The 72,089-nt window shown below is 41.2% G+C and overlaps 1 long non-coding RNA gene across 1 annotated transcript; it reads right to left on the reverse strand.

Moving 5' to 3' along the window:
• Window positions 1–14,772: 14,772 nt before the first annotated feature.
• On the reverse strand, window positions 14,773–22,426 carry LOC148861191 (uncharacterized). The gene is made up of 4 exons (XR_016112649.1): window positions 22,102–22,426; window positions 16,372–19,041; window positions 15,023–15,477; window positions 14,773–14,921 (listed from the first exon to the last, which is right to left on the reverse strand). It is a non-coding gene; the product is annotated as an uncharacterized LOC148861191 (long non-coding RNA).
• Window positions 22,427–72,089: the final 49,663 nt, after the last annotated feature.

Genomic DNA, 72,089 nt, shown 5'->3' on the forward strand with positions numbered 1-72,089 from the left:
TCACTATGATCACCCACTTAGGTGAATTCTCAGACTATCCCAACATACCTAGGTTTTGACCCCCTTTAAGGATCTCACTGATTGGCATATCAAAGATAGCCTAATCTGACACCTAGTGCAGTACCATAAACAAGTCTAGGGGTCAGGTGTAACATTCTAGTTTTGCCCATCTATCTCTAAGGTCTAGGGCAATACTGGAATTTTGGTCTAGTTCAGGGTTTCAAGAAATCTCACACTGCATGTACCTCAAGTCTCACCATGGCAGTTGAAACAAGCCACCCCAACCAACTTGGCAGCACATCAGTGTCAGCCTTGGCAGGATAAATTTCCCCAGATCTATCCAATGACTGTAAAGATTCTAAACTAACACGAGTCTCATAAGTGTCCAGTTTAAGGGTATTGCAAAGAAACACACCAAAACACATGAATCAATTATGTACTTTTATTCATTTACAATAAATGTCATCAAGTACAACAATCTGATTGGAGCTAAGGGAATATACTGTCTAACAGCTCTCACTTGCACTTAGGTCCAATCGGGTATAAGTCGGAGTCCCATACTTTCAACGTGTTTCTCAAACACTTTCTGTGTTAGTGGCTTAGTTAATGGGTCTGCTACATTTTCCGATGATGCTACCTTCTAAATCAGGAGGTCCCCTCTTCCAACTATCTCTTGTAGTACATGGTACTTCCTCTTGATGTGCTTTGACTTCGACTGGGCTCGTGGCTCCTTAGCCTGAGCAATGGCTCCAGTGTTGTTACACAAGAATTGAATGGGTGATGTGCTGGCTGGAACTACTCCTAATTCCTAAATGAACTTCTTCACCCAAACGACTTCCTTGGCAGCTTCACTTGCAGCAATGTACTCAGTCTCGATTGTGGAATCTGCGGTGAACCCCAGTTTGCTGCTTTTTCAGCTAACAACACATGATCCTATCATGAAAATATAACCAGATGTCGAGTTTCTATCATATGGATCTGATTGGAAATCGACATCAGTATACACCTGGATCTGTAGTGAACTACCATCAAATACCAGACAAAACTCTTTTTTCCTTCGAAGGTATTTTAGTATGTTTTTTCATAGTGGTTGAATGCTCCTGCCTTGGGTTAGATTGGTATTTCCTTACCACACTCACTACCTAAGAAATGTCAAGATGAGTGCACAGCATGGCATACATGATGCTCCCCACGACTGAGGCATAGGGAATCTCTTTCATGTCCTCAATCTCTTCGGGAGTCTTGGGAGACATACCCTTGGATATAGTGACCCTGTATCTGAAAGGAACATTTCATTTCTTAGAGTTCTCCATACTGCATCTTTTGACAATCTTGTCAATCTAAACAAACTGGAATAATGCTATTATCCTCTTTGATCTATCTCTATAGTGTCAAAGACCTAATATATAAGAGGCTTCTCCAAGATCATTCATGGAGAATTGCTATGAAATCCACACTTTCACCATATTTAACATTCCTACTTCATTCCTAATGAGTAGGATGTCATCTACATACAGAACCAAGAATGTAACCTTATCTCCCACTATTTTTCTATAAACACAGGCCTCATCCGGGTTTTGCTCAATGTCAATCTTTTTGACGGTAGAGTCAAACCGGATGTTCCAACTTCTAGAATCTTGCTTAAGTCCATATATGGATTGGTTGAGTTTACATACCATGTGTTCCTAACCTGCATCTGTGAAACCTTGCGGTTGCTGCATATAGATATCTTCACTAAGATCTCCATTCAGGAAGACAGTTTTTGACATCCATTTTCCAAATCTCGTAGTTATGGTATACTGCTACAGCTAGCAGGATCCTAATGGATTTAAGCATGGCCACAGGCAAAAAGATTTCCTCAAAATCGATTCCCTCTTTTTGAGTGTACCCTTTCGCCACAAGACGAGCCTTGTAGGTCTCAACTTTACCATCGAGGCCCTTCTTCCTCTTATAGATCCATTTGCATCCAATTGCCTTTACCCCAAGGGGCAGATCTACTAGAGTCTAGATCCCATTGATCTACACTGAGTCCATCTCATCTCTCATGATATCTACCCACTTCAAGGAATCTATGCCCAACACAGCTTCTGAATAAGTCACGAGATCCTCCTCACTGGTCATGGCTTCCACCAAGTAATTTTCTTGGTCATACCTGTAACGAACTGGAGGCCTAGAAACTCGGGTAGATCTTATAGGTTGGGTTATTTTCTAGAGCTGGTGGGACATCTCCTAATACCCCTGGGCTCTCCTCATCAAGAACAACTTACTCTAGGAAGTGGGCATTTCGACTACAAAACACCTTTTGCTCTTTTGAATCATAGAACAAGTAACCTGCAGAGCCTTTGGGATAGCCTACAAATAGGCAATGATTGGTCTTGGATTCCAATTTGTCAGCACTAGTTATTTTAACATGTGTTGGACAACCCCAAATCTTCAAGTGTCTCACACTTGGTTTCTTACCAGTCCATAGCTCATATGAAGTCTTAGGAACGGATTTGGTTGGAACCCGGTTAAGTACGTAAATCGCAGCCTCTAATGTGAAATCCCAAAAGGATGTGGGTAACTCTTAGTGGACGAAAAGTGATCGGACCATATCTAATAGAGTCTGATGTCTCCTTTCTGACATACCATTTAAGTGCAAGGAACACCCAGGGACTATGGGCAGATGCAAGATTAGCCCATCAGGTATTATTCTCAATGGTCTTACACTTAACCTCTCAGCCCATAATGATCACACACTGCTCGACAAGAGAGGACCTCTCCCTCGGCTGCAAGGAATAGTGTTGCACTCTCTGCTTATATGGATCCCGAGAATTAAAACCTTTTGCAAATCATTTCGAAACCATAATATATATACCTTTATACCTCATATCAAATATATTTTGCAAAAACAAAACTCAACGATTGAAATCAGCTGCCAGCAGTCTTGGTTTCCATCAGTGAGAGTGCATCCCCGATCATTACCTTTGTCCGACAAAGGGGCTGATCCTGTCACTATGATCACCCACTCAAATGAATTCTCAGACTGTCCCAACACACCTAGGTTTTGACCCCCACTAGGGATCTCACTGAATTGTATATCAAAGACAAACCAATCCGACACCTAGTGCAGTATCATAATCGAGTCTATGGGTCGGGTGTAACTTTCCAGTTTTGCCCATCAATCTCCAAGGTCCAGGGCAATACTGGAAATCTGGTCTAGTTCAAAGATCCAATTAATCCTACATTGTATGTGCCTAGGGTCTCACCCTGGCAGGTGAGACAGGCCACCCCAACCGACTTGGTGGCACCACACTGTCAGCCTTGTCAAGATAGGTCTCCCCAGACCGACCCACTAGCTATGAACATTCTAAACTAACATGAGTCTCATTAAGCGTCCAGTTAAAGGGTATTACATTGAAATATACCAAGGGAACATGAATCAAATATGCACTTTTATTCATTTACAGTACACTTATAAAGTAAATCATCTTGATTGAAGCTAAGGGCATACAAAACTGTCTAACAACTCCCACTTGCACTTAGGTCCAATCAGGTACTAGCTAGAGTCCCATGCATTCCATGTATTTCTCAAACACTTTCTATGATAGTGGCTTCGTCAATTGGTTTGCTACATTTTCCGTTGATGCTACCTTCTGAATCAGGATGTCCCCTCTACCAACAATCTCCCATAGTACGTGGTACTTCCTCTCGATGTGCTTCGACTTCGACTGTGCTCGTGGCTCCTTAGCTTGAGCAATAGCTCCATTGTTGTCAAACAACAATGGAATGGGTGATGTGCTGGATGGAACTACTCCCAACTCATGAACGAACTTCTTCATCCACACGGCTTTTTTGGCAGCCTCACTTGCGGCAATGTACTTGGCCTCGGTCGTGGAGTCTACAGTGGACCCCTGTTTGCTGCTTTTCCACCAAACAGCACATGATCCTATCATGAAAACATATCCAGATGTAGACTTTCTATCATTTGGATCCGACTGGAAATTGGCATATGTGTACCCTTGGATCTATAGTGAGCTACCATCGAATACTAGACAAAACTCTTTTGTCCTTCGAAAGTACTTAAGTATGTCTTTCACAGCAGTCCAGTGCTCCTGCCCTGGGTTGGCCTGAAATCTGCTTACTACACTCACTACCTGAGCAATGTCAGGACGAGTGCATAGCATGGCATACATGATGCTTCCTACGACAGAGGCATAGGGAACGTCTTTCATGCCATCAATCTCCTCAGAAGTCTTGGGAGACATTTTTTTGGAGAGAGTGACTCCGTGCCTGAAAGGAACATTTCCTTTCTTGGAGTTCTCCATGCTGTATCTTTTGACTATTTTGTCATTGTAAGCAGATTGGTATAATCCTATTATCCACTTCGATCTATCTTTATAGAGTCGAAGACCTAGTATATAGGAGGCTTCTCCAAGATCTTTCATTTAGAATTGCTGCGAAAACCATACTTTCACCATAGTTAACATTCCTACATCATTCCTAATGAGTAGAATCTACATACAGAACCAAGAAGGTAACCTTATCTCCACTGTACTTCCTGTAGACACAGGGTTCATCCGGATTCTGCTCAAAGTCAAACGATTTGACAGTAGAGTCAAAACGGATGTTCCAACTTCTAGAATCTTGCTTAAGTCCATAAATGGATCTATTAAGTTTACATACCATGTTTTCCTGACCTGCAACAATGAAGCCTTGCGGCTGTTGCATATAGATATCTTCAGTAAGATCTCCATTCAGGAATGCAGTTTTGACATCCATCTGCCAAATCTCATAATCATGGTATGCGGCTATAGCTAGTAGGATCCTAATGGATTTAAGCATGGCCACAGGCGAAAAGGTTTCCTCATAATCGATGCCTTCTTTCTGAATGTACCCTTCCGCCACCAGACGAGCTTTGAAGGTCTCAACCCTACCATCGGGGCCCTTCTTCCTCTTGTAAATCTATTTGCAACCAATTGCTTTTACCCTGGAGGGTGGATCTACTAGAGTCCAGACTCCATTGGTCTCCATTGAGTCCATCTCTGCTCTCATGGCCTCCACCCACTTTTGGGAATCTATGTCCAACATAGCTTCCGCGTAAGTCACAGGATCCTCCTCACTAGTCAATGTTTCCACCAGGTAACTATCTTAGTCATAACCATAACGGGCCAGTAGCCTGGATACCCGAGTGGATCTTCTAGGTTGGTCACTACCTAGACCTAGTGGGACATCTCCCACTGCTCCTGAGCTCTCGTCATCAAAAACAACTTCCTGACAATGGGTATCCAAGATGTAATCGGTTTCCAAGAATTTTGCATTTCGACTGCAGAACACTTTCTGCTCACTTGGGTCATAGAATAGGAAACTTACAGAGCCTTTTAGGTAGCCTACAAAAAGGCAACGGCTGGTCTTGGATTCCAACTTGTCTGCACTCATTCTTTTAACGTGTACTGGACAACCCCAAATCATCAAGTGTCTAACATTTGGTTTCTTTCTAGTCCAAAGTTCATATAGAGTGTTCGGAACTGATTTGGTTGGAACTTGATTCAGCACGTAAATCGCTATCTCTAATGCATAAACCCAAAAGGATGTGGGTAACTCTGAGTGTATGAGAAGCGAACGGACCATATCCAATAAGGTCATATTCCTCCTCTCTAAAACACCATTAAGTTGTGGTGTAGCAGGAGGAGCTAATTAAGATACTATCCCATTGTCCTTTAAGTAGTTCCAGAATTTGTCAGAGAGATAATTGCCACCTCGATCTGATCAAAGGGTTTTAATTTCTCTCCCTAACTGTTTCTCGACCTCTTCTCTAAACTCTTTGAACTTTTCAAAGGATTAGACTTGTGTCTCATTAGGTACACGTAACCATATCGTGAGAAATCATCTGTGAAGGTGATGAAATAAACGTGTTGATTTTGTGTCCTAACACTCAGGGGACCACATACATCAGTATGTATTAGGTCATGTGTGCCTGTACATCTTTCAGGCTTACCGTCAAATGGTCGTTTTGTCATCTTGCCTTGTAGGCAAGGCTCACAGGTGGGAAGATCTTCTACGGTTAGAAAATCCAAAGGACCATCATTTACCAACCTTGTGATTCGGTCAACACCGATGTGGCCAAGTCGGTAATGCCATAGACACGTGGGATTAACTGTATCACAGGCTCTCTTCTTGTGGATTTCAACCGACGTAGTTTCATTTATGTTAGTTTCTAGAGAAGGATGTAGAACATAGAGACCGTTCTCTAGTTCCCCGTATGCGATGAATTTGTTGATTCTTTTAATAGTAATCGTTTTACTAAAGAAGACAGAATAACCATCTGCACACGGTTTTGAGACAGAAATCAAATTTCTCCTTAAATTTTGCACATAAAGACAGTCTTTCAGTACAATTTTTCCTTCTCTAAAAATTAACTCCACGGTTCCTATGGCCGCGGCTGCAACAGTTGCAGTAGTCCCCAAGTAGAGTGTGACTTCTCCTTCACTCAGCCTTCTGCTTACCTTGAACCCCTTAGTGAGTTACACGCATGAGTTGAATCCCCAGAGTCAATACACCTGGATGCAGAAGCTACCAATAGATTGGTTTCTATAACACAAGTTTTGAGATTACCTTTCTTGGATTCTAGGTAGGCAGGATAGTTCCTTTTCTAATGGCCGGTCTTCTTGTAGAAGTGACAGGCATTTGATGCTTTGTCTTTCTTCTGCTTCATGGGTTTGGTAGCCTTCTTCTGGGGCTTTCTCTTTGCCTTCCTTTTCTTGCCTAATTTGCTAGTTTCAACAAGCATGGCAATGGGCTCATCCTTTTTAATCAATTCTTTGGCCCTCTACAACATATTGATGAGTTCCTGCAAGCTGATGTTCAGCTAGTTTATGTTGTAGTTCATGATGAATGGATTAAAGGATGGAGGCAGAGAGTTGATAATAGCATTGATCTGTGTTACCAGATCTAGCCCGGATCCAAGAGCCTTCAGCTCATTGATATAACCCATCATCCGGAGACAATGGTCGTGAACTTGTTGGCTCTTGGACATCTGCGTGGCCATGAACTATTTCAAAACCTTCTGTCGAGTAGAACGATTATGCTTTTCGTACATTGTCTTGAGACTAACCAATACGTCCTTGGTAAGTTCGATCTTATCGAACTGCCTCTGAATTGGATTGTCCAAGGAGGCAATGATATAGTAGTGGGCAAGGGAGTTTTCTCCTCCCATTCTTGGTATTCTCTTCTACGGGCCTCAGAAGCCCTATCTCCCGGACGATCCGGGGCAGGATTCTTGGCTATCTTATCCAACTTTTCAGAGGTTAAGACCAACATAAGGTTCTTGTACCAGTCAGCATAGTTTGGGCCCTTAAGCTTGTTGTCGTCAAGAAGCTTTAGAAATGATCCGTTTGCCATTTTCTGATAAAAAAGCAAACATCAGTCCACAACCTAATTTGATTCATGTTCATTACATAGATATGGATTTTAATCTATGTTCCATTTTCATTTATTCATCTCTGAGATTTCCCTCCTTTCTCAGGGACGGAGACTAAGGGTTGTCTCTGGAAATGTGGGAAATCACATAGGATGCATGGAGCCAACTGTATCAGCTGCATAACCCCACCACCTTTCTATGAAGGATCATATCCACTCATCATATGAGTTTTCCCTTTGACCTCTGCCAGACAAGGTTCAAAGCCATTTTCAGGTAAACCTTTCTGTCTAGTGAGTGCTTACCCATCATGTTCGTGAACTCCAAGGTACCATGAGAGAGTTCCCATTTTCTGGTGAAGTCCCTCCCACATCAGTCTATGACGCCCCTATCATCTCATGAAACACTCAGACAAGCCCAATAGCAAATGGATAGCCCATTTTCTGGTGCGTTTCCTCATTACTGAAGGACCAATCCTCATGCTAATGATGAAAGGCCTTTAGAGAGTTCATCATATGAATCTCCCTATCACTTGCACTCATATTAGCTGGAGGGAACAGTTATTACGCCCTAGTTTGATTTAGGTTAAACAAAAGTGGCTCCCAATGACTTTCATAAAGTCAAATTTTGGTGGGCCTTAATCGGCTAGGGTTCTGCACGTAACCTCTTGATGAGGTGTGGGGCCCACCACTGAGGGAGATCATCCAATGACCAAAAGGGACACCATGGCAATGATGTGCACTCAGCCATGGTGTGCACAAGAGCCACTGTCGATTGAGCATGGGCCAAGCACTTATGGACCATGTACGTAGCACATCACACATGCATACATCTCATGCAGGGATAAATTGATCCAATCAATTAATCCTCTGTAAGGTCCATTGGAAGCCCGCTTTAAATCCAAAATATTAACCATTAATATTATCTAGGTAAATGGGCTGAATTAGGGTTACCCACTTCGGCCCATATAGCTTTATCCTTTTCAGTGGGCTTTTAGTAGTTTTAACTATTTAAAACTGGGCCTTTACAGGTTGGGCCAAATTGACCATTTAATTAAATATCAATCCTCAGGCCCATTAGTGGGAAAATTAGGGCTGACTTTCAGCCTTGATTAAACCCTAGATTTGGTCCAAACAGTTTGAACCAATCTTGGTTCGAATGGGTCTAGGGTTTGATCTTTAATAAAATCTTTAATTCAAGAAAATAATCTAAAATTAAAGAACTGATAAAAGAAAATCAAGAATCAGTCAATCAGGGCTGTTCGCACAATCCATCCTGCAAAATAGAGGTTAGATCACAGTTTGTAGTTTCATAAACTGCAAATCGTAGATTATAGTTCCCATCTGCGAAATCATCATCTCTGCGAAATCTCCTTTTCTGCGCCGCCATCTTCGATCCAAAATAAAAATAAATAGAAATCCTATTTTTATTATAATTACATCAGATTGAATGCCTAATACATTGAGTCTAAAAAATAAAAAATAAAAATTATTTACAAACCAAATGTAATAAATCAAGGAACTATAAATCTTGTAGTTTTCCCTGTGCAAACCAAGAACTTGATCTCCTCTTGTACGAACAGCCCATAAATCAAGAAAATCATAAAGAATTATTCTAAACAATAATCAGATTTATATAAAATTAATTTCAGATTATTTGCCCATCAATTTCGGGGACAATTTCCCATAACCCATATCTGTGCAAATCGGGTAGAACGCCTTCTGCCCATTTGCGTAGGTTTAAATCTGAAACAAATTGGTCCAAGATTTGAACCATGGCTCTGATACCACTGAAGGGATAAGATATCCATCACATGGACGCCCAAAGATTGCGGAATAAGGGGGCAAATTTCAAAAATTTTTCTCTCCCTTCAATTGGGAATCGCATTCCCTATTTAGAAAATCATATTTTCAATGATCATTCTTGAACCATAAACTAAACCAGATCTGAACCAAAAGGAGTAAGGAGGGATTATACCTGATACGGAGAAATAGTATCTCCCAACAGAGGTGTTCACGCCCAAGGAAGGATCCAAAATCTGCTCCCACTGAAGATGGCGCAGTGTAGGATGAAGCAGAATCAACAGTGTTCTTCCAAAAGAACTTGACCCTTCGTGAGAATCAACAGGATGGCTTGTGAATACAGCTCCAAAAAAGATTGATATCAAGATCGAATCTTGATTACTCCTGTAGAGAGGAGGAGATCGAACTGCTGGAGGTGGCGACTGTAGGAAGGAGGCGGCAAGAGAGTATTTGCAGGGTGCAGAATTCTCTCTTCTTGTAATTTCAGCTCTGAAGACAGGAGTTGTGTGTTGCATGTGTAAAGGCTGCCGCCCCCTCCTCAATGGTCATACGCTTAACCTCTCATCCACCTAGTAACACCCAGGGATTGTGGGCAGATGCAAGATTAGCCCATCAGGTTTTATCCTCAATGGTCGTACACTTAACCTCTCAGCCCATAATGATCACACACTGTCCGACAAGAGAGGACCTCTCCCTCGGCTGCAAAGAACAATGTTGCACTCTCTGCTTATATGGATCCTAAGAATTAAAATCTTTTGCAAATCATTTCAAAACCATAATATATATACCTTTATATCTCATATAAAATATATTTTGCAAAAACAAATCTCAATGATTGAAATCGGCTGCCGGTAGTCTTGGTTTCCATCAATGAGAGTGCATCATCGTGAAGGGATGTGAGATCCATCCCATGGACGCCCAAAGATTGCGGAATAAGGGGGCGAATTTCAAAAATTTTTCTTTCCCTTCAACAGGGAATCACATTCCCTATTTAGAAAATCATATTTTCAAAAATCATTCTTGAACCTTAAACTGAACCAGATCAGAACCAAAAGGAATATGAGAGAATTATACCTAATACGGAGAAGTAATATCTCCCAACGAAGGTGTTCACGCCCAAGGAAGGATCCAAAGACTGCTCCCACTGAAGATGGCGCAGTGCAGGATGGAGCAGAATCAGTAGTGTTCTTCCCCAAGAACTCCGTCCTATGCAAGAATCAGTAGAATGGTACGTGAGCACAGCTTCCTTTCAATTCTTTCTCAAAGAACTAAAGTCAAGATCCAATCTTGACTTCTCCCACAACTGGAGATCGAACTAGCAAACAGGGTGGCAAGAATAGGGAGACGGCAAGAGAGTATTTGCAGGGTGCAGAATTCTCTCTTCTTAATTTCAGCACTAAAGAGGATCTGATGTATATCTCCTAAAGGCTGCTACCCCCTCCTTCTTTTTGTTAACATAAAAGATCAGCTTCTAATCCCATTAGGAGCTGCTTATCCAAATCATATTTGGATCAGCCTTCTCTTCTAATGATAAGGATAAACCCTTATCTTATCTGCAAATTAGATCAGCTTTCTCCTAATCCCATTAGGAGGTTTCTAGATCTGAATCACATTCAGATCTGGACTCTCTGAGTAGATAGGATTAAGACCCTATCCTATCAGCTAATCCATCTCAGAATTCGCTCCTTTAATTAACTAAATAAATAGCCCAATTCAAAATGGGCTTTAGGTCCATTAAGCTTATGTGCTCACTTAACCTTCCTAACTGCTACCCAGTTGGGCTTCCTTGTATGGCGTGGGAGCCAAGCATTGATCTACACATCAGCCACATGGGTTCGGCCCAGCCTTTGTTACAAGGCCTGGTCAAATACACTGTTAAAGACAGTGCACCCCCTGAAACCCATCGAATTGGCTCTATGGGCCCAACACTTACCCTAAGTGGTCCCTGGGCCAAGCCACCTTTTAACACCCAAGGACTGTGGGCAGATGCAAGATTAGCCCATCAGGTATTATCCTCAATGGTCTTACACTTAACCTCTCAACCCTTAATGATCATACACTGCCCGACAAGAGAGGACCTCTCCCTCGGGTGCAAGGAACAGCGTTGCCTCTCCGCTTATATAGATCCCGGGAATTAAAACCCTCTTGTAAACATTTTAGAAACCAAAATTTATATACTTTTATATCTCATATAAATATATTTTGCAAAACAAATCTCAACGATTGAAATCGACTGCCGGCAGTCTTGGTTTCCAACAGTGAGAGTGCATCCCCGATCATTACCTTTGTCCGACAAAGGGGCTGATCCTGTCACTATGATCACCCACTCAGATGAATTCTCGGATTATCCCAACATACCCAGGTTTTGACCCCCACAAGGATCTCACTGATTGGTACATCAAAGACAGCCCGATCCGACACCTAGTGCAGTATCATAATCGAGTTTAGGGATCGGGTGTAACTTTCTAGTTTTTCCCATCAATCTCCAAGGTCCAGGGAAATACTGAAAATCTGGTCCAGTTCAAAGATTCAATTAATCTCACACTGTATGTGCCTAGGGTCTCACCCCGGTAGCTGAGACAAGTCACCCTAACTGACTTGGTGGCACCACAGTGTCAACCTTGTCAGGATAGGTCTCCCCAGACCGACCCACTGGCTGTGAACATTCTAAACTAACACGAGTCTCAATAAGTGTCCAGTTTAAGGGTATTACAAAGAAACATACCAGGGGAACATGAATCAAATATGCACTTTTATTCATTTACAATAAACTCAAAAAGTACATCAATTTTGATTGAAGCTAAGGGCATACTAAACTGTCTAACAACTCCCACTTGCACTTAGGTCCAATCAGGTACTAGCCAGAGTCCCATGCTTTCCACGTGTTTCTCAAACACTTTCTGTGATAGTGGCTTAGTCAATGGGTCTACCACATTCTACACTGATGCTACCTCTTACTATCATCCTCCCATAGGTCCAGTGTTGTCATACAACAATGGAATGGGTGATGTGCTGAATTCCAAATTCATGAATGAACACCTTCATTCATAAGGCAGCCTCACTTACGGCAATGCGCTCGGCTTAGGTTGTGGACTATTAATTTTCAACTTAGGACCCCTGTTTGCTGACACTCAGGGAACAACACACGATCCTATCGTGAAAATATATCCAGATGTAGACTTTCTATCATCTGGGTCTGACTGGAAATGGGCATATGCATACCCTTGGATCTATAGTGAGATACCGTCGAATACTAGACAAAACTCTTTTGTCCTTCGAAGGTACTTAAGTATGTTTATCATAGCAGTCAAATGCTCCTACCCTGGGTTGGCCTGAAATATGCTTATTACACTCACTGCCTGAGCAATGTAAGGACGAGTGCACAGCATGGCATACATGATGCTCCATACGGCAGAGGCATAGGGAACGTCTTTCATGCCATCAATCTCCTCAAAAGTCTTGGGAGACATCTTCTTGGAGAGAGTGACTCCGTGCCTGAAGGGAACATTTCCTTTCTTGGAGTTTTTCATACTATATCTTTTGACTATTTTGTCAATGTAGGCAGATTGGGATAATCCTATTATCTGCTTCGATCTATCTCTATAGAGTCGAAAACCCAGTATATAGGAGGCTTCTCTAAGATCTTTCATGGAGAATTGCTGTGATAGCCATATTACACCGTAGTTAACATACCTACATCATTCCCAATGAGTAGAATGTCATCTACATACAGAACCAAGAAGGTAACATTATCTCCATTGTACTTCCTATAGACACAGGGTTCATCCGGATTCTGCTCGAAGTCAAATGATTTCACGGCGGAGTCAAAACGGATGTTCCAACTTCTAGAAACTTGCTTAAGTCCATAAATGGATTTATTAAGTTTACATACCATGCTTTCCTGACCTGCAGCAATGAAGCCTTGCGGCTGCTGCATATAGATATCTTCAGTAAGATCTCCATTCAGGAATGCAGTTTTGACATCCATTTGCCAAATCTCATAATCATGGTATGCTGCTACAGCTAGCAGGATCCTAATGGATTTAAGCATGGCCACAGGTGAAAAGGTTTCCTCATAATCGATGCCCTCTTTCTAAGTGTATCCTTTCACCACCAGACGATCCTTGAAGGTCTCAACCTTACCATCGGGGCCCTTCTTCCGCTTGTAAATCCATTTGCAACCGATTGCTTTTACCCCGGAGGGCGGATCTACTAGAGTCCAGACTCCATTGGTCTCCATTGAGTCCATCTCTGCTCTCATGGCCTCCACCCACTTCTGGGAATCTATGTCCATCATAGCTTCCGTGTAAGTCACGGGATCCTCCTCACTAATCACAGTTTCCACCAGGTAACTATCCTGGTCATAACCATAACGGACTGGTGGCCTGGATACCCGAGTGAAATCTTCTAGGTTGGTCACTACCTGGAACTTGTGGGACATCTCCCACTGCTCCTGAGCTCTCCTCATCAAGAACAACTTCCTGACGATGGGTGTCCAGGATATAGTCGGTTTCCAAGAATTGCGCATTACGACTGCAGAACACTTTCTGCTCACTTGGGTCATAGAATAGGTAACCTACAGAGCCTTTTGGGTAGCCTACAAATAGGCAATGGCAGGTCTTGGATTCCAACTTGTCTGCACTCGTTCTTTTAACGTGTGGTAGACAACCCCAAATCTTCAAGTGTCTGACACTTGGTTTCTTTCCGGTCCAAAGTTCATATGGAGTATTCGGAACCGATTTGGTTGGAACCCAATTCAGCACATAAATCACAGTCTCTAATGTGTAACCCCAAAAGGATGTGGGTAACTCTGAGTGTATGAGAAGCGACTAGACCATATCCAATAAGGTCCTATTCCTCCTCTTCGAAACACCATTAAGTTGTGGTGTAGCAGGAGGAGCTAATTGTGATACTATCCCATTGTCCTTTAAGTAGTCCCTGAATTCGTCAGAGAGATACTTGCCACCTCGATCTGATCAAAGGGCCTTAAATTTCTCTTCCTAACTGTTTCTCGTCCTCTTGTCTAAACTCTTTGAACTTTTCAAAGGATTCAGACTTGTGTCTCATTAGGTACATGTAACCGTATCGTGAAAAATCATCTGTGAAGGTGATGAAATACACGTGTTGATTTTGTGTCCTAACACTCAGGGGACCACTTACATCAGTATGTATTAGGTCAAGTGTGCCTGTACATCTTTCAGGCTTACTGTCAAATGGTCGTTTTGTCATCTTGCCTTGTAGGCAAGGCTCACAGGTGGGAAGATCTTCTACGGTTAGAAAATCCAAAGGACCATCATTTACCAACCTTGTGATTCGGTCAACACCGATGTGGCCAAGTCGGTAATGCCGTAGACACGTGGGATTAACTGTATCACAGGCTCTCTTCATGGGGATTTCAGCCGACGTAGTTTCATTTATGTTAGTTTCTAGAGAAGGATGTAGAACATAGAGACCGTTCTCTAGTTCCCCGTATGCGATGAATCTGTTGATTCTTTTAATAGTAATCGTTTAGTAAAGAAGACAGAATAACCATCTGCACACAGTTTTGAGACAGAAATCAAATTTCTCCTTAAATTTTGCACATAAAGACAGTCTTTCAGTACAATTTTTCCTTCTCTGAAAATTAACTCCACGGTTCCTATGGCCACGGCTGCAACAGTTGCAGTAGTCCCCAAGTAGAGTGTGACTTCTCCTTCACTCAGCCTTCTGCTTACCTTGAACCCCTGCAGTGAGTTACATGCATGAGTTGAAGACCCGGAGTCAATACACCAGGACGTAGAAGCTACCAACAAATTAGTTTCTATAACACAAGTTTCGAAGTTACCTTTCTTGGATTCCAGGTCGGCAGGACAGTTCCTTTTCTAGTGGCCGGTCTTCTTGCAGAAGTGACAGGCATCCGATGCTTTGTCTTTCTTCTGCTTCATGCTCTTAATGGCTTTCATCTGAGGCTTCTTTGCTTTCCTCTTTCTCTTGCCTATCTTTCCAGCTTCAACAAGCATGGCTATAGGCTCATCCTTTCTAATCAGTTCTTCAGCTCTTTGCAACATATTGCTGAGCTCTTGTAAGCTGACATTCAGCTTGTTCATGTTATAGTTCATGATGAACGGATTAAAAGTAGGAGGCAAAGAGCTAAGGATAGTATCTATCTGGGTTGCAAGGTCCAGCCCAGATCCAAGAGCCTCCAGTTCATTGATGTATTCCATCATCGAAAGACAATGGTCGTGAACTTGTTGACCCTTGGACATTGATGTGTGGTTCATTGTGACACTAGCAAGTGCACTATCCATTCAAGTAATAAAGTAGTGAGTGAAGTATCGTTCCCACGAGGATTTAGGAAACAATTACCAATACTAAATTGAGCACTTCTTATCTGATCAACAAATAAATCAAAACTCTAATGAAAACTAAGAAATCCTAAATTAAAATCTATCTAAATCATTGGTCCAATTGCCTTCAATTCAGGTTAGAAGAGTAAGCAATAAATGTCAATCTCAGAATTCAGCAATCTATCAATTTGGATCATTCGAATGAATCATGATTGAGCCTTGGTTTGGTGAAACCCCAAGGTCATGAACAGCCTCTCTCAAGTGCATGTTCATCCTATGCATGAGTAATGGTTCTTCTATCTCTAGCAAGAATCTAATCCCCATGCATGCATTTCTTCAAACACTTCTAAGGCATCAATTCAAATCTGAATTGATCACCAACTGAATTGTGCAAGTTATCTCTAACCTTGCACTCAATTCAGTTCTTGAATAGTAGATCTGAATTCCTAGAGTCTCTCTCAAGCACTCTAGGAATTCCAAGCTGTAGATTAATTTGGCCAATCTGAAAATTTCAGATCTAAATTCTTTTTCAAGCAATTCAGATCTTGCAATCTCAGATCTGAGAATTCAGATCTGAGTTTTGAAGGTTAGTTGGCCGAATTACTCTACAATAACACCCTTATTCAAGAAACTTCAAATATAATTCATGACCATTTGAATGAATCAAAAAGAATTAGATTGCTGAACTGAAATTTTACAAGCTGAAATACATCAAAGAAGAATGGAAACAAGGAGAAAGAAGAAAGAAAATATAACAAAGAAACTGAATTCAAATCAAAAGAGAATGAAACTACAAATGATTTATTACAAAAGATCTTTGAATCACAAACCCTCAATTTGAACTCACCTTCTCTTCTAGCTTGCTTGTCTTGAACTTCCTTCAGCCCTTCTTCTTCTTCTTTCTTGCGCCTAGCCTTCTTCTCTTCTCTTCTCTCAAGGTGGCCGAACCTCTAAGAGTGGGAGAGCCTTCCTCTCAAGCAATTGAACCCCTTTCTCCCCTCCTAGAGGCCTCCTTATATAGTTTTTCAAGGGGGCTCTTGCCCCTTCTTGAAGCCTCTAGAATGGGGTGTATTACACCCCTCATGAACCTTCTAGAGTGCTCCCTCCTTCTCTTCAAGAAACTCCTAGAAGTTGCCGCCCCTAGCTCCCTTTGGGCTGCTATTTGGGCTACAACTTAGCTTGCTTTTGAGCTCATGTGGGCTACACTCTAAGCTACTATTTGGGCTAAAAATGGGCTGGGCCGAAATTTCCTTCTTGCTAAGCTTCTTCCCCTGGATTTTCCAAAGAGTTTCACTTGCTCTTCTTGGGCCGAATGAAATTCTCTTTCTCTCATGGCTGGGCCGGGCTGAACTTGATAAATTTTGGATTTTCTTTTCTTGCTTTTGCCTTCTTTTTGTTGATTTGGCTCCCCCTGAAATCTTTCTTGCAATCAAGCTAAAATAGGGCAAAATTTAATTAAACCATCATAAAATTTCATGCAAAAACCTCATAAAATATAGATAAATTGTAGGTTCATCAAATACCCCCACACTTAAGATTTTGCTTGTCCTCAAGCAAAGACATCAGCCATAAACTTAACATTCCCCCCTTCTGTTTTCACCATTTACCTGGTGAACTTTTTATGATAGAAATGCATTGAGTAGTCGGGGAACTTTTGTAAGTGCTCAACTCTTATTCTTGTAAATTACCATTTAAGATATGTATCAGATCCAAGGAAAGGAAAATATGAATTTCATCATAGTCTAGCCTTCACTCCTAATTCATATATAAATCAACTCCTTAATTGTCAAGGTTAATAATCAAATTTCACTGAGTTTCACATCTGTAACTAAATCTCAATGAGAGTTCAACTTTAGAGCGCCCCTTTGAACCTCGGTTGTCACCACAATTACTTATTTCTAAGGGTGAGTGTATCTTATGCTCCATCTCACCCTTTTCTTCTTCTTTTTTTTTTTTTTTTTTTTTTTTCGGTGTGAGTGCATTTTATGCTCCATCTCACACAATTTTTTTTTTTTTTTTTTTTTTTTTTTTTTTGGTGTGAGTGCATCTTATGCTCCATCTCACACTGGTCACTTACTTGAGGTAGGACTCATGTTCTGAGCTGCTAGTTTTACTATTCAACTCAAAATAGCGGAGTCAATTTGGGCTTTTGTCCTTCTTTGCAATTATTGAACCTCAAGAATTAGCACTTCAGATGTGCACTAGCTCTCTTGACCATTAACAATGAAATCAAGGGCTTCCATACACATGAAGATAGTTAGGGCTAGTCATGCTGTAAAGCATATTCAGCTCCCCTTTTCTCATGCATATATCAAATTGGGTCATTCACAAGAATAAAAACTTAACAAGTACATCAGTCTCCCTCAACTCATTGAATTCCTTCTTAAAAATCATCAAATAAATAGTAATGAACTTGAGGGGTTCCAGTCTTTTTTTTGGTGATGTCATTGCCTACATATGTGTGTTGGGGTGAATGAGGTGCATGGTTTCAGCCCCCATACCCTAGTCTCAGGCTCACTCCCCCACACTTAAGATGAACATTGTCCTCAATGTTCCTAGTGTTAGGGAGTCACAATAAAACCAACAAGAGAAATTCCAAGTAAAGAGAAGGGTGTATAGAGGACTTCCTGAAGATTAATTTCCAGATATGCAAGAGTTCTTTTGGTGGGAGCCTCTTCTGCTAGAATTTACTTGCAAGAGAGATCAAGAGCTTTGTTCTAACTAAAAATAATTTAAACCAAATAATAAAAAGACTACTATACACAATTCCAAACAATGTAAATAATTTAACCAGTCTATAATACACAACAGAAACTTACAAGGCCAAGAAGTTTGAATTCTATCTAACAAAAAAAAATAAATAAATAAATTTAAAAAAACAAGATCAAAAGCCAATATAAATATCTCTTGGAATCTGATATGCAAGTGATAAACAAGTGATTTACAAGATTGAAACTAGCCTAGAAGTGTAAGAGTTCTTGAAATCAGCACACTACCAAAGTTATTTGATTTTTTTTTTTTTGTTGTGTGCTCAGATCTACATTAGAATTTCAGAAATGTAAGTGAATGTATGAAGATCTGATCCACACTAATAATTTTGCTAATTAGAAAGACATAGCTCCATTACTGAAACTAAACCAACATTCAAGTGTGAAGTAGATGTTCAATGGAAAAGAGAGCTAGCTAAATCAGCAATGGAGTTTATTACACACTATTCTAAACTTAAATGAACATAAGTAAACAAATCTAAAATCTACTGTAAACAGATCTACAATCATTGCTGAATTTATGATCTTTAAGCTGCTCTTCAAGTTCTAACAAAAAAAAAAAAAAAAAATCAGATTTGAAAACTTAACTTTTTAGAACAGTCACTTACAAAAACTCCAAACCTAATATCAATAAGTAGGTCTAAAATCTGTTGCAGTTAGGTCTGAAATAAGTTTGATCCCAAGAGCTTAAGACTTCTCTTTCAAGTCCCAACTTAAATGTCTTGTATGCCTCAATTGATTGCAGAGACCTGAAATCAGATCTGCAATTTTATAATGAAAGCAGCCTTGATTTAGATCTGAATACCATTACATAAAAAATATGAAGCTCTTTTTGGACTTTTCAGGCCTCACAAACATCAGTCCTAATCCAATCCAAACATCAATCCACGGCCAATTCAGATCGGGTGCAAGTGATTTAAAAGATAACAAAACATCAAGTTCACAAAAATTTCAGATCATGTACTTATACTGCCTCAAATTCTCATGCACTTCAGATCCGATTTTACCATTCATGGCTTAAATTTTCATCAATCAGGCAAGTCTGATGCATTAAATTGTGAATTGGGTGCTGTCACTACCCGAATTCACATCAAAATAGAGTGGGTTCAGGTCTGAGTTCAGATGAACTCAAATTTGAACCTAGCAGAATGCAGTCCTGCAACCGGCTGAACACAGATCTGAACTTCAAATCTGAGTTTCAGATTTGAAAACTCACATGCTATTTTTTCATTGTTTTCTTTTTCTTTTCTTTATCTATTTTTTTTCTTTTTTTCTTTTTTAATAAATCTAAAACAAAATACAGCAATGCAACCAAAATCTTTTTGGATGAGTGCAGGTCTGATTAATGAATGCAATTCAGATCTGAACTCATTTTTAAATTTTTTTTTTCGGTTGAGTGCTGCAATTCTGCTATAGCAGATCTGAGTGCCGAATGCAACTCAGATCTACAACACTCATGATTTTGTGATTTTTTTTTTTTCTTTTAGAGGGTAATAACTTCAAGATAGAAAGCAAAACAGGTCCCCTTTTATTAAAATTAAACTGAAACAAGGAAAATAAAGTAATCTACTAAAGAGAAAAGAAGCATAACTACAGTAATACAGCAGTTGCATTCAAAGCAAAAATGAAAAATTAAGCAAATTAAACCAACTATGAATGCAATGCTGAAGAACTACATCTACCAGCTACACTAAATCAGCAATCAAATATGAAGTAGATCATCAATGGGAAAGAGAGCTAACTAGATCAGCAGTGGAGTTTCATGCTAATTGCTGTACTGTAGCAGCCCTGCTACAGCTCTGAATGCTAGTGGAATGCACTGCTGCTTTTATTGAATATGTGAGGCATCACAATTATTCAATCCAAACACACATCCTCAACAAATTTAGATTGGGTACAAGTGGGTAAAGCCAAGAATTCAGTCCACCCAGAATTCATAGTATGCTCTGTATCAGTTCAGTCCTCACATCATATCAACTGCATTTCAGATTTGAATTTCTCTCATTCTTTGCTATCCATTCACCCTTGAGGCAGGTTGGATGTATCATAGGGTGGATTGGGGTAGTGATGGCACCCAATTCACCTCAAACTTGCATCGGTTCAGATCTGAGTTCAGAGGAATTCAGATCTGAATTGAGCAGATCTGTAACAGCAGAATTCAGATCTGAACTCAAGTCTGAGTTTGGATCTGAATTCTCAATTGCCTTACCTTCAGTTATTGCTACCAAATTGTTTTTGGGGAATAGCAGAAGTGCCCTAGGGTGAATTGGGGTGGTGATGACACCCAATTCCCCTCAAAATTGCATCAGTTCAGGTCTGAGTTCAGAGGAACTCAGATCTGAACTGTTGCAGATCTGCAATAGCAGAATTCAGATCTGAACTCAGATCTGAGTTCCGATCCGAATTCTCAATTGCTCCTCAGGTTGTTCAAAAGATCTCCCTTTTTTTTTCATTATATATATATTTTTTTTTCTTTTTGTAATGAAAGAAAAGAATAATAAAATCTAAAACACAAGCAATTCTTTTCGGCTAAGTGCTGCAGATCTGAAATCTGCTGATCTGAGTGCCGAATGCAATTCAGATCTGCAACACTCATGTTTATGTGAATTTTTTTTTTTCTTTTTTGAAGGGAACAACACCAAGATTGAATAGAAATCAAATATGCCTTTATTAAAATGAAACAGAAACCAGAAAAAGAAAGTAATCTACTTAAGAAAGAAGAAACATAACTACAGTAGTACAGCAGTTGGAGTCCAAGCAGAAATGAAAAAGTTAGCAAATTAACCCAACTATGAATGCAATGCTGAATGAGATCAGATTAAGAATGCTCAATGTTTCCTAATATTGTTTCTCTAAATCCCCGGCAACGCTGCCAAAAACTTGATGTGTGGCTCATTGTGACACTAGCAAGTGCACTAGCCGTTCAAATAATAAAGTAGTGAGTGAAGTATCGTTCCCACGAGGATTTAGGAAACAATTACCAATACTAAATTGAGCACTTCTTATCTGATCAACAAATAAATCAAAACTCTAATGAAAACTAAGAAATCCTAAATTAAAATCTATCTAAATCATTGGTCCAATTGCCTTCAATTCAGGTTAGAAGAGTAAGCAGTAAATGTCAATCTCAGAATTCAGCAATCTATCAATTTGGATCATTCGAATGAATCATGATTGAGCCTTGGTTTGGTGAAACCCCAAGGTCATGAACAACCTCTCTCAAGTGCATGTTCATCCTATGCATGAGTAATGGTTCTTCTATCTCTAGCAAGAATCTAATCCCCATGCATGCATTTCTTCAAACACTTCTAAGGCATCAATTCAAATCTGAATTGATCACCAACTGAATTGTGCAAGTTATCTCTAACCTTGCACTCAATTCAGTTCTTGAATAGTAGATCTGAATTCCTAGAGTCTCTCTCAAGCACTCTAGGAATTCCAATCTGTAGATTAATTTGGCCAATCTGAAAATTTCAGATCTAAATTCTTTTTCAAGCAATTCAGATCTTGCAATCTCAGATCTGAGAATTCAGATCTGAGTTTTGGAGGTTAGTTGGCCGAATTACTCTACAATAACACCCTTATTCAAGAAACTTCAAGTATAATTCATGACCATTTGAATGAATCAAAAAGAATTAGATTGCTGAACTGAAATTTTACAAGCTGAAATACATCAAGGAAGAATGGAAACAAGGAGAAAGAAGAAAGAAAATATAACAAAGAAACTGAATTCAAATCAAAAGAGAATGAAACTACAAATGATTTATTACAAAAGATCTTTGAATCACAAACCCTCAATTTGAACTCACCTTCTCTTCTAGCTTGCTTGTCTTGAACTTCCTTCAGCCCTTCTTCTTCTTCTTTCTTGCGCCTAGCCTTCTTCTCTTCTCTTCTCTCAAGGTGGCCGAACCTCTAAGAGTGGGAGAGCCTTCCTCTCAAGCAATTGAACCCCTTTCTCCCCTCCTAGAGGCCTCCTTATATAGTTTTTCAAGGGGGCTCTTGCCCCTTCTTGAAGCCTCTAGAATGGGGTGTATTACACCCCTCATGAACCTTCTAGAGTGCTCCCTCCTTCTCTTCAAGAAACTCCTAGAAGTTGCCGCCCCTAGCTCCCTTTGGGCTGCTATTTGGGCTACAACTTAGCTTGCTTTTGAGCTCATGTGGGCTACACTCTAGGCTGTTATTTGGGCTAAAAATGGGCTGGGCCGAAATTTCCTTCTTTCTAGGCTTCTTCCCTTGGATTTTCCAAAGAGTTTCACTTGCTCTTCTTGGGCCGAATGAAATTCTCTTGCTCTCATGGCTGGGCTGGGCTGAACTTGATAAATTTTGGGTTTTCTTTTCTTGCTTTTGCCTTCCTTTTGTTGATTTGGCTCCCCCTGAAATCTTTCTTGCAATCAAGCTAAAATAGGGCAAAATTTAATTAAACCATCATAAAATTTCATGCAAAAACCTCATAAAATATAGATAAATTGTAGGTTCATCAGACATTTTTGCGGTCATGAACTGTTTCAAGACCTTTTGTCGAGTAGAACGATTCTGCTCTTCATACATTGTCCTGAGACTGTCCAATATGTCTTTGGCAAATTCGATCTGATCGAACTGTCTCTGTGTCGGGTTGTCCAAGGAGGCAATGATGTAACACCTGGCAAGGGAGTTTTTCTCCTCCCATTCTTGATAGTCTCTCCTTTGGGCCTCAGAAGTCCTATCACCCGGACGCTCCGGAGCAGGATTCTTTGCCACTTTGTCGAGCTTTTCAAAAGCTAGGACCAGCATAAGGTTTCTGTACCAGTCAGCATAGTTTGGACCCTTCAACTTGTTGTCATCAAGCAGTTTTGCAAAAGATCCATTTGCCATTTTCTGATAAAAGAGAAAACATCAATCCACAACCTAATTTGATTCATGTTCATTTCACAGTTATGGATTTTAATCTACGATCCATTTCCAATTATTCATCTCTAAGATTTCCCTCCTTTCTTAGTGACGGAGACTACGGGTTGTCTTTGGAAATGTGGGAAATCACATAGGGTGCATGGAGCCAACTGTTTCAGCTGCATAACCCCACCACCTTTCTGTGAAGGATCATATCCACTCATCATATGAGTTTTCCCTTTGGCCTCTGTCAAACAAGGTTCAGAGTCGTTTTCAGGTAAACCTTTTTGTCCAGTGAGTGCTTACCCATCATATTCGTGAGCGCCAAGGTACCGTGAGAGAGTTCCCATTTTCTAGTGAAACCCTCCCACATCGTGTTAGACAGTTTTTTGTATGCCCTTAGGTTCAATCTGATTTGATGTACTTTTGTTATTTAGTGGAAATAAATAAAGTGCATGTTTGATTCATGTTGTTTGGTTTAATTCTGTGTAAAACCCTAAAACTGGACATTTATAGAGACTCATGTTAGTTTTAAATGTTCACAGCCATTGGATAAGTCTGGGGAGATTTATCCTGCCAAGGCTGATACTAGTGTGCCACCAAGTGTTGGGATGGCCTGTCTCAGCCACCAGGGTAAGACGCGAGGCACATGCAGTATGGGATTACTTGAATCCTTGAACCGGACCAGATTTCCAGTATTGCCCTGGACCTTGGAGATAGATGGGCAAAACTGGAAAGTTACACCTGACCCCTATACTTGATTATGACATTTCACTAGGTGTTGGATCAGGCTGCCTTTGATATGCCAATCAGTGAGATCCTTAGCGGGGATCAAAACCTAGGTATGTTGGGGCAGTTTGAGAATTCATCTGAGTGGGTGATCATAGTGACAGAATCAGCCACTTTGTCAGACAAAGGGTAATGATTGGGAATGCACTCTCTCTGATGGAAACCAAACTGCCGGCAGTTGATTTCAATTGTTGGAATTTTGGTTTTGCAAAATTAAATATATATATATATATATGTACGGTTTCGATTTGTTTGCAAATGGTTTTAATTCCCGGGATCCATGTGAGAGGAGAGTGCGGCACTGTTCCTTGCAGCCGAGGGAGAGGTCCTCTCTTGTCGGGTAGTGCTTGATCATTAAGGGCTGAGAGGTTAAGTGTAAGACCATTGAGGATAATACCTGATGGGCTAATCTTGCACCTGCCCACAGTCCCTGGGTTTTTATAAGATGGCTTGGCCCAGGGACCACTTAATGTAAGTGTTGGGCCCATAGGGTCCATATGATGGACTCAAGGGGTTCATTGAGTTTTTCAGTGAATTCGGCTGGGCCTTGTATTAAAGGCTGGGCCGAACCCATGTGGCTGGTGTGTAGATCAATGCTTGGGTCCCACGCCATACAAAGAAGCCCAACTGGGCAGTAGATTGGAAAGTAATTAGACACTGAATACTTAATGGGCCTGAAGCCCATTTCGAGGTGGGCTGATATGATCACCCATCCTTGGGGCGAATCTGAGATTAATGTTAGTAAAAGGATTGGACCTTTTGCCTTATCCACTCTTGGAGACCAAATTCAAATTAGATTTGAATCTGGTAACCTCCTGATAAGATCAGGAATAAGCTAACTTTATCTGCAGATAGGATTAAGATTATCCCCTATCCAAATACTGATTTGGATTGGGATAACTCCTAATTAGGAGGATTCTTAATCAAGAAGAAAGGAGAAGAAACCCTAACCAAGAGAGAGAAATATCAGATTTCAAACCACCTTGAAGAGATATAGGATATCTCCTGCGAACTGCAATTGACACCAAGTATCAGATTTCGCCTTTAGAGTTCTTCTCCTGCCGCCGCCATCTATTTTTGCAAGATTAGATCTTTGCAGAAAAGGAAAGTCAAGAAATCTATTCTTGACATTAGTCTTGCAACAAAGACTAAAAGGATTCAGTGTTTAGTGTTTCCAGAGGATTCTTGTGAAGGATCCAGTGTGTAGGACGCACCCTGCTGGTTCTGTTCCATCCACAGCTATGTCATCTTCAGCAGGAACGGATCTTGGAGCATTCTTTGGGCGTGAACACCAACTTTGGGAGATACTACTTCTCCGGATCAGGTATATTCCTCCCATTTACCTTTTGGTACAGATCTGGCTTGATTATGGTTCAAGTAGGATCCTTGAATATTGTATTCTAAATTTAGGGAATATGATTCCCAGTTGGGAGAAGGTAGGAAATTTTTGAAATTCGCCCACCCACTCCGCAACCTTTATGGCGTCCATTAGATGGACCCTACCATTCTTTCAGTGGTATCAGAGCCAGGTTCGAATCTTGAACCTAAAGAAAATCAGATCTGACCCTGCGCAGATGGATAGAAGGTGTTCTTTCAAGATTTGCGCAGATTGTTTGCTTTTTTCAAGAAACTGTTTCTTGTTAAGGACGATTGATCTGAAATTAATTTTTTTATTAAATCCAGAATTTATTTAGAATTGTTCTTTATTTATTTTGTTTTAATGGACTGTTCGAACCTGGAGATCACAGTACAGTTTTGGCGTAGATAGTCTGCGCTCCCTTTTTCTTTCTATTTATTTATATTCGGTTTGTAAATAATTTTTTTTTTTATTTTAGACTGAATGTATAGGATTTGATCAAGAATGTAATTAATAGAAATAGGATTTCTGTTATTTTTCTTGATTAAAGAAGAAGGAAGAAGAAGGCGGCGCTGGAAATTTGCAGTTGGAGAAATCGCTTTCTGCGATTTGCAGTTTGTGAAACTACAACCCTTGTGACTAACCTCTGTTTTGCAGGTGGTGCGAATAGTCCATAGTTTGATTTGTGATTGTTTGAAATCAAAATTATTAATTTCATATCTTTCATGACCTAATTCTTGAATTGAAAATCAGTTTTGGATCCTCTCGGACTAGATTGGACCAAAACTGTTTGGACCGAATCTGGGGTTCGATAGGGACTGTTTTTCAGTCTGTATTTCTCACACTCGCTGTTCCAAATCTGATGTTCAAATACAAGGATTAATTTGGCCCACCTGTAAAGCCCAGTTTTAAAGGGTTAAAACTACAAAAGGCCCATTACTGTGAGATAAGCTGTATGGGCCGAACTGCTATCTGCGATTCAGCCCATACACCAAGTAGTCATTAATTGTTAATGACTTAGATTTTAAATGGGCTATTCAATGGGCTTTACAGCAGTTAATTGATTGGATCAATTCCTCCTTTACATGTGATGTTTGGATGTTTGATGTGCTGCGACCATGGGCCATAAGTACGTGGCCCATGAAGACTCGTTAGTGGGTCTTGCGCACACCATGGCTAAATGCACATCATTGCCATGGTGTCCTTCAAGGTCATTGGATGACCCCTCTTTGCTTGGTGGGCCCCACAACCCTGAAAAGTGATGCGTACGAAACCCCTAGCCGATTAAGGCCCACCAGAAATCTGACTTTATGAAAGTCAGTGGGAGCCACTCTGGTTTGACCTAAATTAAAACTAGGGCATAATTTTGTTCCCTCCAGCAAATATGAATGCATGTGATAGGGAGACCCATATGATGGACTCTCTAAAGGCCTTCCGTCATTAGCACAATGATGGGTCCTTCAGTAATGAGGAAACGCACCATAAAATTGGGCTATCCATTTGCTGTTGGATCTATTAGAGTGTTTCATAAGATGATAGGGGCGTCATAGACCGATGTGAGAGGGGCTTCACCAGAAAATGGGAACTCTCTCACGGTACCTTGGCGTAACCTGAATATGATGGGTAAGCACTCACTGGACAGAAAGGTTTACCTAAAAACGGCTCTAAACCTTGTCTGACAGAGGCCAAAGGGAAACTCATTTGATGAGTGGATATGATCCGTCATAGAAAGGTGGTGAGATTATGCAACTGAAACAGTTGGCTTCACGCACCCCATATGATTTCCCACATTTCCAAAGACATTTTGTCATCTCCGTCACTGAGAAAAGAGGGAAATCTCAGAGATGAACAAATGGGAATGGAACATAGATTAAAAGCCATATCTATGTAGGTAACATGAATCAAACTAATGTTGTGGACGAATGTTTTTGCTATTTTCTCAGAAAATGGCAAACGATCAATTTGCAAAGCTTCTAGACGATAACAAGCTTAAGGGCCCAAACTATGCCGACTGGTACAGAAATCTTATTCTGGTCCTAACTTCCGAAAAGTTAGACAAGGTAGTGAAAAATCCTACCTCGGAACGTCCGGGTGATAGGGCTTCTGAGGCCGGTAGGAGGGACTACCAAGAGTGGGAGGATAAGAACTCCCTAGCCCGCTGCTTTGTCGTTGCCTCATTAGACAACTCAATACAGAGGCAGTTCGATCAGATCGAACTAGCCCAGAACATATTGGACAGTCTAAGAACAATGTATGAAGAGCAGAACCATTCTACTCGACAGAAGGTCCTGAAATTGTTCATGACCGCGCAAATGACCAAAGTGCAGAAAGTTCATGACCATTGTCTTCGGATGATGGGTTACCTTAACGAACTTGAAGCTCTTAGATCCGGGCTAGATCTTGGCACGCAAGTGGATGCCATCCTCAATTCTTTGCCCTCTTCCTTCAATGCGTTCACAATGAACTACAATATGAATAAGCTGAATGTCAGCGTCCAGGAACTCAGCAATATGTTGCAGAGAGCCGAGGATCTACTCAAGAAGGATGAGCCTGTGGTTATGCTTGCTGAAGCTAACAAATTGGGCAAGAAAAAGAGAAAGGCAAAGAAGCCTCAGAAGAAGGCTGCCAATCCTAAGAAGCAGAAGAAGAACAAGGCATCTGATGTCTGTCACTTCTGCAAGCAGACCGGCCACTGGAAGAGAAATTGTCTTGCCTACCTGGAATCTAAGAAAGGTAACATCGAAACTTGTGTCATAGAAACTAACATGTTAGTTACTTCTGTGTCCTGGTGTGTTGACTCTGGGGCTTCAACTCATGCGTGTAACTCACTGCAGGGGTTCAAAGTTAGCAGAAGGTTGAGTGAAGGTGAAGTGACACTATTCTTGGGAACAATTGCAAGTATTGCAGCGGCGGCAATAGGAACCGTAGAATTAGTTTTTAAAGAAGGAATACTTGTACTTAAAGATTGTCTTTATGTACAGAACTTGAGAAGAAATTTAATTTCTGTTTCAAAACAGTGTGCTGATGGATATACTATTTATTTTAGTAATATGATTACTGTTAAACGGAATAATAAATTCATCGCATGCGGGGAACTAGAGAACGGTCTCTATGTTCTACATCCTTCTCTGGAAACTAACTTAACCAAAACTACGTCGGTTAAAAATCCCAAGAAAAGGAATCGTGATACAGTAAGTCCCACGTGCCTCTGGCATTACCGACTTGGCCATATCGGTATTGACCGAATCACAAGACTGGTAAAGGATGGTTCTTTGGATTTTCTAACCGTAGAAAATCTTCCCACTTGTGAACCTTTCCTTCAAGGTAAGATGTCTAAGCGGCCATTTGACGGTAAGCCTGAAAGATCTGAAGGCACACTTGACCTAATACATACTGATGTATGTGGTCCCCTGAGTGTTAGGACACGGAATCAACACGTGTACTTCATCACCTTTTCAGATGATTTTTCACGATATGGTTACGTGTACCTAATGAGACATAAGTCTGAATCATTTGAAAAGTTCAAAGAGTTCAGACAGGAAGTCGAGAAGCAGTTAGGGAGAGAAATTAAGGCCCTTCGATCAGATCGAGGTGGCGAGTATCTCTCTGACGAATTCAGGGACTACTTAAAGGCCAATGGGATAGTGTCACAATTAGCTCCTCCTGCTACACCTTAACTCAACGGTGTTTCAGAGAGGAGGAACAGGACCTTGTTGGACATGGTCCAGTCACTTCTCGTATGTTCACAATTACCCACATCCTTTTGGGGATATGCATTAGAGACTACTATCTACGTGCTGAATCGGGTTTCAACCAAATCAGTTCCGAAAACTCCATATGAACTTTGGACCGGAAGGAAGCCAAGTGTAAGACACTTGAAGATTTGGGGTTGTCCTGCATACGTTAAAAGAACAAGTGTGGACAAGTTGGAATCTAAAACCAGCCATTGCCTGTTTATAGGCTACCCAAAGGATTCGGTGGGTTATCTATTCTATGACCCGAGTGAGCAGAAAATGTTCTGCAGTCGAAACGCCCAATTCTTAGAATCCGATTACAGCCTGGAGACCCATCGTCAGGAAATAGTTCTTGATGAGGAGAGCTCAGGAGCAGTGGGAGATGTCCCACAAATTCCAGGTAATGACCAACCTAGAAGAACCACCCGGGTATCCAGACCACCAGTCCGATATGGTTATGACCAGGATAGTTACCTGGTGGAAACCTTGACTAGTGAAGTGGATCCCGTGACTTACGCGGAAGCTATGTTATACATAGACTCCCAAAAGTGGGTGGAGGCCATGAGAGCTGAAATGGACTCAATGGAGACCAATGGAGTCTGGACTCTTGTGGATCCGCCCCCCGGGGTAAAAGCAATTGGTTGCAAATGGATCTACAAGAGGAAGAAGGGCCCCGATGGCAGGATTGAGACCTTTAAAGCTCGTTTGGTGGCGAAAGGGTATACTCAGAAAGAAGGCATCGACTATGAGGAAACTTTTTCGCCCGTGGCCATGCTTAAATCCATTAGGATCATGCTAGCTGTAGCAGCGTACCATGACTACGAGATTTGGCAAATGGATGTCAAAACTGCATTCCTGAATGGAGATCTTAGTGAAGATATCTACATGCAGCAGCCGCAAGGCTTCATTGCTGCTGGTCAGGAACACATGGTATGTAAACTTAATAGATCCATATATGGACTTAAGCAGGCTTCTAGGAGTTGGAACATCCGTTTTAATTCTGCAGTCAAAACGTTTGACTTTGAGCAGAATCCAGATGAGCCCTGTGTTTATAGGAAGTCCAGTGGGGATAAGATCACCTTTTTGGTGTTGTACGTGGACGATATCCTACTCATTGGGAATGATGTAGGAATGTTGACTTCGGTCAAGGTATGGCTATCACAGCAGTTCTCCATGAAAGATCTTGGAGAAGCTTCATACATACTGGGTCTTCGACTCTATAGAGATAGATCGAAGAGGATAATTGGATTATCCCAGGCTGCTTATATTGACAAAATTGTCAAGAGGTACAGCATGGAGAACTCCAAGAAAGGAAACGTTCCTTTCAGGCACAGAGTCACTCTCTCCAAGAAGATGTCTGCCAAGACATCTGAAGAGATTGAGAGCATTAGAGACGTTCCCTATGCCTCAGCCGTAGGGAGCATCATGTATGCCATGCTGTGAACTCGCCCTGACATTGCTCAGGCGGTGAGTGTGGTAAGCAGATTCCAGGCAAACCCAGGGCAGGAGCATTGGACTGCTGTGAAGAACATACTCAAATACCTTTGAAGGACAAAAGAGTTTTGTCTGGTATTCGATGGTAGTTCACTGCAAGTTCTAGGGTATACCGATGCCGATTTCCAGTCGGATCCAGATGATAGAAAGTCTACATCTGGGTATGTTTTCACGATAGGATCGTGTGCTGTTTGCTGGAAAAGCAGCAAACAGGGGTCCACTGCAGACTCCACAACCGAGGCCGAGTACATTGCCGCAAGTGAAGCTGCCAAGGAAGCCGTGTGGATGAAGAAGTTCATACACAAATTGGGAGCAATTCCATCCAGCACATCTCCCATCCCGTTGTTGTGTGACAACAATGGAGTGATCGCCCAGGCTAAAGAGCCTTGGGCTCACTCGAAATCAAAGCACATCGAGAGAAAGTACCATGTACTGCGGGAGATCGTTGGTAGAGGGGACGTCCTGATTCAGAAGGTAGCATCAGCGGATAATGTGGCAGACCCATTGACTAAGCCATTGACACAGAAGGTGTTTGAGAAACACGTGGAAAGTATGGGACTCCGGCTTGAATCAGATTGGACCTAAGTGCAAGTGGGAGCTGTTAGACAGTTTTTTGTATGCCCTTAGCTTCAATCTGATTTGATGTACTTTTGTTATTTAGTGGAAAAAAATAAAGTGCATGTTTGATTCATGTTGTTTGGTTTAATTCTATGTAAAACCCTAAAACTAGACATTTATAGAGACTCGTGTTAGTTTTAAATGTTCACAGCCATTGGATAAGTCTGGGGAGATTTATCCTGCCAAGGCTGATACTAGTGTGCCACCAAGTGTTGGGATGGCCTGTCTTAGCCACCAGGGTAAGACCCGAGGCACATGCAGTATGGGATTACATGAATCCTTGAACCGGACCAGATTTCCAGTATTGCCCTGGACCTTGGAGATAGATGGGCAAAACTGGAAAGTTACACCTGACCCCTAGACTCGATTATGACATTTCACTAGGTGTAGATCAGGTTGCCTTTGATATGCCAATCAGTGAGATCCTTAGCGGGGATCAAAACCTGGGTATGTTGGGGTAGTTTGAGAATTCATCTGAGTGGGTGATCATAGTGACAGAATCAGCCACTTTGTCGGACAAAGGGTAATGATCGGGAATGCACTCTCTCTGATGGAAACCAAACTGCCGGCAGTTGATTTCAATCGTTGGAATTTTGGTTTTGCAAAATTAATATGTATATATATATATATATATATGTACGGTTTCGATTTGTTTGCAAATGGTTTTAATTCCCGGGATCCATGTGAGAGGAAAGTGCGGCACTGTTCCTTGCAGCCGAGGGAGAGGTCCTCTCTTGTCGGGCAGTGCTTGATCTTTAAGGGCTGAGAGGTTAAGTGTAAGACCATTGAGGATAATACCTGATGGGCTAATCTTGCACCTGCCCACAGTCCCTGGGTTTTTATAAGATGGCTTGGCCCAGGGACCACTTAATGTAAGTGTTGGGCCCATACGGTCCATATGATGGACTCAAGGGGTTCATTGAGTTTTTCAGTGAATTCGGCTGGGCCGAACCCATGTGGCTGGTGTGTAGATCAATGCTTGGGTCCCACGCCATACAAAGAAGCCCAACTGGGCAGCAGATTGGAAAGTAATTAGACACTGAATACTTAATGGGCCTGAAGCCCATTTCGAGGTGGGCTGATATGATCACCCATCCTTGGGGCGAATCTGAGATTAATGTTAGTAAAAGGATTGGGCCTTTTGCCTTATCCACTCTTGGAGAACAATTTCAAATTAGATTTGAATCTGGTAACCTCCTGATAAGATCAGGAGTAAGCTAACTTTATCTGCATATAGGATTAAGATTATCCCCTATCCAAATACTGATTTGGATTGGGATAACTCCTAATTAGGCGGATTCTTAATCAAGAAGAAAGGAGAAGAAACCCTAACCAAGAGAGCGAAATATCAGATTTCGAACCACCTTGAAGAGATATAGGATATCTCCTGCGAACTGCAATTAACACCAAGTATCAGATTTCGCCTTTAGAGTTCTTCTCCTGTCGCCGCCATCTATTTTTGCAAGATTAGATCTTTGCAGAAAAGGAAAGTCAAGAAATCTATTCTTGACATTAGTCTTGCAACAACGACTAAAAGGATTCAGTGTTTAGTGTTTCCAGAGGATTCTTGTGAAGGATCCAGTGTGTAGGACGCACCCTTGCTGGTTCTGTTCCATCCACAGTTGTGTCATCTTCAGCAGGAACGGATCTTGGAGCATTCTTTGGGCGTGAACACCAACTTTGGGAGATACTGCTTCTCTGGATCAGGTATATTCCTCCCATTTACATTTTGGTACAGATCTGGTTTGATTATGGTTCAAGTAGGATCCTTGAATATTGTATTCTAAATTTAGGGAATATGATTCCCAGTTGGGAGAAGGTAGGAAATTTTTGAAATTCGCCCACCCACTCCGCAACCTTTATGGCGTCCATTAGATGGATCCTACCATTCTTTCACATCGGTCTATGATGCCCCTATCATCTTATGAAACACTCAGACAAGCCCAACAGCAAATGGATAACCCATTTTCTGGTGCGTTTCCTCATTACTGAAGGACCCATCCTAATGCTAATGATGGAAGTGTTAGACAGTTTTGTATGCCCTTAGCTTCAATCTGATTTGATGTACTTTTGTTATTTAGTGGAAATAAATAAAGTGCATGTTTGATTCATGTTGTTTGGTTTAATTCTATGTAAAACCCTAAAACTGGACATTTATAGAGACTCATGTTAGTTTTAAATGTTCACAGCCGTTGGATAAGTCTGGGGAGATTTATCCTGCCAAGGCTGATACTGGTGTGCCACCAAGTGTTGGGATGGCCTGTCTCAGCCATCAGGGTAAGACCCGAGGCACATGCAGTATGGGATTACTTGAATCCTTGAACCGGACCAGATTTCCAGTATTGCCCTGGACCTTGGAGATAGATGGGCAAAACTGGAAAGTTACACCTGACCCCTAGACTCTATTATGACATTTCACTAGGTGTTGGATCAGGCTGCCTTTGATATGCCAATCAGTGAGATCCTTAGCGGGGATCAAAACCTGGGTATGTTGGGGCAGTTTGAGAATTCATCTGAGTGGGTGATCATAGTGACAGAATCAGCCACTTTGTCGGACAAAGGGTAATGATAGGGAATGCACTCTCTCTGATGGAAACCAAACTGCCGGCAGTTGATTTCAATCGTTGGAATTTTGTTTGGCAAAATTAATATATTTATATAGATATGTACGGTTTCAAATTGTTTGCAAATGGTTTTAATTCCTGGGATCCATGTGAGAGGAGAGTGCGGCACTGTTCCTTGCAGCCGAGGGAGAGGTCCTCTCTTGTCGGGCAGTGCTTGATCATTAAGGGCTGAGAGGTTAAGTGTAAGACCATTGAGGATAATACCTGATGGGCTAATCTTGCACCTGCCCACAGTCCCTGGGTTTTTATAAGATGGCTTGGCCCAGGGACCACTTAATGTAAGTGTTGGGCCCATACGGTCCATATGATGGACTCAAGGGGTTCATTGAGTTTTTCAGTGAATTCGGCTGGGCCTTGTATTAAAGGCTGGGCCGAACCCATGTGGCTGGTGTGTAGATCAATGCTTGGGTCCCACGCCATACAAAGAAGCCCAACTGGGCAGCAGATTGGAAAGTAATTAGACACTGAACACTTAATGGGCCTGAAGCCCATTTCGAGGTGGGCTGATATGATCACCCATCCATGGGGCGAATTTGAGATTAAAGTTAGTAAAAGGATTGGGCCTTTTAGCCTTATCCACTCTTAGAGACCAAATTCAAATTAGATTTGAATCTGGTAACCTCCTGATAAGATCAGGAGTAAGCTAACTTTATCTGCAGAATAGGATTAAGATTATCCCCTATCCAAATACTGATTTGGATTGGGATAACTCCTAAAAAGGAGGTTTCTTAATCAAGAAGAAAGGAGGAGATTTCGAACCACCTTGAAGAGGTATAGGATACCTCCTGCGAATTCAGATCTGATCTGATTCATTCTCTCCCGAAAAACAGAAAAATAGTTCAGCCTTTTTGTTTTGGAAAATCTCCTCCTGCCGCCGCCATCTGCCTTTGCAAGATTAGATCTTTGCAGAGAATAAAGTCAAGAAATCTGTTCTTGACATCAATCTTGCAAGAAAGACTGAAAAGGATTCAGTGTTTAGTACTTCCAGAGGATTCTTGTGAAGGATCCAGTATGTAGGATGCACCCTGCTAGTTCTGTTCCATTCACAGCTGTGTCATCTTCAGCAGGAACGGATCTTGGAGCATTCTTTGGGCGTGAACACCAACTTTGGGAGATACTGCTTCTCCGGATCAGGTATATTCCTCCAATTTATCTTTTGGTACAGATCTGGTTTGATTATGGTTCAAGTAGGATCCTTGAATACTGTATTCTAAATTTAGGGAATTTGATTCCCAGTTGAGAGAAGGTAGGAAATTTTTTGAAATTCGCCCACCCATTCCGCAACCATTATGGCATCCATTAGATGGATCCTACCATTCTTTCAGTGGTATCAGAGCCACAGGTTCGAATCTTGAACCAAAAGAAAATCAGATCTGACCCTGCGCTGATGGATAGAAGGTGTTCTTTCAGGATTTGTGCAGATTGTTTTCTTTTTATCAAGAAACTGTTTCTTGTTAAGGGCGATTGATCTGAAATTAATTTTATTAAATCCAAAATTTATTTAGAATTGTTGTTTATTTATTTTTGATTTAATGGACTGTTCGAACCTGGAGATCATAGTGCAGATTTGGCGCAGATAGTCTGCGCACCATTTTACTTTCCTTTTATTTATATTCGGTTTGTAAATAATTTTTTTTATTTTAGACTGAATGTATAGGATTTGATCGAGAATGTAATTAATAGAAATAGGATTTCTGTTATTTTTCTTGATTAAAGAAGAAGGAAGAAGAAGGCGGCGCTGGAAATTTGCAGTTGGAGAAATCACTTTCTGCGATTTGCAGTTTGTGAAACTGCAACCCTTGTGATTAACCTCTGTTTTGCAGGTGGTGCGAACAGTACATAGTTTGATTTATGATTGTTTGAAATCAAATTTATTAATTTCAGATCTTTCATGAATTAATTCTTGAATTGAAAATCAGTTTTGGATCCTCTCGGACTAGATTGGACCAAAACTGTTTGGACCGAATCTGGGGTTCGATAGAGACTGTTTTTTAGTCTGTATTTCTCACACTTGCTGTTCCAAATCTGATGTTCAATTACAGGGATTAATTCGGCCCACCTGTAAAGCCCAGTTTTAAAGGGTTAAAACTGCAAAAGGCCCATTACTGTGAGATAAGCTGTATGGGCCGAACTGCTGTCTGCGATTCAGCCCATACACCTAGTAGTCATTAATTGTTAATGACTTAGATTTTAAATGGGCTGTTCAATGGGCTTTACAGCAGTTAATTGATTGGATCAATTCCTCCTTTACATGTGATGTTTGGATGTTTGATGTGCTGCGACCATGGGCCATAAGTACTTGGCCCATGAAGACTCGTTAGTGGCTCTTGCGCACACCTTGGCTGAATGCACATCATTGCCATGGTGTCCTTCAAAGTCATTGGATGACCCCTCTTTGCTTGGTGGGCCCCCACAACCCTGAAAAGGGATGCGTACGGAACCCCTAGCCGATTGAGGCCCACCAGAAATCTGACTTTATGAAAGTCAGTGGGAGCCACTCTGGTTTGACCTAAATTAAAACTAGGGCGTTTTTGTTCCCTCCAGCAAATATGAATGCATGTGATAGGGAGACCCATATGATGGACTCTCTAAAGGCCTTCCGTCATTAGCACAATGATGGGTCCTTCAGTAATGAGGAAACGCACCATGAAATTTGGCTATCCATTTGCTGTTGGATCTATTAGAGTGTTTCATAAGATGATAGGGGCGTCATAGACCGATGTGGGAGGGGCTTCACCAGAAAATGGGAACTCTCTCATGGTACCTTGGCGTAACCTGAATATGATGGGTAAGCACTCACTGGACAGAAAGGTTTACCTAAAAACGGCTCTGAACCTTGTCTGACAGAGGCCAAAGGGAAACTCATTTGATGAGTGGATATGATCCGTCACAGAAAGGTGGTGAGGTTATGCAGCTGAAACAGTTGGCTTCACGCACCCCATGTGATTTCCCACATTTCCAGAGACATTTAGCTATGTCCGTCACTGAGAAAGGAGGGAAATCTCAGAGATGAACAAATGGGAATGGAACATAGATTAAAATCCATATCTATGTAGGTAACATGAATCAAACTAAGGTTGTGGACTAATGATTTTGCTATTTTATCAGAAAATGGCAAACGGTCAATTTGCAAAGCTTCTAGACGATAACAAGCTAAAGGGCCCAAACTATGCCGACTGGTATAGAAATCTTATGTTGGTCCTAACTTTCGAAAAGTTAGACAAGGTGGTGAAAAATCCTGCACCGGAACGTCCGGGTGATAGGACTTCTGAGGCCCGTAGGAGGGACTACCAAGAGTGGGAGGATAAGAACTCCCTAGCCCGCTGCTTTGTCGTTGCCTCATTAGACAACTCAATACGGAGGCAGTTCGATCAGATCGAACTTGCCAAGGACATATTGGACAGTCTAAGAAAGTTCATGACCGCGCAAATGGCCAAAGGGCAGAAAGTTCATGACCATTGCCTTCGGATGATGGGTTACATTAATGAACTTGAAGCTCTTGGATCCGGGCTAGATCTTGGCACGCAAGTGGATGCCATCCTCAATTCTTTGCCCTCTTCCTTCAATGCGTTCACAATGAACTACAATATGAATAAGCTGAATGTCAGCGTCCAGGAACTCAGCAATATGTTGCAGAGAGCCGAGGATCTACTCAAGAAGGATGAGCCTGTGGTTATGCTTGCTGAAGCTAACAAATCGGGCAAGAAAAAGAGAAAGGCAAAGAAGCCTCAGAAGAAGGCTACCAATCCTAAGAAGCAGAAGAAGAACAAGGCATCTGATGTCTGTCACTTCTGCAAGCAGACCGGCCACTGGAAGAGAAATAGTCCTGCCTACCTGGAATCTAAGAAAGGTAACATCGAAACTTGTGTCATAGAAACTAACTTGTTAGTTACTTCTGTGTCCTGGTGTGTTGACTCCGGGGCTTCAACTCATGCGTGTAACTCACTGCAGGAGTTCAAAGTTAGCAGAAGGTTGAGTGAAGGTGAAGTGACATTATTCTTGGGAACAACTGCAAGTGTTGCAGCAGCGGCAATAGGAACCGTAGAATTAGTTTTTAAAGAAGGAATACTTGTACTTAAAGATTGTCTTTATGTACAGAACTTGAGAAGAAATTTGATTTCTGTTTCAAAACTGTGTGCTGATGGATATACTGTTTATTTTAGTAATGTGATTACTGTTAAACGGAATAATAAATTCATCGCATGCGGGGAACAAGAGAACGGTCTCTATGTTCTACATCCTTCTCTGGAAACTAACTTAACCGAAACTACGTCGGTCGAAAATGCCAAGAAAAGGAATCGTGATACAGTAAGTCCCACGTGCCTCTGGCATTACCGACTTGGCCATATCGGTATTGACCGAATCACAAGGTTGGTAAAGGATGGTCCTTTGGATTTTCTAACTGTAGAAAATCTTCCCACTTGTGAACCTTGCCTTCAAGGTAAGATGTCTAAGCGGCCATTTGATGGTAAGCCTGAAAGCTCTGAAGGCACACTTGACCTAATACATACTGATGTATGCGGTCCCCTGAGTGTTAGGACACGGAATCAACACGTGTACTTCATCACCTTTACAGATGATTTTTCACGATATGGTTACGTGTACCTAATGAGACATAAGTCTGAATCATTTGAAAAGTTCAAAGAGTTCAGACAGGAAGTCGAGAAGCAGTCAGGGAGAGAAATTAAGGCCCTTCGATCAGATCGAGGTGGCGAGTATCTCTCTGACGAATTCAGGGACTACTTAAAGGCCAATGGGATAGTGTCACAATTAGCTCCTCCTGCTACACCTTAACTCAACGGTGTTTCAGAGAGGAGGAATAGGACCTTGTTGGACATGGTCCGATCACTTCTCGTACGCTCACAATTACCCACATCCTTTTGGGGATACGCATTAGAGACTGCTATCTACGTGCTGAATCGGGTTCCAACCAAATCAGTTCCTAAAACTCCATATGAACTTTGGACCGGAAGGAAGCCAAGTGTAAGACACTTGAAGATTTGGGGTTGTCCTACACATGTTAAAAGAACAAGTGCAGACAAGTTGGAATCTAAAACCAGTCGTTGCCTGTTTATAGGCTACCCAAAGGATTCAGTGGGTTATCTGTTCTATGACCCGAGTGAGCAGAAAGTGTTCTGCAGTCGAAATGCCCAGTTCTTAGAATCCGATTACATCCCGGACACCCATCGTCAGGAAATAGTTCTTGATGAGGAGAGCTCAGGAGCAGTGGGAGATGTCCCACAAATTCCAGGTAATTACCAACCAAGAAGAACCACCCGGGTATCCAGACCACCAGTCCGATATGGTTATGACCAGGATAGTTACCTGGTGGAAACCTTGACTAGTGAAGAGGATCCCGTGACTTACGCGGAAGCTATGTTAGACATAGACTCCCAGAAGTGGGTGGAGGCCATGAGAGCAGAAATGGACTCAATGGAGACCAATGGAGTCTGGACTCTAGTGGATCCGCCCCCCGGGGTAAAAGCAATTGGTTGCAAATGGATCTACAAGAGGAAGAAGGGCCCCGATGGCAGGATTGAGACCTTTAAAGCTCGCTTGGTGGCGAAAGGGTATACTCAGAAAGAAGGCATCGACTACGAGGAAACCTTTTCGCCCGTGGCCATGCTTAAATCCATTAGGATCCTGCTAGCTGTAGCAGCGTACCATGACTATGAGATTTGGCAAATGGATATCAAAACCGCGTTCCTGAATGGAGATCTTAGTGAAGATATCTACATGCAGCAGCCGCAAGGCTTCATTGCTGCTGGTCAGGAACACATGGTATGTAAACTTAATAGATCCATATATGGACTTAAGCAGGCTTCTAGGAGTTGGAACATCCGTTTTGATTCTGCAGTCAAAATGTTTGACTTTGAGCAGAATCCGGATGAGCCCTGTGTTTACAGGAAGTCCAGTGGGGATAAGATCACCTTTTTGGTGTTGTACGTGGACGATATCCTACTCATTGGGAATGATGTAGGAATGTTGACTTCGGTCAAGGTATGGCTATCACAGCAGTTCTCCATGAAAGATATTGGAGAATCAGATAATTGGATTATCCCAGGCTGCTTACATTGACAAAATTGTCAAGAGGTACAGCATGGAGAACTCCAAGAAAGGAAACGTTCCTTTCAGGCACGGAGTCACTCTCTCCAAGAAGATGTCTCCCAAGATTTCTGAGGAGATTGAGAGCATGAGAGACGTTCCCTATGCCTCAGCCATAGGGAGCATCATGTATGCCATGCTGTGCACTCGCCCTGACATTGCTCAGGCGGTGAGTGTAGTAAGCAGATTCTAGGCAAACCCAGGGCAGGAGCAATGGACTGCTGTGAAGAACATACTCAAATACCTTCGAAGGACAAAAGAGTTTTGTCTGGTATTCGATGGTAGTTCACTACAAGTTCTAGGGTATACCGATGCCGATTTCCAGTCGGATCCAGATGATAGAAAGTCTACATCTGGTATGTTTTCACGATAGGATCGTGTGCTGTTTGCTGGAAAAGCAGCAAACAGGGGTCCACCGCAGACTCCACAACCGAGGCCGAGTACATTGTCGCAAGTGAAGCTACCAAGGAAGCCGTGTGGATGAAGAAGTTCATACACGAATTGGGAGCGATTCCATCCAGCACATCTCCCATCCCGTTGTTGTGTGACAACAATGGAGCGATCGCCCAGGCTAAAGAGCCTCGGGCTCACTCGAAGTCGAAGCACATCGAGAGAAAGTACCATGTACTGCGGGAGATCGTTGGTAGAGGGGACGTCCTGATTCAGAAGGTAGCATCATCGGATAATGTGGTAGACCCATTGACTAAGCCACTGACACAGAAGGTGTTTGAGAAACACGTGGAAAGTATGGGACTCCGGCTTGTACCAGATTCGACCTAAGTGCAAGTGGGAGCTGTTAGACAGTTTTGTATGCCCTTAGCTTCAAACACAGAAGGCGTTTGATTCATGTTGTTTGGTTTAATTCTGTGTAAAACCCTAAAACTGGACATTTATAGAGACTCGTGTTAGTTTTAAATGTTCACAGCCATTGGATAAGTCTGGGGAGATTTATCCTGCCAAGACTGATACTGGTGTGCCACCAAGTGTTGGGATGGCCTGTCTCAACCATCAGGGTAAGACCCGAGGCACATGCAGTATGGGATTACTTGAATCCTTGAACCGGACCAGATTTCCAGTATTGCCCTGGACCTTGGAGATATATGGGCAAAACTGGAAAGTTACACCTAACCCCTAGACTCGATTATGACATTTCACTAGGTGTTGGATCAGGCTGCCTTTGATATGCCAATCAGTGAGATCCTTAGCGGGGATCAAAACCTGGGTATGTTGGGGCAGTTTGAGAATTCATCTAAGTGGGTGATCATAGTGACAGAATCAGCCACTTTGTCGGACAAAGGGTAATGATCAGGAATGCACTCTCTCTGATGGAAACCAAACTGCCGGCAGTTGATTTCAATCGTTGGAATTTTGTTTGGCAAAATTAATATATTTATATATATATGTACGGTTTCGAATTGTTTGCAAATGGTTTTAATTCCCGGGATCCATGTGAGAGGAGATTGCGGCACTGTTCCTTGCAGCCAAGGGAGAGGTCCTCTCTTGTCGGGCAGTGCTTGATCATTAAGGGCTGAGAGGTTAAGTGTAAGACCATTGAGGATAATACCTGATGGGCTAATCTTGCACCTGCCCACAGTCCCTGGGTTTTTATAAGATGGCTTGGCCCAGGGACCACTTAATGTAAGTGTTGGGCCCATAGGGTCCATATGATGGACTCAAGGGGTTCATTTAGTTTTTCAGTGAATTCGGCTGGGCCTTGTATTAAAGGCTGGGCCGAACCCATGTGGCTGGTGTGTAGATCAATGCTTGGGTCCCACGCCATACAAAGAAGCCCAACTGGGCAGCATATTGGAAAGTAATTAGACACTGAACACTTAATGGGCCAAAAGCCCATTTCGAGGTGGGCTGATATGATCACCCATCCATGGGGCGAATTTGAGATTAAAGTTAGTAAAAGGATTGGGCCTTTTAGCCTTATCCACTCTTAGAGACCAAATTCAAATTAGATTTGAATCTGGTAACCTCCTGATAAGATCAGGAGTAAGCTAACTCTATCTGCAGAAAAGGATTAAGATTATCCCTTATCCAAATACTGATTTGGATTGGGATAACTCCTAAAAAGGAGGTTTCTTAATCAAGAAGAAAGGAGGAGATTTTGAACCACCTTGAAGAGGTATAGGATACCTCCTGCGAATTCAGATCTGATCTGATTCATACTCTCCAGAAAAACAGAAAAACAGTTCAGCCTTTTTGTTTTGGAAAATCTCCTCCTGCCGCCGCCATCTGCCTTTGCAAGATTAGATCTTTGCAGAGAAGAAAGTCAAGAAATCTGTTCTTGACATCAGTCTTGGAAGAAAGACTGAAAAGTATTCAGTGTTTAGTACTTCCAGAGGATTCTTGTGAAGGATCCAGTGTGTAGGACGCACCCTGCTGGTTCTGTTCCATTCACAGCTGTGTCATTTTCAGCAGGAACGGATCTTGGAGCATTCTTTGGGCGTGAACACCAACTTTGGGAGATACTGCTTCTCCAGATCAGGTATATTCCTCCCATTTATCTTTTGGTACAGATCTGGTTTGATTATGGTTCAAGTAGGATCCTTGAATACTGTATTCTAAATTTAGGGAATTTGATTCCTAGTTGAGAGAAGGTAGGAAATTTTTTGAAATTCGCCCACCCATTCCGCAACCTTTATGGCGTCCATTAGATGGATCCTACCATTATTTCAGGAAGGCCTTTAGAGAGTTCATCATATGAATCTCCCTATCACATGCACTCATATTAGCTGGAGGGAACAAAATTACGCCCTAGTTTGATTTAGGTCAAACCAAAATGGCTCCCACTGACTTTCATAAAGCCAGATTTCGGTGGGCCTTGAATCGGCTAGGGTTCTGCACGTAACATCTTGATGAGGTGTGGGGCCCACCACTTTGGGAAGTCATCCAATGACCAAAAGGGACACCATGGCAATGATGTGCATTCAGCCATGGTGTGCGCAAGAGCCACTGTCGAATGAGCATGGGCCAAGTACTTATGGCCCATGTACGCAGCACGTCACACATCCATACATCTCATGCATGGATAAATTGATCAAATCAATTAATTATCTGTAAGGCCCGTTGGAAGCCCGTTAAAATTCCATAATATTAACCATTAATATTATCTAGGTATATGGGCTGAATTAGGGTTACCCAGTTCGGCCCATATAGCTTTATCATTTAAAATGGGCTTTTGTAGTTTTAACTATTTAAAACTGGGCCTTTACAGGCTGGGCTGAATTAACCATTTAATTAAATATCAATCCTTAGGCCCATTAGTGGGAAATTAGAGCTGACTTTCAGCCTTGATTAAACCCTAGAATTGGTCCAAACAGTTTGAACCAATCTCGGTTCGAATGGGTCTAGGGTTTGATTTTTATTTAAATCCTTAATTCAAGAAAATAATATGAAATTAAATACTGATAAAAGGAAAAACAAGAATCAGTCAATTAGGGCTGTTTGCACAATCCTTCCTACAAAATAGAGGTTAGATCACAGAATGCAGTTTCACAAACTACAAATCGCAGATAGTGTTTCTCTCATCTGCGAAATCTCCTTCTCTGCGAAATCTCCTTTTCTGTGCCGCCATCTTCGAACCAAAATAAAAATAAATAGAAATCCTAATTCTATTAATAATTACATCAGATCAAATACCTATACATTGAGTCTAGAAAAAAAAAATTACAGACCCAAAAAATAATTCAAGAACTGCAAAATCGCAGGTTCCCTGCGCAAATCAACAATTCGATCTCCTCTTGTACAAACAGCCCATAAATCAAGAAAAATATAAAGAACAATTCTAAATAATAATCAGATTTATTTAAAATTAATTTCAGATTATTTGCCCATCTATTTTGGGAACAAATTTCCCAAAAAACCATATCTACGCAAATTGGGTAGAACGCCTTCTCCCTAACTGCGCAGGTTCAGATCTAAAAGATTGTGGAATAAGGGATGAGAGATCCATCCCATGGATGCTCAAAGATTGTGGAATAAGGGGGCGAATTTCAAAAATTTTTCTCTCCCTTCAACTGGGAATCACATTCCCTATTTAGAAAATCATATTTTCAAGGACCATTCTTGAACCTTAAAATGAACCAGATCTGAACCAAAATGAATAGGAGAAAATTATACCTGATACGAAGAAATAATATCTCCCAACGAAGGTGTTCATGCCCAAGGAAGGATCCAAAGACTGCTCCCACTGAAGATGGCACAGTGCAGGATGGAGCAGAATCAGTAGTGTTCTTCCCCAAGAACTCTGTCCTTCGCAAGAATCAGTAAAATGGTACGTGAGCACAGCTTCCTTTCAATCCCTTCTCAAAGAACTAATGTCAAGGTCCATTCTTGACTTCTCCCACAACTGGAGATCAAACTGGCAAATAGGGCGGCAAGAACAGGGAGGCGGCAAGAGAGTATTCGTAGGGTGCAGAATTCTCTCTTCTTGATTTCAGCACTAAAGAGGATCTGATGTATATCTCCTAAAGACTGCCGCCCCCTCCTTCTTTTCGTTAACTTAAAAGATCAGCTTCTAATCCCATTAGGAGCTGCTTATCCAAATCATATTTGGATCAGCCTTCTCTTCTAGTGATAAGGATAAACCTGTTAGACAGTTTTGTATGCCCTTAGCAACAAACAAAATTGATGTACTTTATGAGTTTATTGTAAATGAATAAAAATGCATATTTGATTCATGTTCCCTTGGTATGTTTCTATGTAATACCCTTAAACTAGACACTTATTGAGACTCGTGTTAGTTTAAAATGTTCACAGCCAGTGGGTCAGTTTGGGGAGACCTATCCTGACAAGGCTGACACTGTGGTGCTACCAAATCGGTTGGGGTCGCTTGTCTCAGCTACCAGGGTGAGACCCTAGGCACATACAGTGTGGGATTAATTGAATCTTTGAACTGGACCAGATTTCCAGTATTGCCCGGGACCTTGGAGATTGATGGGCAAAACTGGAAAGTTACACCCGACCCCTAGACTCGATTATGATACTGCACTAGGTGTCGGATCAGGCTGTCTTTGATGTACTAATCAGTGAGATCCTTAGCGGGGGTCAAAACCTGGGTATGTTGGGACAATCCGAGAATTCATCTGAGTGGGTGATCATACTGACAGGATCAGCCCCTTTGTCAGACAAAGGTAATGATCAGGGATGCACTCTCACTATTGGAAACCAAGACTGCCGGCAGCTGATTTTAACCGTAGAAATTTGTTTTGCAAAGTATATTTTATATGAGATATAAAAGTATATACATTATGGTTTCTAAAATGTTTGTAAAATGGTTTTAATTCCCGGGATCCATATAAGTGGAGAGTGCAACACTGTTCCTTACAGCCGAGGGAGAAGTCCTCTCTTGTTGGGCCGTGTATGATCATTAAGGGCTGAGAGGTTAAGTGTAAGACCATTGAGGATAATACCTAATGGGTTAATCTTGCATCTGTCCACAGTCCCTGGGTGTTACAATGTGGCTTGGCTCAAGGACAACTTAGGGTAAGTGTTGGGCCCATAGAGCCCATTCGATGGGTTTCAGGGGGTGCACTGTCTTTAACAGTGTATTCGACCAGGCCTTGTAACAAAGGCTGGGCCGAACCCATGTGGCTGATGTGTAGATCAATGCTTGGGTCCCACGCCATACAAGGAAGCCCAACTGGGCAACAGTTAGGAAGGTTAAGTGAGCACATAAGCTTGATGGGCCTAAAGCCCATTTCGAACAGGGCTATTTGTTTGGTTAATTAAAGGGGCGAATTCTGAGATGGATTAGCAGATAGGATAGGGTCTTAATCCTATCCACTCGGAGAGTCCATATCTGAATGTGATTCAGATCTAGAAACCTCCTAATGGGATTAGGATAAAGCTAATCTAATCTGCAGATAAGATAAGGGTTTATCCTTATCACTAGAAGAGAAGGCTGATCCAAATATGATTTGGATAAGCACCTCCTAATGGGATTAGGAGCGGTTCTTTTAATTTAACAAAAAGAAGGAGGGGGCGGCAGCCTTAAAAAAAAAAAGAAAAATATCAGATCCTCTTTAGTGCTGAAATCGAGAAGAGAGAATTCTGCACCCTGTGAGTACTCTCTTGCCGCCTCCCTGTTCTTGCCGCCCTGTTTGCTAGTTTGATCTCCAGTTGTGGGAGAAGTCAAGATTGGATCTTGACATCAGTTCTTTGAGAAAGGATTGAGAAGGAATCTGTGCTCACGTGCCATTCTACTGATTCTTGCGAAGGACAGAGTTCTTGGGGAAGAACCTGTTGATTCTGCTCCATCCTGCACTGCGCCATCTTCAGTGGGAGCAGTCTTTGGATCCTTCCTTGGGCGTGAACACCTTCGTTGGGAGATATTACTTCTCCGTATCAGGTATTGTTCTCTCCCATTCCTTTTGGTTCAAATCTGGTATAGTTTAAGGTTCAAGATTGATCCTTGAAAATATGATTTTCTAAATAGGGAATGTGATTCCCCGTTGAAGGGAGAGAAAAATTTTTGAAATTCACCCCTTATTCCGCAATCTTTGGGCGTCCATGGGATGGATCTCTCATCCCTTCAAAACCCTTATCTTATTTGCAGATTAGATCAGCTTTCTCCTAATCCCATTAGGAGGTTTCTAGATCTAAATCACATTCAGATCTGGACTCTCTGAGTGGATAGGATTAAGACCCTATCCTATCTGCTAATCAATCTCACAATTCGCCCCTTTAATTAATTAAATAAATAGCCCAGTTCGAAATGGGCTTTAGGCCCATTAAGCTTATGTGCTCACTTAACCTTCCTAACTGCTGCCCAGTTGGGCTTCCTTGTAGGGCTTGGGACCCAAGAATTGATCTACACATCAGCCACATGGGTTCGGCCCAGCCTTTGTTACAACGCCTAGTCGAATAGACTCTTAAGGACAGTGCACCCCCTGAAACCCAACGAATGGGCTCTATGGGCCCAACACTTACCCTAAGTGGTCCTTGGGCCAAGCCACCTTGTAACACCCAGGGACTGTGGGCAGATGCAAAATTATCCCATCAGGTATTATCCTCAATGGTCTTACACTTAACCTCTCATCCCTTAATGATCATACACTGCCTGACAAGAGAGGACCTCTCCCTTGGCTGCAAGGAACAGTGTTGCACTCTCCACTTATATGGATCCCGGGAATTAAAACCCTTTTGCAAAAATTTTAGAAACCATAATATATATACTTTTATATCTCATATAAAATATACTTTGCAAAACAAATCTCAACGGTTGAAATCGGCTACCGGCAGTCTTGGTTTCCAACAGTGAGAGTGCATCCCCGATCATTACCTTTGTCCGACAAAGGGGTTGATCCTGTCACTATGATCACCCACTCAGATGAATTCTCGGATTGTCCCAACATACCCAGGTTTTGACCCCCGCTATGGATCTCATTGATTGGTACATCAAAGACAGCCTGATCCGACACCTAGTGCAGTATCATAATCGAGTCTAGGGGTCGGGTGTAATTTTCCAGTTTTTCCCATCAATCTCCAAGGTCTAGGGCAATACTGGAAATCTAGTCCAGTTCAAAGATTCAATTAATCCCACACTGTATGTGCCTAGGGTCTCACCCCGGTAGCTTAGACAAGCCACCCCAACCGACTTGGTGGCACCACAGTGTCAGCCTTGTCAGGATAGGTCTCCCCAGACCGACTCACTGGCTATGAACATTCTAAACTAACACGAGTCTCAATAAGTGTCCAGTTTAAGGGTATTACATAGAAACATACCAAGGGAACATGAATCAAATATGCACTTTTATTCATTTACAATAAACTCATAAAGTACATCATCTTGATTGAAGCTAAGGGCATAGAAAACTGTTTAACACTTTTATCGAGTTGAGCGGTTCTGCTCTTCATACATAGTCTTCAAACTATCCAATATATACTGGACACTTCGATCTTATCAAATTGTCACTGTATCGGATTGTCTAAAGAGGCTATAATATAACCGGGCAAGAGAGTTTTTCTCTTTCCATTCTTGATACTCTCTTCTTCGACCCTCAGAAGCCCTGTCCCCTTGACGATTCGGAGTAGGGTTCTTAGCAATTTTGTCCAATTTCTTAGACGTCAGAACTAGCATAAAGTTTCGGAACCAGTTAGCATAATTAGGGCCCTTTGAATTTGTTATCATCCAACAATTTGGTAAAGTTTCCATTTGCCATTTCTAGTAAAGGCAAAGTAGATTTATATGTCCACAACCTAATTGATTCATGTCATCACATAGAAAGAGCTTTTTATCTATATTCCATTTTCATTTCCTCTAATCTGAGTGACAGAGACTGTTGTGTCTCTGAAATGTGGGAAACCACATGGGGTGCATGGAGCCAACTGTTTTAGCTACAAAAACCCACCACCTTCTGTGAAGGATCTCATTCACTTATCTTATAAGCTTTTCCCTTTGGCCTCTGTCAGACAAGGTTTGTAGACATTTTAGGTTAAACATTTCTGTCCAATAAGTGCTCACCCATCATGTTCATGAATGCCAAGGTACCATGAGAGAGTCTTCCATTTTAGGATAGGCCCCTCTCACATCGGTCTATGACGCCTCTATCATCTCATGAAGCAATCCAGCTAACTGCATTAGCAGATGGATAGCCCAATTTTATGGCGCATGTTCTCCCACCAATGCGGCCAACTTTCATACTAATGATGGAAGGCCTTTAGAGAATTCATCATATAAAATTCCCTATCACATGCACTTATATTTAATGGAGGGAACGAATAATTACACCCTAGATTTATTTAGGTCAAACCAAAGTGGCTCCTACTGACTTTCATAAAGCCAGATTTAGATGGGCCATAAATGGCTAGGATTCTGTATGGTTCCTCTTGGGGAGGAATCTGATGTGGGCCCCACCACGTAGGGAGATCATCCAATGATCTTAAGGGCACCATGGAAATGATGTGCATTCAGCCATGGTGTTTGAAAGAGCCACTATCGAATCAACATGGGCCAAGTGCTTATGGCCCATGTTCGTAGCACATCACACATCCATACATCACATGCATGAAATTCATAATTGATCCAATCGATTAAATAACTGTTAAACCTATAAATAGAGCCCATTTAATTCCATAATGTTACCAATTAATATTATCTAGGTATATGGGTTGTACTGCAAAAGGCAGTTCGGCCCATATAACATTTATTCTAAATTGGGCTAAAGCAGTTTTAACATATTAAAATTGGGTTTCACAGTGTGGGCCGAATTGCATCTTGCAATTAACCATCAATCCCTTGGCCCATGAAGGAGATTTTAGGGCTAAGAACAACCCCCATCGAACCACAGATTCAGTCCAACCAGTTTGGTCCAATCTAGTTCGAATGGGTCAAGGGTTTGATGTTTAATTCAAGATCCAATTCAGGAAGATGATCTAAAATTAAATAACTGATAAATGTCATTCAAGAATCAGTGAACAAACACAAAAGGGGGCTGTTCACAAGGCTGCAACACTTCAAAACAAAAAATTAGTTCACAGATTGCAGTTTCCATTACTGCAATTCGTGGATCGCAAATTTCTTATCTACGCAAGTCTACTCCTCCACGCGAACCAGCTTCGTCTTCCATGAAATAAGAATAGAAAAAAACTAATTCTTTCTATTAATATTACAACAGAATCAAATCCTATACATCCCATCTAGAAAAATAAAAATAAAAAAATTATTTACAGACAAAGATTGAATAGAATAAATAGGTAGGGGTGCAGATTTCTTACACCAAAAGAATTCGATCTCCATCTTGCGAACAGCCCAAAATCCAAGAAAAATATATATAACAATTCTAAATATAAATCAGATTAATAAAGGTTTAATTTCAGTTCATTCACCCAAAACTGGGAACCGATTTCCTAGTGAAAATGCGAACTGCACAAATTGGGTAGAACACCTTCTGCCCATTTGTGCAGATTCATATTTGGTTTCATTCGATTCAAGGTTTGAACCTAGCTTTGATACCACTGAAGGGATGAGAGATCCATCACATGGATGGACGAACCCTGTAGGAAGGTAGGGTGAAATTTAAAAAATTTCTCTGTCTCCCATATGGGAATTGCATTCCCTATTTTAGAAAACTGCATTTTTAAGGATCAATCTTGAACTAAACCGGACCAGATTTGAAACCAAAAGGGAGGAAAGGGATATACCTGATATGAAGTAGTAGTAACTCCCAATGAAGGTGTTAATGTACAAGGAGAAAACCAAAACCCGCTTCCACTGAAGACGAAACAGTGTGTGGTGAATCAGGATCAACAGGATGGCTGTTCAACATGAACTGAATTCTTCAATAAGAATGGAGTAGAGGGCTGGTGAGCACAACTTCAGATTGCTTTTTCTACCAAGAAGCAATATCAAGAACAATTTTTGATCACTCCCACAAGTGAAGATTGAACTTGGTAGGGCCAGCAAAAATAGGGAAGAACTCTACAGATTGTTGTGGTGTATAACTAAGGAATTCATCCCCTTTATTTATAGCCCTCTCAGGATCAGCCTCCTATTCCAATTAGGAGATAGTTCCTTAATCCAAATCTGATATTTGGATCTGGACTATTGAATGGATAAGACTTATCTTATCCTTCAGCGAATCCTAATCAGATTATAAATCCTATCTTGCCTTCTTTTAAATAACTAACTAAAGCCCAGTTTGAATTGGGCTTTAGGCCAATTAAGTTTATGTGTTCACTTCATCTCTTAGCATTGATCTACACATCAGTCACATGGGTTCAGCCCAGCCTTTATTACAAGGCCCGACCGAATTCACTATAGGAGACAGTGAACCATTGAGTCCATTACTATGGACTCTTAATGGGCCCAACATTTACACAAAATGGTCATTGGGTCCAACCACCCTATGAAAACCCAAGGACTATGGGCAGATGCAAGATTATCCCATCAGATATTACCCTCAATGGTCTTACACTTAACCTCTCAGCCCATAATGATCAAAAAGTACCCGACAAGAGAGGACCTCTCCCTCTGCTGTAACGAACAGTGCTGCACTCTCTACTCACATGGATCTTGGGAATTAAAACCTTTTGCAAACATTTTGAAACCATAATATATATATGTATATCTCTATATATAAATATATTTTGCAAAAACAAATTTCAACGATTGAAATCAACTGTCGGTAGTTTAGGTTTCCATCAGAGATAGTGCATTCCCCAATCATTCACTTTGTCCAAAAAAAGGAGCTGATCCTTTCACTATGACCACCCATTCAGGTGAATTCTCAAATTGTCCCAACATACCCAGGTTTTGACCCCCTCTAAGGATCTCACTGATTGGTATATTAATGACAACCCAATCAGACACCTAGTGCAGTACCATAATCGAGTCTAGGGGTTAGGTGTAACATTCCAATTTTGCCCATCTATCTCCAAGGTCCAGGGCAATACTGGAATTTTGGTCTAGTTCAGCGTTTCAAGAAAACCCACACTGCATGTACCTCAAGTGTCCTCCTGGAAGCTGAGACAAGCCACCCCAACCAACTTGGCGGCACATCAATGTCAGCCTTGGCAGGATAAATCTCCCCAGGTCTATCCAACGGCTATGAAGATTCTAAACTAACACGAACCTCATAAGTGTCCAGTTTAAGGGTATTACACAGAAACACACCAAAACACATGAATCAATTATGTACTTTCATTCATTTACAATAAATGTCATCAAGTACATCAATCTTATTGGAGCTAAGGGCATATACTGTCTAACAGTTCAATGCGGGCCCAACAACCACTATATGAAAATTTGTCGGTGGAAGCCACCCGTGCTGTACAACTATTGAGGCAAACTTAGCCACCGAGCTAGAAACAGAGTACTTCTCTCCCTCATGGCAGCCCTAAACTTCCATAGGATTCTCAGTTTGATAACCCAAAGGAGGGATATTATGCTTATCACAATACTCCCTCAATTCCCAATAAATCTAGGCCAAGTCCTCTTCGTAAATAAGCTCTTCCGATGGAAAGACAACTCCAGGTTCCATGACCCCACCTCCTGACTGAGCCTCCAAGCTCTTGTAGACACCAACTTCCCCAACTGAGGCCTCCGGATCAACAGGATCCCTGACCTCTGCTACCTTAGGAACATCAACACTAACAACTGTAGGTGGGACCAGAGCCTCCTCGCAAGGTATCGCTGTTTCAGAGCTAGCAGGAACCTCCTCCTCCTGCCTTAGGTCACCAGGGATAGCCTCCCTAGTGAAGGGATGAGAGATCCATCCCATGGACGCCCAAAAATTGCAGAATAAAGGGGCGAATTTCAAAAATTTTTCTCTCCCTTCAATTGGGAATCACATTCCCTATTTAGAAAATCATATTTTCAAGGATCATTCTTGAACCTTAAACTGAACCAGATTTGAACCAAAAGGAATAGGAGAGAATTATACCTGATACGGAGAAGAGATATCTCCCAACGAAGGTGCTCACGCCCAAGGAAGGATCCAAAGACTGCTCCCACTGAAGATGGCGCAGTGCAGGATGGAGCAGAATCAGCAATGTTCTTCCCCAAGAACTCTGTTCTTCGCAAGAATTAGTAGAATGGTATGTGAGCACAACTTCCTTCTCAATCCTTTCTCAAAGAACTGATGTCAAAATCCAATCTTGACTTCTCTCACAACTGGAGATCGAACTGGGAAACAGGGCGACAAGAACAGGGAGGTGGTAAGAGAGTATTCGCAGGGTGCAGAATTCTCTCTCCTTGATTTCAGCACTAAAGAGGATCTGATGTATCTCATGGTCTCTCTCAAGGCTGCCGCCCCCTCCTTCTTTTTGTTAACTTAAAAGATCAGCTCCTAATCCCATTAGGAGGTGCTTATCCAAATCATATTTGGATCAGTCTTCTCTTCTAGTGATAAGGATAAACCCTTATCTTATCTGCAGATTAGATTAGCTTTCTCCCAATCCCATTAGAAGGTTTCTAGATCTGAATCACATTCAGATCTAGACTCTCTGAGTGGATAGGATTAAGACCCTATCCTATTTTCTAATCCATCTCATAATTCGCCCCTTTAATTCACTAAATAAATAGCCTAGTTCGAAATGGGCTTTAGGCCCATTAAGCTTATGTGCTCACTTAACCTTCCTAACTGTTGCCCAGTTGGGCTTCCTTGTATGGCGAGGGAACCAAGCATTGATCTACACATCAGCCACATGGGTTTGGCCCAGCCTTTGTTACAAGGCCTGGTCGAATACACTGTTAAAGACAGTGCACCCCCTGAAACCCATCGAATGGGCTCTATGGGCCCAACACTTACCCTAAGTAGTCCCTGGGCCAAGCCACCTTGTAACACCGAGGGACTGTGGGCAGATGCAAGATTAGCCCATCAGGCATTATCCTCAATGGTCTTACACTTAACCTCTCAGCCCTTAATGATCATACACTGCCCGACAAGAGAGGACCTCTCCCTCGGTTGCAAGGAATAGTGTTGGACTCTCCACTTATATGGATCCCGGGAATTAATACCTTTTTGCAAACATTTTAGAAACCATAATATATATACTTTTATATCTCATATAAAATATACTTTGCAAAACTAATCTCAACGGTTGAAATTGGCTGCCGGCAGTCTTGGTTTCCAACAGTGAGAGTGCATCCCCGATCATTACCTTTGTCTGACAAAGGGGCTGATCCTATCACTATGATCACCCACTCAGATGAATTCTCGGATTGTCCCAACATACCCAGGTTTTGAACCCCGCTAAGGATCTCCCTGATTGGTACCTCAAAGACAGCCCGATCCGACACGTAGTGCAGTATCATAATCGAGTCTAGGGGTTGGGTGTAACTTTCCAGTTTTGCCCATCAATCTCCAAGGTCCAGGGCAATACTGAAAATCTTATCCAGTTCAAAGATTCAATTAATCCCACACTGTATGTGCCTAGGGTCTCACCCTGATAGTTGAGACAAGCCACCCCAACCGACTTGGTGGCACCACAGTGTCAGCCTTGTCAGGATAGGTCTCCCCAGACCGACCCACTGGCTGTGAACATTCTAAACTAACACTAGTCTCAATAAGTGTCCAGTTTAAGGGTATTACACAGAAACATACCAAGGGAACATGAATCAAATATGCACTTTTATTCATTTACAATAAACTCATAAAGTACATCAATTTTGATTGAAGCTAAGGGCATACAAAACTGTCTAACACCTAGCACCAACACCCTTAGGGACCTTAGAAGACACATAGAGCTAAATGAATACATAACCTTAAATGGGCCTTAAGCCCATTTTGAACTGAGTTAATTTGATTTGTCACTTAAGGGGAAAATTCTGAGATGGATCAGCAGATAGGATTGGGCTCAGACCCTATCCACTTAGAGAGTCCAAGATCTAAATGAGATTTAGATCTAGAAACCTCCTAATTAGATTAGGAGATGGCTGATCTAATCTGTAGATAAGATAAGGGTTATCCCTTATCACTTAAAGGGACTTTTAATCCAAATATGATTTGGGTTAGCAACTCCTAATGGGATTAGGAGCAGATCCCTTTAAGTCTATAAAAGGAAGAGGGGGCGGCAGCCTTTAGACATGCAATGCAATCCAGAGATCCTTGTCTTCAGAGCTGAGATTACTAGAAGAGAGAATTCTGCACCCTGTAAATACTCTATTGTCGCCTCCTTCCTACAGCCGCTGCCTCCAGCAGTTCGATCTCCACTTCTTGGAACAAATCAAGATATGATCTTGATAACAATCTTTTGGAGAAAAGATTGGTGGGAGTTGTATTCACAAGCCGTCCAGTTGATTCTTACGAAGGGTCATGTTCTTTTGGAAGAACACTGCTGATTCTGCTCCACCCTGCCATGCGCCATCTTCAGTGGGAGCAGATTTTGGATCCTTCCTTGGGCGTGAACACCTCCATTGGGAGATACTGCTTCTCTGTATCAGGTATTATCCCTCCCTACTCCTTTTGGTTCAGATATTGTTCAGTTTATGGTTCAAGAATGATCCTTGAAAATATGATTTTCTAAATGGGGAATTCGATTCCCAATTGAAGGGAGAGAAAATTTTTAGAAATTTGCCCCCTTATTCCGCAATCTTTGGGCGTTCATGTGATGGATTTCCTATCCCTTCACCACCAACCACCTAATAATATGCGTGATAGGCACGATGAAGGGACCACACCAAATGGACCCTACGAGTAAGCAACACAAAGCAATCAACAACATAAAATGCGATGTGATGTCACCCTAACACAAAGCTAACAAATACATACCATTCCAGCCACAACAAAGGCCTTTGATGTCTCCGAGTCTGGGTGAACCTCATCAGTTTCCAGGCACTTCAGCACATAAGATTACAAATAGTTCAACAAAAACATGGTAAACCCGAAACAACTACAACAATAACCAAAAAGAGAGAAAAGAGTGTCAAACGATAAAGTAAACTCACTAGACCAGCTCCCTCAGGAGGAGCTACTGGAACCTCCGTATCCAATTGAAATCCACCACTCTCCACAGACTGCAAGAATGACAAGGAAACAATACTAATTTGATTTAGTTGCAATAAAATAAATCCGAAAGAAAAACAGAAAATAGTAGAAGGAGTCACATACCGAAGCACTATCTATAAGACCTCGCTTTGGATGAAGGGGAGCCTTCCTCTTCATTCGCCTGCTCAAGAAGTGGACGATGGCACCCATGGAAGAGGGTACCGCAACTGGCAAGTCCACTGGCTCCACAACCGACACAGCATCTTCCACAGGGGTTGATGCTGCAGATTCCTGACCACCCTCAACATGACCCTCATATGCATGCGATGAAGTTGTAGCTGAATCAATAGACTCTGGCACAACATTAGGCCGGAAAGAAAAGGGAACCCTCATGGATCTTGAACTCTCCATAGGTGGGGGATGGCTACTCCCCCCCTCGTCCACAATAGGCTACTTTCCATCACGTTTTGTTGGCACCTTCCTCAGATATCCAGAAAAATGAATGGTTGCGTCCCCCCTTCAATTAGCAGCCTAACCCTCTAGGGGGGCCAACACACGAAGAAGACGGGGGTTCATCCACAACATCTCTTGGAAGCCCCCAAATAATGCACAAAGATATGAAAGATGAAGGACTTATGACCCTGCACCCTTCCATAACCAGCTAATGGGAACCGCACACACCTAGGAAGGGCAAGGCTGTGACGCCACACCTTAGAATTACATTGAGTATATAGATCTTTTCCATTACAAGGTCATCCCAAATAAAATTAATCAAGCATCCTGATTCTAGCATTCTCAAACTCTATATAGGTCAGTATTGGGCTTTAGGGGTAAAATTGTCTTATTTTGAATATTACCGAAACATGGCTTAAAAATCTTATTTACCCTTCCATTTGCAAACTGTCTTGATAAGATGAGATTGATTTTAAAATCAAACAGGTATTCTTCTTATTATTTTTTATAGCAGATTTCTACCCCTGAACTTATTTTTATTGTTTCCTTTCACCATTTTCTGCGAATCCCAACACTTGCCTTAGGTGAAGAGACCTGGTTACTAATTGTTAGGTAAGTGTCTTTGGTATTCCCTTTTCCGTTTGACGCAAATCTCAACACATGACTTAGGTGAAGAGACATGGTTACTAAGTCTAGGGTACCTTGACCTGGTCTTTTTTTTTCTTTTTTTCTTTTTTTTAAGCAACACAGTTTAGGTAGTCCACTGTCTCTTAACAATTTGAAGAATTTTGTCTAATTTCTCAATCTTTCTCTTCCTATCTTGACAGGGGCAAACTTGGGAGTATTTTTCGATTTCCCAACGGTTTCGACAATATTCAAACAAGACCAATTTTTTACTCCTATCACTTGCTACCAATTTCCGTAACTTTTTCTATTTGGGAATCACTTTTAATGGAAAATTTTAAAAATTTCAGTGAAATTTTAATTCAACATCTTTAAAGGCTTAGCTTCACAATTTTTTTATCAAATTTTTTCTCTCTTTTCTCACCCACCAACTTAAATGCCATTATCCTTAATGGCCTGACTAGAATGAAGCAAAGAAGATTTGGGCCAAAGGGATCAATGAGTAAGGTTTTCTTGAGGGGTTCAAGGTATGCCAGCTAGTCTTGGATCAATAAAATAAAATAAAACTCTAATCCTAAAAGTAACTGAAAATGATGTTGGGTTGCCTCCTAACCAGCGCTAAGTTTAACATCTTCAATCGGACACATTCAAGCACTTTGTCCATCTACACTCTCTGACTCACTTTCTTTTTTCGATAGACAGGGCTCAAACTAGACTAACCAAGGGGTAAACAGGTCACTTAAAAAGTTATCCACTATATCTACTTTGAACTCATCTTCCCCTAGGTTTGGATACTTAAAGGAACTATAAACGTTTAACCGGACTTTCTGCTCCCCTAATGAAGTGTTCATTTCTCTCGATTTACAATTGATGGTCGTTGCTAGGAATGGACATCTTAAGATTATCGGAATATGGTTCAGCTCCCCGATTGGGGTCATGTCTAGGATAAAATCCAATGGGAAGTGACAAACCTCTACCCTAACCTTAATAACATTTCAAGGAGTGTTGAATAACCGATCAGCGAGATGTAGAATTATCGGGGTTGATTTTAACTCGCTGATCCTGAACCTATCATAAATTGATGGAAGCAAAGTTATACTAGCCCTAAGATCCATTGGTGCCCGATCAAAGGTGATTCCAATGATGCCACAACTTATGAGAGGAGCACTAAGGTATTTCACATTTCGGGGGATTTGATTTAGGAGAGCTGCACTAACATTTGTCGAGAGCATCTTTTTTTGTGGGATCGATTGTGGCTCCATCATTTGAATACACAACTCTTTTAAGAACTTGGCATAGGCCAGGATATGTTGGATCACATTGAGGAGAGGGAAGTCAATATGGACTTCCCTACTCTCCTCGTTGCGAGTCTCTTTCTTCTTTCACACCGGCCCGACTATGAGTGCAATTGTAAAGGGAACTATGGATTGGTGCACTAAAGGTTTTTCTTTTGAAGTTTCCTTTTCTTCTTCTTCTCCCCCCAACTTAGGGTCTTCCTGCTCCTTTTCTTCTTCATTAACTCTCTTTTTCACACATGGGCCCTCTAACATCCTCCCACTCCTCAAGGTTGTAACAGCTTTGGCATTTTTAGGTTGAGGGTTCTTAGGAGGTGGTTGAATTTGTTGTGGAGGAAAACCTGGTGGCTGATTTCTAGGACTCACGATCGGTTGTCTTGGAAATTGCCCTACTCCTCTCCTCTTCTTGGCTTCGGCTAGCTGTCCTATTTGGCTTTCTAATCTATCGATGGACTACTACTGGTTTATGATTAGCTGCTGAAGCTTCATGAATTGTTCATCGATGGTATAGGATTGAGGAGGTTGTGGGTAAGCCTGATACGATTGAACTGGTTGTTAGACAGTCTTGTATGCCCTTAGCTTCAATCGGATTTGGTGTACTTTTGTTATTTAGTGGAAATAAATTAAAGTGCATATTTGATTCATGTTGTTTGGTATAATTCTGTGTAAGACCCTAAAACTGGACACTTATAGAAACTTGTGTTAGTTTTTAATGTTCACAGCCATTGGATAAGTCTAGGGAGATTTATCCTACCAAGGCTGATACTGGTGTGCCACCAAGTGTTGGGATGGCTTGTTTCGGCCATCAGGGTAAGACCCAAGGCACATGCAGTATGGGATTGCTTGAACCCTTGAACCAGACCAGATTTCCAGTATTGCCCTAGACCTTGGAGACAGATGGGCAAAATTGGAAAGTTACACCTAACCCCTAGACTCGATTATGACACATCACTAGGTGTCGGATCGGGCTGTCTTTGATGTGTCAATCAGTGAGATCCTTAGTGGGGGTCAAAACCAGGACATGTTGAGGCAGTCTAAGAATTCATCTGAGTGAGTTGCCATAGTGACAGGATCATCCCCTTTGTCGGACAATGGTAATGATCGGGAATGCACTCTCTCTGATGGAAACCAAACTGCCGGAAGTTGATTTCAATCGTTGGAATTTTGTTTTGCAAAATTAAGATATATATATAAATATATATATATATATATATATATATGTATATGTACGGTTTCAAAAGATTTGCAAAAGGTTTTAATTCTCGGGATCCATGTGAGTAGAGAGTGCGGCACTGTTCCTTGCAGCTGAGAGAGAGGTCTTCTCTTGTCGGGCAGTGCTTGATCATTAAGGGCTGAGAGGTTAAGTGTAAGACCATTTAGGATAATACCTGATGGGATAATCTTGCACCTGCCCACAGTCCCTGGGTTTTTATAAGATGGCTTGGCCCAAGGACCACTTAATGTAAGTGTTGGGCCCATAGGGTCCATGTGATGGGCTCAAGGGGGTCACTGAGTCTTTCAGTGAATTCGGCTGGGCCTTGTAATAAAGGCTGGGTCGAACCCATGTGGCTGGTGTGTAGATCAATGCTTGGGTCCCACGCCATACAAAGAAGCCTAACTGGGCAGTAGGTTGGAAACTAGTTAAACACTGAACACTTAATGGGCCAAAAGCCCATTTCGAACTAGGCTGATATGGTCACCAGTTCATGGGGCGAATCTGAGATTAGTGTTAGTAAAAGGATTGGGTCTTTGACCTTATCCACTCTAAGAGACCAAATTCAAATTAGAATTGAATCTGGTAACCTCCTGATAAGATCAGGAGTTAACTAACTTAATCTGCAGATAGGATTAAGATTAACCTCTATCCAAATACTGATTTGGATTGGGATAACTCCCAAAATATTGGGAGGTTTCTTAATCAGAAAGAAGAAAGAGGAGAAAACCCTAGCAGAAATATCAGATTTCGAACTAGGGGGTTTGAGTAAGCAAGAAACACATCCTGCAATCTGAGATTTGATCTCTCACAGACTCCAGAGAGAAGAGACATTTTTGCCCTCTTCGTCCCTGGACTTCTCCTCCTTTAGCCGCCGCCACTACCTATTGGAAGATTGGATCTTTGCAGCAACAGGAAGTCAAGAAAGCAGTTCTTGACAATAGTCTTGCAAGAAAGACACTAGGCTTCGGTGTTCAAGGTTTCCAGAGGGTTCTTGTGAAGAATCCAGTGTGTAGGACGCACCCTGCTAGTTCCGTTCCATCCACAGCTGTGCCATCTTCAGCAGGAGCGGATCTTGGTTACTTCTTTGGGCTTGAACACCAACTTTGGGAGATATTATTTCTCCGGATCAGGTATAATCCTTCCTGTTTCTTTTGGGTTCAGATCTGGTTTGTTTATGGTTCAAGTAGGATCTTTGAATAATGTATTCTAAATTTAGGGAATATGATTCCTAGTTGGAAGAAGGTAGGAAATTTTTTTTTGAAATTTGCCTCCCTTTCTGCACCTTTCTTGGCATCGATTAGATGGATCCTACCATTCTTTCACTGGTTGGTTCCTAGGGTACACCTGGTGGAATGAACACTGTACTTGTGTCCTTTGAAAATTTTGGGCCATTGAGTTAGATGGGTGGTATTGCTGTTGGGACTACGTATAGGTTTGACATGGTTGAACTGTTTGAGTCCAAGGGTAATCATTGTACTCCCAATGAGTCTGGACTTCAAACCATTGAGAGTGGGTTGGGCTGATTTTCCCACCTAGGTTTATATGAACTAGAGAATGGGTTAGCATTGGTACTTTGTTTTGCAATAACTATTTAACATAGGCCCATCGCAAGGCACTGGCTGACATGATGGGCCAGATTTGCACAGATGGAACATGATGGATAGGATGACAAGGTTGGGTATGGGCCACTTTGTTGACGATGTGCAATGACATTGTCAAGTCTTTGGGCCATACCATTAATCTTGTCCAGTTGTCAAGACATGTGGTCCCAATCTATTTGTGGCTTAGGTTGGAAGTAATTTCTCATTCCACAAACTCCGGCCATTTCATTAATTTTCTGTTATTTTGTTTTAACCCCCTTCCTCTTGTTCTTTTTTTTTTTTTTTGAAATTTAAATTTTGAATTTTAATTTCATATTTAGATTTTGAATTTTAAATTCTGTAATTTAAACTCAATTTTAAATTTTAAATTTTTAAATTTTTTATTATTTTTTCTATTTTTTATTTGAAATTTAAAACTTAAGTTTTTGAAATTTAAATTCAAATTTGATTTTTTTATATATTTTGAAATTTGAAATTTAAATTTTTTAATATTAAATTCAAATTTTGATTTTAAAATTTAAATTTAAATTTGAATTTTTTTATTTTCTCTTTTTATTTATCATTATTATTTTTAATTTTTTTTAAAGGAAAACAAATCAACCACACGACCTAGGGACTTTCCTAAACTAGTGGTTCAACAAATGTGAATCCTTTTAGGTTCACTTGGAATTACACCACTTCCTTTGGTTAGCCAGGTAAGAGGTGGGGATGTGGGAGGCTCCCCTTGCTCTCGCAAGGACCTAATTAAGTAACCACAAGACCTATTTAGGCATAGCCATTTAACATCTTTCCTTAGACACCAACTGCCAGTTATGGAAAGTAATTTCAAGCTTTCCTAAAATTCAGCACACATTTGAACCAAATGTGAAGCTTTCCTAAAGGATCTTGCTATCCAAATTTTAAATTAGGGTTAGGGTGAACCGCACATGGAGGGTGGTAATTTTTGGGCCAAGGAAGGGTGATGAAATCCCCATGTTATTTTATTTAGATTGGATGCCCTTAAATGAATTAACGAAAAGACAAAATAAACACAACAAAATGCAACTAACTACAATGCATGAACAATTGTTTCTAAAATGCAATTCAGCAATTAAACATAAAAGAATAAAGCAAACAACTAAGCAAAAGGAACAATTAAAATAAAGAGAACACCTAACACATTCACAACTAACAATAATAATTTCAACAAATAAATAACCCTATATAATGTATGCTCTAGAATATCAAGCCCTAAATAATGGAATGAAAATACAAGAGAAATATTCAAAAAAAAAATTTCTGGACTTTTTATATTTTTTTGATTTTTTAATTCAAAATTTTAATTATTGAAAATTTAAATTCAAATCCAGAATTTGAAATTTAAATTCCTAAAATTTAAATTTGATTTTTTTTAAATTTTTTTTATTTTTTTAATTCAAAATTTTAAAATTTAAATTTCAAAGTTTGAAATTCAAATTCAAATTCAGATTCAAATTTAAATTTAAATTTAACTACAGAATTGAAATTTAAACTCAAATTCGAAAAGATCAACAATTTCCTATTTGGCAATTAATTATTCAATTAAACAACTAAAAGAAAGGAAATTAAATAAAGCAACAAATAATAATTGCAAATAGAAAATAAAACAACAATTAATTGTGCTAAAAACAATTAACAATTACCAAAAATAAATTCTAACTAACTAATTGCTAATCTGAAGATTAAACTGAAAATAAAATGATCAAAAAGAAAATTATGCAAGAAATAAATAAAATAAAATAAAAAATAATTAAACCAAAAATAAAATAAATAAAAGAAAAAATATGCAGAAATTTTTTATTATTTATATTTTTTTCGTCTTTTTTTGTAATAAATGAAAAACACAAATCTAAAAATTAATACAAAAAGAAAAATATGCTGCAAAAAAATTAAAAATAATAAACGATTTTTTTGTTTCTTTTTTTTTTTGGTTTTTATTGGAAATAAAACAAAAAAAATGAATCTAAAATTTAAACCAAAAATAAATAAAAATAAACAAATGAAAATTATGGTGCAAGATATAAAATAAAATAAAATAAAACAAAAGATTTTTTTTGTTTTTTTTGTTTTTTTAATCTAAAATAAAAGAAGACAAACCTAATAAAGCAAAAAAAATCAACCAAGAAATTAAAAAAAAAGAAAAGAAAGAAGAATAGATTTTGAAACAAAAGGGAAGGAAAATAATACTAAAAATAAATCAGATCTAGAAAAAAGAAATTAATTAAAAATTAAAAATTAACTATTCTATCAAAAAAAGAGTTTGAAAATAAAAATAAAAAAATTAAAAATAAAATGGAACGACTACACCTGGAACACAATCCAAATTCTCTTCTCTTCTCTTCCATCCCATAGTCCTACAATGCTCCGGTACCCCACCTTTCGCTATTCCGTCCTGCAGAATCAAAGAGAAACAAGAATTAAAATGAGATAATTGATCAAGTAATAAAACAAAAAAGAAAAAAAATAATGAAACAGATCCGGAAAAAGTAAATAAAAATTTCTCTCCATGCTTCCTCGGCAACGACACCAAGAACTTGGTGTGTCCGGAAGCATGTCATTAACCACTTTGGAACACCAGTTTAATTATTTGTAAATTTTTCGGTTTCTCAAACAACTACTAATGTAGTAAATGGGTGAGAATGGGTCATATCCACAAGGAAGCAAGTGAAAAATTAATATATACTTAGATCCGAACAAGAGAATGCAATCGGGAATGGCAGAAAATACGAAAATAAAATCTATTATTATTGAAATTAAATGTTTCGAATTTAAATAAGACAACAAATAAAAATCAGAATTTAATAAAGTATGGGAATCAACAAGGGAAATAAAAGAAACAAAAAATGATCCAAAATTCGGATCCAGTGGCAGTAGCTGCAGATCGACTAGACAGCTTGTAGAAAGCCCTCCTGACAAGAACTGGGCGTCCATCTTTTCGACAACCCTCTAACCCCTCGCGACACCTTAGCCTTGAACAAAACGAATTCAGATCTGCAAAATAGAGAAATGAACAAGAATTATAGCTAAAACATTGCAGAAATAAAAATAACAGAAAAGAAAAAGAAAAGAAAAGAATGGTTGATTAGATCCAGTGGTGGTAGTTGCAGAGTGGTTGAACAGCTTGCAGGAACCCCTCTTGACAAGATCTGGGCGTCCTCCCCTTCTACAGCCCTTGAACTCATCCAGAAACCTTAGCCTTGTTAACTGGGTGAATTGGCCAACCCCTTCTATAGGGCCCCTGGGACCCTTTTTATAGAGAAGGCTGGACACAACTGGAAATAGGGAGAAAGATGGGGGGCGGCAGCTGGGATTTAACAATGTTAGGGATGCCCTAGGGTTTCTAATGGATGGCTAAGATGGTTCTAGGGTGATCCTAAGGCTGAGAAGAAAAGGAGAAGGCACTCAATATTATGTAAGGTTGAGATTTAATGGCTAAAAGACTGAATGGTGAAGATTAGAAGTTAGGTGGCTCCTAAGGTTAGAATTCCTAAAAGAGAGTGCCCTAGAATGGATGGTGGAGATTAGAAGGGGTGGAAGGTGAGGATTTAGCAGTTAGGGGTGGATAGGGTTTGTTAAGAGTGAAAAGAATGAGTTAAAAGGTGCTCTAGGGTTTGCTAAGGTGTGGGGAGCATGCTAATACAGAATTTGCACAGATACCCTTAGAGGCCACAATATTGAAATTAACTGGGAAAAGGACACAATTTGACTTTTCTAAGGCTGAAAATACCCCTGAATTGATGCCCTTAAGGAATCAAAATGCAGAGTTATTAGCCATTGAGAGAAGCCAACTTCACACTGATCTCGCTCATCTTAATTTGTTTATGTCTACTGGCCTGGAGCCAGCACTTCCTCCTACACACTTAAAAAACCTTCTCCTCTGCTCCGTCATTGTCGAGAGTAGCAACGTGGACACAAATCAGAGATAGACGCAGCGGTGCGACAGTGAGTTCAAATCGCTCACAAAGGAACATCAAGAGGAATGGGGCAAATATATAACTTATGCGCCTCTTGCAACTGGGGTCATTGAGCTGCTGAACGGTGTCATCCATTTGCTCGTACAGGTAGCCAAGAAACATAAACGCCAACCGAAGTTGATGGTTGTTGATAGCAAGGACAGCTAGGGGAATCAATACAGTACCAATACCATAACTGGGGACCCCCAAGAACAAGAAACACGATGCCACATACAGAATATAGGCTGCAAGATGGCACTGCGTGCCAGCATCCCACACCATGACATTCCTTCCGCCATGAGACTCAAACCAATGCTCCAACAACTGGTCTAACAACATCTTTCCCCAAGCGGTGGATTGGTCCACAAGTGCTTTATAAGGAGGAAGAAGTTCCTCACATAACCCCCTCAAATTTGCAAGAATGGATTCAATGTACTACAAATGCTGCACAGACATAGAACCCCCAACCGATAGCACCAACAGGGCTGCCACATCCTCGACTAAAGATAGTAAATTCCCCAAATGCACCTACAAAGGTGTGGGTGCGGAAACACCAATGACCTAGCAGATGAGAAACATACTTAACACCTTCCTGACCTATGAGATTTGTGTAACAATCCATGAATCTGAGATGCCTGGAATCCAACAACATCCAATAGTACATGGGGTTCTCAAGAATGTATTGCATCTAGGTAGCATATCTATTGGGGGATTTTGAACTATCAGTTTGGGATTTCTAACACTTGTATGACATGGACACTTCCGAATGATCATAGAGACACATTAGCTCTACAACAATGATGACATCAAAAGAGCCACCCTTACCCCTAGACACCGGCATGGGAGGCTAGAAACCCCTCCCACCATCGCTAGGGAGGCCTCTATCTCTACCAACAACTCAGTGGTATCGACTTCCCTAACAAAGTCAATGAAAGAATATACCGATTTTACTTGGCGAGTAGCCATGAGAGGCATGAAATAGATGGGCACAAAGGAACGTGAGACAAGAAAAGGAATTGAAGAGGGTTTTGCGAAGCAACCTAGGACATGAAGAACACTACGAAGACGATAGCAAGAAGGTAAAAGAGAGAACTGATGCGGTTTCCCTACACTATTATAAGGAATTTCACATGCGTGTGGAATGCCGAACGACATCAGAGAAGATAAATAGAAGCTGGTACAAGGCTTCAATTGATGCATAGTGGAAAAGTAACCCATGTAATTTACATAAACACAGTTTAATGAAGGGATAGGAAATCCATCACATGGACGCCCAAAGATTGCAGAATAAGGGGGCGAATTTCAAAATTTTTTTTTCCTCTCCCTTCAACTGGGAATCGAATTCCCTATTTAGAAAATCATATTTTCAAGAATCATTCTTGAATCATAAATTGAACCAGATCCGAACCAAAAGGAGTAGGGAGAGATAATACCTGATACAGAGAAATAATATCTCTCAATGGAGGTGTTCACGCCCAAGGTAGGATCCAAAATCTACTCCCACTGAAGATGGCGCAGTGCAGGGTGGAGCAGAATCAACAGTGTTCTTCCAAAAGAACTTGATCCTTCTCAAGAATCACCTGGACGGCTTGTGAATACAACTCCCACCAATCTTTTCTCCAAAAGATTGGAATCAAGATCCAATCTTGATTTCTCCCAAGGAATGGAGATCGAACTACTGTAGGCTGCGGCTGCAGGAAGGAGGTGGCAAGAGAGTATTTATAGGGTGCAGAATTCTCTCTTCTGTGATTTCAGCTCTGAAGACAAGACTATTGCTTGTGGTTGTCTGTTGTGTCTAAAGGGATCAGCTCCTAATCCCATTAGGAGTTGCTAACCCAAATCATATCTGGTTTAAAAGTCCCTTTAAGATAAGGGATAACCCTTATCTTATCTATAGATTAGATCAGACATCTCCTAATCTAATTAGGAAGTTTCCAGATCTAAATCTTATTCAGATCTTGGACTCTCTAAGTGGATAGGGTGTGGGCCCAATCCTATCAGCTGATCTTATCTCAGAATTCGCCCCTTAAGTGACTAATCAAATTAGCCCAATTAGAAATGGGCTTAAGGCCCATTTCAGCTCTACACATCAGCCACATGGGTTCAGCCGAGCCTTTGTTACAAGGCCTGGCCGAATGCACTGTTATGGACAGTGCACCCCCTGAAACCCATCAGATGGGATATATGGGCCCAACACTTACCCAAAGTGGTCCTTGGGCCAAGCCACCTTGTAACACCCAGGGACTGTGGGCAGATGCAAGATTAGCCCATTAGGTATTATCCTCAATGGTCTTACACTTAACCTCTCAGCTCAAAATGATCATACACTGCCCGACAAGAGAGGACCTCTCCCTCGGCTGCAAGGAACAGTATTGCACTCTCTCAAGTATGGATCCCGGGAATTAAAACCTTTTGCAAATCGTTTCGAAACCATAATATATATACTTTTATATCTCATATAAAATATATTTTGCAAAACAAATCTGAATGATTGAAATCGGCTTCCGGAAGTCTTGGTTTCCATCAGTGAGAGTGCATCCCCGATCATTACCTTTGTTCGACAAAAGGGGCTGATCCTATCACTATGATCACCCACTCAGATGAATTCTCAGACTGTCTCAACACACCCAGGTTTTGACCCCCGCTAAGGATCTCACTGATTGGTACATCAAAGACAGCCCAATCCAACACCTAGTGTATTATCATAATCGAGTCTAGGGGATGGGTGTAACTTTCCAGTTTTTCCCATCAATCTCCATGGTCCAGGGCAATACTTGAAATCTGGTCCAGTTCAAAGATTCAATTAATCCTACATTGTATGTGCCTAGGGTCTCACCCTGGTAGCTGAGACAAGCACTCCAATCGACTTTGTGACCCCACAGTGTTAGCCTTGTTAGGATAGGTCTCCCCAGACCGACCCACTGGCTGTGAACATTCTAAACTAACACAAGTCTCATTAAGTGTCCAGTTTAAGGGTATTACACAGAAACATACCAATGGAACATGAATCAAATATGCACTTTTATTCATTTAAAATAAATTCATAAAGTACATCATCTTGATTGAAGCTAAGGGCATACAAAACTGTCTAACAGCTCCCACTTGCACTTACGTCCAATCAGCTACTAGCTGGAGTCCCATGCTTTCCACGTGTTTCTCAAACACTTTCTGTGAAAGTTGCTTTGTCAATGGGTCTACCACATTCTCCGCTGATGCTACCTCTAAATAACATCCTCCCGTAGGTCCAGTGTTGTCATACAACACTGGAATGGGTGATGTGCTGAATTCCAAATTCAAGAATGAACACCTTCATTCAAAAGGTAGCCTCACTTACGGCAATGCGCTCGGCTTGGGTTGTGCTCTATTAATTTGCTACTCAGGACCCCTGTTTGCTGACACTCAGGAAACAACATACAATCCTATCGTGAAAACATATCCAAATGTAGACTTTCTATTATCTGGATCCAACTAGAAATCGGCATCTGTATACCCTTGGATTTGTAGTGAATTACCATCGAATACTAGACAAAACTCTTTTGTCCTTCGAAGCTACTTAAGTATGTTTTTCACAGCAGTCTAGTGCTCCTGCCCTGGGTTGGCCTGAAATCTACTTACTACACTCACTGCCTAAGCAATGTCAAGGCGAGTGCACAGCATGGCATACATGATGCTCCCTACGGTAGAGGCATAGGGAATGTCTTTCATGCCATCAATCTCCTCAGAAGTCTTGGGAGACATCTTCTTGGAGAGAGTGACTCCATGCCTAAAAGGAACATTTCCTTTCTTGGAGTTTTCCATGCTGTATCTTTTGACTATTTTGTCAATGTAGGCAGATTGGGATAATCCTATTATCCACTTTGATTTATCTCTATAGAGTCGAAAACCCAGTATATAGGAGGCTTCTCCAAGATCTTTCATGGAGAATTGCTATGAAAGCCATACTTTCACCATAGCCAGCATTCTTACATCATTCCCAATGAGTAGAATGTCGTCTACATACAGAACTAAGAAAGTAACCTTATCTCCACTGTACTTCCTGTAAACACATGGTTCATCCGGATTCTGCTCGAAGTCAAACGATTTGACAATAGAGTCAAAACGGATGTTCCAACTTCTAGAAACTTGCTTAAGTCCATAAATGGATCTATTAAGTTTATATACCATGTTTTCCTGACCCACAGCTATGAAGCCTCGCGGCTGCTGCATATAGATATCTTCAGTAAGATCTCCATTCAGAAATGCAATTTTGACATCCATTTGCCAAATCTCATAATCATGGTATGCTGCTACAACTAGTAGGATCCTAATGGATTTAAGCATGGTCACAGGCGAAAAGGTTTCCTCTTAATCGATGCCCTCATTCTAAGTGTACCCTTTCGCCACCAGACGAGCTTTGAAGGTCTCAACCCTACCATCGGGGCCCTTCTTCCTCTTGTAAATCCATTTGCAACCGATTGCTTTTACCCCAGAGGGCGGATCTACTAGAGTCCAGACTCCATTGGTCTCCATTGAATCCATCTCTGCTCTCATGGCCTCCACCCACTTCTGAGAATCTATGTCCAACATAGCTTCCGCATAAGTCACGGGATCCTCCTCACTAGTCAAGGTTTCCACCAAGTAACTATCCTGGTCGTAACCATAACGGACTGGTGGCCTGGATACCCGAGTGGATCTTCTAGGTTGATCACTACCTGGAACTTGTGGGACATCTCCCACTGCTCATGAACTCTCCTCATCAAGAACAATTTCCTGACGATGGGTGTCCAGGATGTAATCGGTCTCCATGAATTGGGCATTTTGACTGCAGAACACTTTCTGCTCACTTGGGTCATAGAATAGGTAACCTACAGAGCCTTTTGGGTAGCCTACAAATAGGCAGCGGCTGGTCTTGGATTCCAACATGTCTGCACTCGTTCTTTTAACGTGTGCTGGACAACCCCAAATCTTCAAGTGTCTGACACTTGGTTTCTTTCCGGTCCAAAGTTCATATGGAGTGTTTGGAACCGATTTGGTTGGAACCCGATTCAGCACGTAAATCGTAGTCTCTAATGCGTAACCCCAAAAGGATGTGGGTAACTTTGAGTGTATGAGAAGTGACCGGACCATATCCGATAAGGTCCTATTCCTCCTCTCTGAAACACCATTAAGTTGTGGTGTAGCAGGAGGAGGTAATTGTGATACTATCCCATTGTCCTTTAAGTAGTCCCTGAATTCGTCAGAGAGATACTTGCCACCTCAATCAGATCGAAGGGGTTTAATTTCTCTCCCCAACTATTTCTCGACCTCTTGTCTAAACTCTTTGAACTTTTCAAAGGATTCAGACTTTTGTCTCATTAGGTACACGTAACCCTATCGTGAGAAATCATCTGTGAAGGTGATGAAATACACGTGTTGATTCCGTGTCCTAACACTCAGGGGACCACATACATCAGTATGTATTAGGTCAAGCGTGCCTGTACATCTTTCAGGCTTACCGTTAAATGGTCGTTTCGTCATCTTGCCTTGTAGGCAAGGCTCACAGGTGGGAAGATCTTCTACAATTAGAAAATCCAAAGGACCATCCTTTACCAACCTTGTGATTTGGTCAACACCGATGTGGCCAAGTCGGTAATGCCATAGGCATGTGGGATTAACTGTATCACGGACTCTCTTCTTGGGGATTTCAGCCGACATAGTTTCGGTTATTTTAGTTTCTAGCGAAGGATGTAGAACATAGAGACCGTTCTCCAGTTCCCCGTATGCAATGAATCTGTTATTTCTTTTAATAGTAATTGTATTACTAAAGAAGACAGAATAACCATCTACACACAGTTTTGAAACAGAAATCAAATTTCTCCTTAAGTTTTGTACATAAAGACAATCTTTGAGTATAATTTTTCCTTCTCTAAAAATTAACTCCATGGTTCCTATTGTCGCGGCTGCAATAGTTGCAGTAGTCCCCTAGTACAGAGTGACTTCTCCTTCACTCAGCCTTCTGCTTACCTTGAACCCCTGCAGTGAGTTACACGCATGAGTTGAAGCCCTGGAGTCAATACACCAGGACACAGAAGCTACCAATAAATTGGTTTCTATGACACAAGTTTTGAAATTACCTTTCTTGGATTCCAGGTAGGCAGGATAGTTCCTTTTCCAGTAGCCGGTCTTCTTGCAGAAGTGATAGGCATCCGATGCTTTGTCTTTCTTCTACTTCTTGCCCTTAGTGGCTTTCTTCTGAGGCTTCTTTGCCTTCCTCTTTCTCTTACCCATTTTGCTAGCTTCAACAAGCATAGCTACAGGCTCATCCTTTCTAATCAGTTCTTCAGCTCTTTGCAACATATTGCTGAGCTCATGCAAGCTGACATTCAGCTTGTTCATGTTATAATTCATGATGAATGGATTAAAGGAAAGAGGCTAAGAATTAAGGATAGCATCTATTTGGTTTGCAAGGTCCAGCCCGGACCCAAGAGCCTCTAGTTCGTTGATGTAACCCATCATCTGAAGACAATGGTCGTGAACTTGTTGTCCCTTGGACATTTGAGTGGTCATGAACTGTTTCAAGACCTTTTGTCGAGTAGAACGATTATGCTCTTCATACATCATCCTCAGGCTATCCAATATGTCATTGGCAAGTTCGATCTGATCGAACTGCCTATGTATTGGGTTGTCCAAGGAGGCAATGATGTAACACTGGGCTAGGGAGTTTTTCTCCTCCCATTCCTGATAGTCTCTCTTTCGGGCCTCAGAAGCCCTGTCACCCAGACGCTCCGGGGCAGGATTCTTCGCCACTTTGTCCAGTTTTTCAGAACCTAGGACCAGCATAAGGTTCCTGTACCAGTCGGCATAGTTTGGGCCCTTAAGCTTGTTGTCATCAGGAAGCTTTGCAAAAGATCCGTTTGCCATTTTCTGATAAAAGAGCAAACATCAGTCCACAACCTAATTTGATTCATGTTCATTTCATAGATATGGATTTTAATCTACGATCCATTTCCATTTATTCATCTCTGAGATTTCCCTCCTTTCTCAGTGACGGAGATTACGGGTTGTCTCTGGAAATGTGGGAAATCACATAGGATGCATGGAGCCAACTGTTTCAGCCACAGAACCCCACCACCTTTCTATGAAGGATCATATCCACTCATCATATGAGTTTTCCCTTTGGCCTCTACCAGACAAAGTTCAGAGCCATTTTTAGGTAAACCTTTCTGTCCAGTGAGTGCTTACCCATCATATTCGTGAACGCCAAGGTACCGTGAGAGAGTTCCCATTTTCTGGTGAAGCCTCTCCCACATCGGTCTATAATGCCCTTATCATCTTATGAAACACTCAAACAAGACCAACAACAAATGGATACCCCATTTTCTGGTGCGTTTCCTCATTACTGAAGGACCCATCCTCATGCTAATGATGGAAGGCCTTTAGAGAGTTCATCATATGAATCTTCCTATCACTTGCACTCATATTAGCTGGAGGGAACAAATAATTATGCCCTAGTTTGATTTAGGTCAAACCAAAGTGGCTCCCATTGACTTTCATAAAGCCAAATTTTGGTGGGCCTTAAATCGGCTAGGGTTTCGCACGTAACCTCTAGATGAGGTGTGGGACCCACCACAGAGGGAGGTCATCCAATGACCGAA

The sequence above is a fragment of the Nelumbo lutea genome, chromosome 4 (genome assembly GCF_056320005.1).
Source record: "Nelumbo lutea isolate HS-2025 chromosome 4, American lotus-T2T, whole genome shotgun sequence".
Lineage (NCBI taxonomy): Eukaryota > Viridiplantae > Streptophyta > Magnoliopsida > Proteales > Nelumbonaceae > Nelumbo > Nelumbo lutea.